Source organism: Vicia villosa, linkage group LG4, assembly GCF_029867415.1.
Source record: "Vicia villosa cultivar HV-30 ecotype Madison, WI linkage group LG4, Vvil1.0, whole genome shotgun sequence".
Classification (NCBI taxonomy): Eukaryota; Viridiplantae; Streptophyta; class Magnoliopsida; order Fabales; family Fabaceae; genus Vicia; species Vicia villosa.
The window spans coordinates 42,197,802-42,269,890 of record NC_081183.1 but is presented as its reverse complement, the minus strand read 5'-3'; the positions used below and the strand labels follow the sequence as shown (position 1 = coordinate 42,269,890).

The 72,089-nt window shown below is 37.2% G+C and overlaps 4 protein-coding genes and 1 long non-coding RNA gene across 6 annotated transcripts; 2 read left to right on the top strand and 3 right to left on the bottom strand.

The window, feature by feature from the left end:
- Window positions 1-3,067: 3,067 nt before the first annotated feature.
- Window positions 3,068-4,549, bottom strand: LOC131597116 (receptor-like protein EIX2). Its single transcript, XM_058869829.1, has 2 exons — window positions 4,532-4,549; window positions 3,068-4,372 (listed from the first exon to the last, which is right to left on the bottom strand). The coding sequence occupies exons 1-2, from the start codon at window positions 4,547-4,549 to the stop codon at window positions 3,068-3,070; spliced, it is 1,323 nt and encodes a 440-aa protein (XP_058725812.1).
- A 5,486-nt stretch (window positions 4,550-10,035) lies between these two features.
- Window positions 10,036-11,582, top strand: LOC131594749 (probable flavin-containing monooxygenase 1). Its single transcript, XM_058866947.1, has 4 exons — window positions 10,036-10,269; window positions 10,357-10,532; window positions 10,609-10,967; window positions 11,219-11,582. The coding sequence occupies exons 1-4, from the start codon at window positions 10,140-10,142 to the stop codon at window positions 11,568-11,570; spliced, it is 1,017 nt and encodes a 338-aa protein (XP_058722930.1). The 5' UTR covers window positions 10,036-10,139; the 3' UTR covers window positions 11,571-11,582.
- Window positions 11,583-32,057: 20,475 nt separating this feature from the next.
- Window positions 32,058-35,324, bottom strand: LOC131597115 (uncharacterized). The gene is made up of 3 exons (XM_058869828.1): window positions 35,033-35,324; window positions 34,803-34,880; window positions 32,058-34,720 (listed from the first exon to the last, which is right to left on the bottom strand). Exons 1-3 carry the CDS (start codon window positions 35,322-35,324, stop codon window positions 32,058-32,060), a joined length of 3,033 nt encoding a protein of 1,010 aa, XP_058725811.1.
- Window positions 35,325-44,075: 8,751 nt separating this feature from the next.
- Window positions 44,076-47,778, top strand: LOC131599095 (uncharacterized). 2 transcript variants are annotated; one of them, XR_009282551.1, is made up of 3 exons: window positions 44,076-44,537; window positions 44,690-44,764; window positions 45,094-47,778. It is a non-coding gene; the product is annotated as an uncharacterized LOC131599095 (long non-coding RNA). The 2 variants fall into 2 exon arrangements; XR_009282550.1 differs by having other exon boundaries at window positions 44,076-44,764; window positions 45,094-46,981; window positions 47,534-47,778.
- Window positions 47,779-48,191: 413 nt separating this feature from the next.
- On the bottom strand, window positions 48,192-51,633 carry LOC131594747 (receptor-like protein EIX2). The gene has a single exon (XM_058866945.1). It carries the CDS (start codon window positions 51,499-51,501, stop codon window positions 48,343-48,345), a length of 3,159 nt encoding a protein of 1,052 aa, XP_058722928.1. The 5' UTR covers window positions 51,502-51,633; the 3' UTR covers window positions 48,192-48,342.
- Between the last annotated feature and the right edge of the window lie 20,456 nt (window positions 51,634-72,089).

The following is a 72,089-nucleotide window of genomic DNA, read 5'->3' as shown; positions in this document are numbered from 1 at the left end:
CACAACATAACCTACAATCACTCAAATTATCTTCACTCGAAAACCTATAATAATTTGTAAGTTGTTGTGACTAAACCTCTTTTGTCTTCAAACAGAGCAAAACAATGTATCAAAATAATGTATCAATGTATCAAAACAATGTATCAAAACATATGCCACAGACCCTAGTAAGGACAGTAGCTCTATAAGCCAATTAACTCTAGTAAGGACAGTAGCTCTATAAGCCACAAACAGCACCAGGTAGAAGAAATCCAAAAGAAACCGTGACTTAATTTTTCAACAAAACCTACACCAATTCATTGATTCAAAGCATTCATGTAATACCAAATTCATTCAGATTCACAATTGAAGCATAAAGTATGCTTCCAAATCCAATGACAAAATATTTGCAATCAAGAAATTTGTCAAACCTGATTTGAACAAAAATGGAGATAAAAATGTCGACACAGCACAGATGGTATTCTTTCATTCAGAAGATTACATTTTTATATTATGGTTGTACAACTCAGCTAGGTTCATCAAAACAAGCTTCTAAACAATTTTCAGTTAGGAATCATGTACCTGGTGACGGCGAACCAGCGGCTGAGAACGGCGAACCAGCGACTGAGACGGTGAACCAGAGGCGGAGGGACGGTCGGAGAACTGTGGATGAAGGTAGTGGTGGAGTGACGACCGGAGCTGCAATTGAAGATGAAGGTCGTGGCGGAGGAACGGTCGGAGAACAGTGATGAAGGTGGTTAGGGCTTCAGGTACGCGAGGAGAAGAAGAGAGACTGAGAAATTAATTGGGGCAAAACGTGTTTTTGTGTTAATTAGTTTAATTAATTTAATTTTAAAATAGCTACGAGAGCGCTTTTGAAAAGCGCTTTAGTAACACCCCTTATACCAGCGCTTTTTAGGAGAAAAGCGCTTTCGTAGGCTACCCCTATAGCAGCGCTTTTAAAAGCGCTTTCGTAGCCCACCCTATACCGGCGCTTCTATAAAGCGCTTTCGTAGCCCAGCCTATACCAGCGCTTTTTAAAAGCGCTTTCGTAGGACCCCCATATACCAGCGCTTTATTCCCCTTGTTTTATATTTTTGTCTTTAGTGAAAGCTATAGCAGCGCTTTCTCTCAAAGCGCTGTCGCTGCGCTGCTAAATGTAACATTTGGCGTAGTGTGATGGTTATGTTGTGGATACTCTCTTAAGTAGTTTTATGGGTTGGCTTGAATTTTGCAAACGCAAGGGAGTTAGTGAAGGAAAACAAGGGACTATTTAGTTGGCAACTTGTTGGTCTATATGGACGCTTAGGAATGAGATCGTTTTTCGGAATGACCGTTGGAATATATTTGATACAATTTGGAGCATCAAGGCCCTTATATGGAGGTGGTCCTATATTGGAAAAATTAATCAAACCAATTATAACTTTTATGAGTTTAGCAAATCTTCTTTGCTATATCTTTCCTAGGTGATATTTGGTGATTAATTTTCTTTTGCTTCGAGCTTTGTCTCGTCTTTTTGTAATCGTTGTGTTAGATTTTTTGGTTCTTTAATATATTTCTTGATTACGAACAAAAAAATATAAGACGCCATATACAAAAATATAAATTAAATTGTTAGTTTAATAATAATCAAACACAATGAAACTCATAATAGGATTTTTAATGCTTTACTATATTATTAAACTTATATTGCGGTAATTAAATTATTTTAGTGAAAAAATAAGAAGTTATAAAAACGGAGTAAGTAACGTTGCAGAGTAGGACATTATAAGGTATAATATTTTTTTTATTTTATATTTTTATTTTGAATTACAAATGTTGTTTAAATGTTGTTTAAGTTTGACTTTGTTCAAATCATTCAAATCTCAAACATAATACCTTATAGTATCTTTTATAATTATTATAATTATTTATTACACACCAATTTATTATAATTATTTAGGGTTTAGGGTTGAGTAATTTTTTTTCCTCACATTATTAGAATCTCAAACATAATAACTTATAGTATCTTTTATAATTATTATTATTATTTATTACATACCATTTTAAAGATGAGTTTAAAGGTAGTGCATTGACAGTGTAAATTAACTTTATACATACATCAAATCAAAATCCTTACATTTGTCAGTCATATTATATTACTTTTTTAGATTAAAATTGTATTTTAATTGGATAAATAGTTGTGATTAGTTGACCGTGTAAGAATATTTTATACTGTCAGTGCATATCTCTTTTTCTCTTTAATGATATATATTTCAGTCTATTTTTAATTATATAATTTTATATATACGATTTATAAACAAAATAATGGGGAACACGCCGGTACCCATGCGAGTGCAACTGTATCCCGCCAGTTATTTCATTGAAATGAAAATAAATGAGTTGTTTCACATTGATGCTAGTGACCTACTCAAAACAAATTGAAATCAGATCATAAATATGTTAAACTCGCGCAGCTAAACTGCACCCAAATTCAAATGACTGGTTCCCGAATCATCAATTTCTCCGCTCTCCCTCCGGTAGCTAAGAGCATTATTGCTTCAAATTTGTGATAGCTTTGTAAAATTGCAATTGCAATCCGAATCGCATCCTTGTTCGCGAATAAGTTCTTAATGGTGGTTTGATTTATTGCGTGAGTATTTTAGGATTTATTTTCATAATCAATCAGAGTTTATAATTCATCATTTCATGGTTTCAGATAACTCTGTTATGGAAGTACTTTTGTCGATCATTATAGCTGCATGCATGCATGGCTCTTCAATGTAAGTCTCACACTCCATTTCTAGCACTTATCTATCAGCGAATACATTATGATTTAACTTTGCTTCTTTTTGAAAACTTAAATATCTTATGCACATTTATCTTCTTTATTGGAAAAGTTGTCCATTTGTTTGTGTGAATCAAGGTTTCAAATTGCGGTAGCGGATACAATTGCGAGGTGTTATGATTGCATTTATTGTGATTTCTGCAACAGCAATGCACATTGCAACTGGTGTGATATGAATTTTATTTGCAAGGTGTTTGAAATATATGGTTAACAAACATTTTATATTAAAATTTTCATTACATAAGTAAATTGAATCTTTCACTAATCAACAGGATTTCCCATACATGTTTTCTTTAACTTTGCTAACTCTCTTCTAAATGTTCCATTTATCCTAAGCAATGCATCATCAATACATCTAAAGTAAGCATGTCTCCAACTCTTCTTCAACAACAACACACCAATCACAACCCAAAAGCCACTACCAAATCCTAGTGCAATCACAAAGTAAAACAACCATTTCTCAACAACGTTGTCTTCTTTTCCATCTTCATCTCCACTTTCATCTCTATCATCTTCATCAACATCACAATGATTAGACAATGGTGCACCACAAAGAAATTGGTTGCCACCATAAATAGACGGATCATTTAGTGTTAAAAATTGGTTTCCTTGTGGAATTGGTCCTGAAAGGTTGTTGTAGGACAAGTTTAGCGCACTTAGAAAAGTTAAACTAGACATTGTGTGAGGAATTGAGCTTGAAAGTTGATCATGAGAGAGGTCCAAAGATTCAAGTGACTTCATGTCTCCGATGGTTGTTGGAATTTCACCGGACAAATGATTGTGCGACAAGTTTAGGCCTCGCAATGCCGTAAGAAGAGTTATTCCTTTAGGAATAGGTCCACTCAAATTGTTGTTTGATAAATCCATGTTGGCCACAAGTTTCAGATTTCTTGTATAATGATCTTCTCTTCCTTTAATGATCTGGCTCACATCTTGGTCATACCATTCCAAATACCTCGGTTCTCCGGGAGCTAAGGAAACTGACGGTTTGTATCCTTGAATCATTGCTGTTAATTTTCCAATACAGTGAGGTATCAAACCTATCAACTTGTTGTTGGAAAGGTCCAATATTTGCAAAGCTGGAAGTTTACAAAGTTGTGATGGAATGTTTCCTTGAAACTTGTTTTTTCTCAACCTGAGAATCTGCATTAAGGAGAATATGTCTCCAATCCATGAAGGTATTGCCCCCGACATTTGATTATCTCCAATATCTAAGATTAACAGCTGTTTTAAATTCCTCAAGCATGATGGAAACTCTCCTTCAAGACTATTGTTGTTCAAATGTAACCAGGCCAAAATGGAAAGATTGCCGAACGAGCTTGGAACAATACCTGATAATTTGTTAGATGATAGGTTTATCTCATTCAATCTTTTACTTTTACTCCAACAATTTGGAATGCTGCCAACTAAATTGTTTCCTGAAAAGTCAAGAATGTACAAAGAGTTTATTTTGCACAATGAGTTCGGTATGGAGTCATTGATGAGATTGTTTCCAAGAAGCAAGTGACTAAGATTAGGCAATCTAAGAGCAATATTTTGGAGAAGTGGTCCAGTAATATAAATGTACTAAATGGTTTATGGCTCAGTGGTCAAGAACAATATACATAATATACATGATTATTCTTCTATCTCTACTTAATTTTGAAAAGTGTACCTCAAAACTCCACTCATGCTTTTGTTCTTATTTTATATTAACCATTTTTAGTTGAAATTATATGTAGAGACCTCTTTTATATTACCCATTTAGAGTTGAACATCTATGTAGAGACTTCTTTTATATTAACCATTTTGAGTTGAACATTTATGCAGGGACCTATCTAAGTGGCTTATTCCCAAAATTATCATAGTTTAAGCCTCTAAGAGACCTCTACTAAGTTCAACTTATGTCATATTATATTGGTATATGAGTTTGTAGGACTAATAGAACTCAATTTTGCAAGTAGCCATGAGGTGAACATGTCATGGTTGTAAAGTACTTTTTTAGACCTTGTTGTGATATTTGTAAACAAGTGGATTTGATTTAAAATATTTGCTATTGATGGATCATAATATATATGCAATGAGTAACTTAACGTGTTATTAGGTATTGAATTGAATGTAGCTTTTTGATATTTGCACACCAAAAGAATGATTTTGTGTACAAAAAAATTTATAAAATATACTACAATAGCATTTTGTAAAGAGTGCTATTAATGAAACATCCTATAATAGAACTTTTAATAGAAAGTGCTATCAATCATGTATCATATAATAGCGCTTTCTTTGAAAGTGCTATTAAACATGTGCCATATATTAGCGCTTTGTTTGAAAGTGCTATCAAACATGTGCCCTATAATAGCGCTTAGTTTGAAAGTGCTATCAAAAACAAATAAAAAAATGTGCAAAACGTCTACTTCAATAGCGCTTAAGGAAAAACGCTATTAAAAATCGGTACTTTAATACCACTTTTAAAGTGATATTAAACAAAAAACGTTTACAATAGCGGTGCGGTTAATAGCACTTTTAAGTGCTATCAAAAATTAAAAAAAGCGCTATTAAATAGCTTATTTGGCGTAGTGTCTCCAAATACTTAATCCAATCAAATCCATTCAATAGCCATGATCAAAGAGAAAATATGCATGGAATAGAATAAGGTCCAAAATAGAAAGATTTTATACAAAATCTTCTTCAATTTCCATGTCACTCATTTGATGGATTATTCTTCAAATCTCAACCCTAAATCAGACCCCATATATATTCTAAAAGATCAGTAGGGCTAGAGGGACGAAAACTTGGCAAGCCATTAGGGTTCCAAGACATACAAAATTTCATAAAACTAGGGCATAACATGTAACTCTCTCCTGCAGGTTTAAATGACTTTGAATCGTCCCATTATCTTCTTGAATATTCCAGGAGCTTGATCCCATCATCCTTGAAGCCGTTGACAGCTCCAGAACGACACAACATCTTGTTCATGTTTATGCATATTTCTAGAATTTCGTTTTGTACGTATTAACATATATTAATGAGTTTTGATGATTTTTTTGAGATTATGCATTATTTTAGAGAAGATTGGAACCATTACTAAGGAGTTTTGAAGCTTAAAACCAAGGATGCCATTGTTAGGGCAAGGAAGGTCCCCTCCTTCGTTTTCCACTATGCAAGCCGTTTCAGTCAAAACCAGTGGCGCCATCGTACTCAAGGGCCTCGATTTAGGGGATCTGGGTTGTCTTCTTTCTTGTTGCACTTTGATTTTGCAGGTTTTGAAACCATTGCCATGGGAGGACGGAACTAGGGAAGAATCCGCAGGAAAGGCCGCAGAAGAATCGGCGAGCAATTCCGCAGGTGATGAGGACAGGGATGATGAACAGTAAAGTGGGAAAGTCTGAATGCACGCGTGGCGCTTGGACTCCCTCCCGTTGGCGGGTCAAACGGTCAGCCTCATGCTCTCTCTCTCTAATGGCGTGTCTCCGTCACATTGGGTAGTCAACCCTTCTAAACTCTCTCTCATGCACATGATTGGTTCGCGTGGAACCCAGGCGGACAGGTTCTTTAATTCTTTCACAAATTTTCATGCGTTTAATATTTTATCAAATTATGTTGGTTAATAAACAAATCAAAAGCGTAGCATTATTGGTAAGGCAACTGGACATGTGACCAAGGAGAGGGGGGGTTCGATCCCTGGCTCCTTTGGATTATTTTGGCCATTTGAATTGAGTTACTTGACGATCTAGCACTCAGCTCCCCACGCGTCTTCTTGTATACCCTCACGCTACCACCATTGGATGAATAAGTCATCAGATCCAACGTCCCTAAACCTGCAGCTACATGGTACTCCCTCAAGGATGTGCAATACACGATTGAAGCCAGGTTTCTTTTATTTATTTACATATTATTCATATGATTTGTTTAATAAAAAATATATATAATGTATATAATGTAATTTTCAATTAGGGTTATATAATAAATTAGGATTAGTCTATGATTAACATTTATATTATTTTCCCGATTATTCGGTTATTCCGATTAATTTATCTTATTAATATTAATTGTTATAGAAACCACTAAAACCCTAGAAACATTATCATGTATTAGGGTTTGCCCCATCCCATGGGCCACTGGCCAAAGTATTAGGATTAGGGTTTTCTAGCCAACGTAGGCTTTAGCCAAACAAATTTAGAATTTTATTCGCTTCGATTAAATTAATTGATCGCGGTGGGTAATAATCAATCCTTTATATAATTAAATATTAATTAAAATATTAATTATTTTGCTAAATGGTTTTAACCAAATACATTGGTTACGATGATTAGCATTTCTCCTCTATAAAAATTCGTTATTATTTGTAATCGAATCTATCGATTATGAGGAGTAACGATAATTAAAATACGCACATTTGCTATTCGTGGTAATCGAATCTATCGATTATAGTGGTTAGCAATCCTCCCTTCAATCTGTTAGCCGTGGTAATCAAACCTATTGATTATTGTAACTAATGGTAACAAATTAAACCAGGGTTGTACGCCCAAAACTTAAAACATTCAAAACACACTAAACCACGACACTACGGATTTTCATCCTTGTCAGTCAGGCAATTCAAAATGCCTTTCAAATCACAAACAACGACAGGCCAGTCAAAAAGCCTTCAAACAATCAATTCTAATTCTCAGGCGTACAATCTTGTGCCCGAACTACGTTGACTCTGATTCTCCATAAGGAGATATGTAGGCACTTGGATAACCAAGGCGAGTCCCCTTCCCTCTAAATCTCATTTTTCCCGTTTCATTTCCCTTAATTATTTAACCCTTGAAAGCATAAACCTTACCTTAATACTCATAGCCATAAAACTGTTAACCTTAGATTCAAAGCCATAGGAAAGGGTTGAGGGTGCCTAACACCTTCCCTCGACCTGAATATAGTATCTTACCATGATCTCTTAATTGCGTAGGTTTCCTATTCGCCTTGGTAGAATAGGTGGCGACTCTAAAAGTCTAATTTTTAGGGCAGGTTGCTACACATCACTCGTAGCTTGTCTAGTGATTTTGACTCCAATAGCTTCTGGATGTGTATAACCATCCAACACCAAGTCCCATAGGTCACCATATTGACATAGAAAGTAGCTCTCTAGCCTATCTTTCCAATATTCAAAATTTTCACCATCAAAGACTGGTGGTTTGTTGTTTCCATTGAAACTGTTACTACCATTGTTGTTTTGTTCATTAGGAGGTGGAACTGCAGCTGACATTTGCGTGTTTTCCTCCTGAATCTTTTGTCTAACACTGTTAAGTGCTTGCATCTATAACCAAAGTGCTCTGATGCCAATTGAAAGAGTGAAAAATATTTAGAAAGGGGGGATTGAATAAGGGTTTATTCTTTTAGGCAGATAAAAATAATGAACACAATTATTTTTATCCTGGTTCGTTTGAACTCAAACTACCTCCAGTCCATCCTCACAGGTGATTTACCTCCACTGAGGATTTAATCCACTAATAAAAAATGATTCTAATGGTTCTCCACTTAGATCAACATCTAAGCCTTCTTGAGTCTACAGATCACAACTTGATCACTCAAGAAGTTCTGGTTTACAAAAATATAATCAAATACAAGAGATTAAATTTGCTTTTAATAAAGCTATAATCACCAAGTGGTTTTTCTCTTAAGATTAAGTTCTAGATCTCACTAAGAATACAAAAGTATGTGAGCTTGAAGATAAAGATTGCTTCTTTGTTTGTGAGAAAGGTTTAGAGTCAGATGATGAGATTGTGTAAAGAATGAACGTAGGCTTTCTAACGTTTCTCATTGCCGACTTCTTCCTTTTATAGGCATGAGAATATGACCATTGAATATTACTGCATTTAATGCTTTGCGTATACATTACAATGCTGCATTTAATATTTCACACTTTTGTCAACTACCTCGAGCCTTGCATTAACTGCTACTTCTGACTTTGCCTTTTGTAGCCATACTTCCAACGTTCCTTTTGTCAGATGCATAGACTAAACTTTCTAGCTTTTCATCATTTGCTTTTGTACTGGATTCAGACTTTGCAAGTCTCTTTGAATATCAGAGTTTCCAGCGTTTGGTGCATTGTTAGAACTTCAGCGCTTCAGCCTTTTGGAAGTTCTTCAGAGCGTGATATCTTTAGAGCTTCAGAACTTGCTTCTGCTTGTCATGATCTGATGTGGCCATCCAGAACATCTAGGTCAGAGCATCTAAAAGCTAATGTAGTGCATACTCTTTTGTACTTTTCCTGAAAGGGAAAACGCAATTTATTAGAGTACCACGTTGTGTTATACAAAATTCATATCTAATGTTATCATCAAAACTAGAAAATATGATCACAACATTTCATGTTCTAACATCTTAGAGGAGATTCATCAGAGTAGTCTGAGTATTCACCCGGGAGCTACGAAAATGTATCAGGATCTTAAGAAACTATTCTGGTGGTCGAGTATGAAGAAAGAAATAGCTCAATTTTTATATACTTGTTTGACTTGCCAAAAATCAAAAGTGGAGCATCAGAAACCTTCAGGGTTGATACAGCCGTTGGAAATTCTAATTTTGAATTTAATTTATTTTATTTAAAGTTAAAAATATTGAGTGCTAATATACAAAAGTAAAAATGTATTGTTGATCTAAATATTTTAATAAGTGGTGTTACTTTTATTAATGGAAAAAAATTATTATTCATTCAAATATTTTTATAAGTGATGTTGAAACAAAAATAATATGTATATGCATTGATCCAAAGGATGTTAATCACCACAGTAACAACTAATGAATGGATAATCTTAGCGTCTTTAAAAGCGTCAATTTTGATGAATCACGTTATTAATACTGGATTTTGAAGCATAAACTAACTTTAGATAATATTATATATATGATCAACTTAAGTGTAAGTAAAGACCAAAATTGCTGTATCTATGATCAATTCCAATAATATTTTTCACAAGAACATAAATTACTGTATCTACGAGTTTTGCAAGGATCCTTTGCATTTTTTGTCGTAGTTGTAATTGGTTTGTAATTCTCTTTTTGTCGGGTCAATCCCGTTCTCTTGGTGTAAATGGGTTGGAGAACCCTTAGTTCTCCGTTTATTAATATATCTCGCTTACACAAAAAAAAAAAAGAATGTTATTTGGGTGTGAAATTTAAAATTGTTTAATAATGTGAAATTGTAGCTATAGTTTAAACATTGAATAATAAATAAGTAAATTTGAACTAATTATTCTATTGGTAAATATAGGTGCACAAGGCCAAGTTTGTAATTCTTTGCATTGGTAAATATAGTGGTTTTCCAAATATTCCAGAGTTCCCTGCTGGAAAAGGACCAGAAAATTTTAAGGGTAAAGTTATGCATTCTATGGACTACTCTTCCTTGGACAATGAGATTGCTGCTGAATTAATAAAAAACAAGAGTATTACAGTCGTAGGCTCCGGAAAGTCAGCTCTTGATATAGCCGCCGAATGCGCAAATGCAAATGGTGAGAAAATAATTCTGTATACCTTTTTCATATGAATTTATATTTACTTGTTGTGCATCATATCTTCATGTCCGTTGATTTTTATAGGAGTCACCCATCCTTGTACGATTATTCATAGAAACGCGCATTGGTTTCTACAAGATTTCAACATTTGGAGCATTAGTATTGGATATTTCTATTTCAACCGTTTTGCAGAACTTTTAGTTCACAAGCCTGGAGAAAACTCCATTCTTTTCCTCCTTGCAACTTTACTTTCACCATTGGTAAGATACATTTTACAACCAACACTTTTTACATGTAGATTTCTGTATCTTATATAGTTGCACTCATGATTTTCAGAGATGGGGAATTTCAAAACTTGTTCAAACATATCTAAGGTGGAAGTTTCCACTGAAAAAGTATGGATTAGTACCGAATCACAGCTTTCTTGAAGATATCTCCTCATGTCAAACTGGAATACTTCCTGATTTCTTTTTTGACAAAGTGAAAGAAGGATCCATTGTGATAAAGAAAGCACAAATCTTTAACTTCTCCAATGAAGGTTTGATTATTGATGGAGATGCTAAGCCTATAAAAACAGATTTAGTTATTTTTGCCACAGGATATAAAGGTGACCAAAAACTTAGAAACATATTCATATCTCCAATATTCCAAAATTACATTTGCAGGTCAGGAAGATCATCAGTTCCCCTTTACAGGTCAGTAAAGTTTGATAAATTTTCATTTCCTTACTTTTAGGCTCATCAACACCGACACCTTTAAAAAATGTTTGTATCTGACGGATACATACTACGCAACTTATGATTACATTCAATTTATTGATTTTTTAAAATTAATAGTGATGTCAACATGCCAATGTTATGTCGTGTGTGAGTTTGAGTTCGAGTTTCAGCTCTCCAAAATTAAGTGTTAAAGTTCTCCAAAATTAATACATGTTTTGCAATTTTAGGGAAATAATTCATCCTCGAATTCCACAATTGGCAATAATAGGATACGCTGAGAGCATATCAAATATTGTTTCTGACGAAATGAGATGTCAGTGGTTAGCACATTTTTTAGATGGAAATATTGAATTGCCAAGCATTAAAGAGATGGAAAAGGATGTCAAGTTATGGGAAGAAAACATTAAGCAATATGCTGGAAAACTTAATTGGAGATCATGCATTGTTAGTTGTGGGATATGGTATAATGACCAATTGTGCAAAGATATGAAATGTAACCCCAAAAGGAAGAAGAATCATTTTGCAGAGGTATTTGAACCATATGGACCTACAGATTATGTTGGTCTTGTTAGAAAATGATTTTTTTTTAAATGTTCCTTTTCGTGTATTTGTCGTTAGATTTTTTCTTTACCCACCTCGCTATGGGGTCACCCCCAGCGAGAACCTCATTTTACCCCGCTTCGGAAATGCATTTCCGAAATTTTTTTTTCTAAATTTTTCCAGACTTCGGAAATGAACTTCCGAAAAAATCCCAAAAATTGGGATTTTGACTAATTCGGAGATGCATCTCCGAAACAACAAAAAAATTCTAAAAAAATTCCAAAAATTAATTTTAGGATATTAATTAATTCACATATCATAAATTTGATATAATTTATGAGTAATGAATAATAATAATTATATATTTTGATATAATTTATGAGTTATGAATATTAATTATTATATATTTTTATTTTGATTCATATTTTAAAATTTAAAATAATTTTAATTAAAAAAATTAAAATAATTTCACTTACAAAATGAGTTATAATTTTTTATTTATATATTTATATATTAAATATATTTATATATTTATAAAAATAATTAAAAAAATGAGTGTTTTAATTTATATATTTATATAATAATTATAATAATTATTATATATTTATAAAAATTATTGTATATTTATATAATAATTATTCTATATTAATTATAAATATATTTATACATTTATATAATAATATATAAAATTAAAACAATGAGTGTTTTAATTTATAATAATTATTATATATTTATATACTAATTATTATATATTTATATATTATATATTTATATATTTCACTTACAAAATTAATAATTATTAACTTACAAAATTTATCTCAGGTTCGAAACCCGCTAGATACAAATTGCTTATTAAAAAAAACTTACAAAATTTATATATTATATTATATTTAATTTTATATAATTCAAAATTTACTTATGAAATTGAGATGTTTTTGATTTATATAAGTTAGTAAAATAATTTTTAACTTTAAAATTTTTTAGGAAATTTTGATTCACCTTGATTTTATTAATTCACCTTCATTTTATTGATTCACCTTGATTTTATACCTATTAATTGTATTGATTCACCTTGATTTTAATTTTTTAATAATTATTGAATTCTTTTGGAAGTGTATATCCGAAATATGCCAAGACCAATTTGGCCTTGGAATATTTCGGAAGTGTATATCCGAAGACACCCCCTCCTAAAAAAAAGGTGTTTTCGGAAATGCATCTCCGAAAACTCTAAAAAGGGGTGTTTTCGGAAATGCATCTCCGAAAACACCTTTTTTTCATGTTTTCGGAAGTGCATTTCCGAAATAAGACAAATTTTGAAAAAAAAAATAAGCGTTTCGGAAATGCATTTCCGAAGTGTGGGTATTTTGGGTTTTTCACTAGTGGTGACCAAGAAAAGAGGGAGGTGGGTAAAGAAATTTCCTTGTCGTTATGCTTCAAATGTTCAATACTTATTCTATGTTTCATTTTATTGACACTTACATGCTACTCCTTTTGTTGCTAGAATTATTTGTTGTTTAAGATATTATTCACTTTTTAATAAAAATGATCCTATATATTAAAATGGGTGAGATTTTGGATCCAATTCTAGTATCTCGACATTGATAGTTTCTTGGTTCGATAGAGATTGAGCATTTTGTCAAAGTCTATTTATATATATGTTGATGTTGAAGTCGTGTATGTTTGCAGTTGAATTGTGTTCTATACAATAGTCGATAATGCTAGGTTTGTTAGCATTTGGAATTGGGCCCAATTGTTTAGCCCAAATTTCAAGCTAGCTTGTAGTCTAAGTTAGCTTAGTAGTCTATAAATAGACAAGTTTTTTCAGGTTATTGAGAGAAGTTGATTATTGTTATTCACTTGTAATTTGTAAACCCTCATACCTGTAGTACTCTACAGGAACCTCTTTGAATATATATTATTGTTATTGTTATAATTTTTGTATTGTGAATTGGAGTGGGATGGTGAGAAAAGAATTGCATTATGCTCGACAAGACATCGCATCTTGTGCATACATACCATTTAAGTGCAATAGAGAAGTCAGAGCATTTTTAGTTCCCCTTAAAAGGAATATAAAGAGCCAATATGGAAAAAAATCTTTTTGGGTGTTGAGCCTTAATAATACACAACAGGGTTTTTCAAAATCTTGAGCTTTAACAATACACAACAAGTTTTAAAAGAGAGAGTCAAGCTTCAAAAATACAAGGCAAGGCTGAGTTACAAGAGTGGTGATTGAGCTTTAACAATACAGAACAAAGTTTAAAATAGGGGAGGTGCTAAGCTTTAACAATACAGAGCACAAAGTAAAAGAGAAGGGAAAAAGAGTAAGTACCTTGACAATTTTAGTCAATACTATCTCAATCTTTTGGATTTTTTAAGCAATAATGAGAAACCATACATCTCAAGCAATCATTAAGCATCTCAAGTGGTGGGTGAGATATGGTATGTGTATCATAGACACAATTAAAGTGAGTTAAATAAATATATTAATCTATACAAACAATCTCAAGTATAAGGGTTATGGAATAAAAGATAACATACTTCAATATCAATCATATCATGTATGCATGAGTATGATGTATGTGATAAAATGGATAAGTATATAGACAAATATCTCATGTATGTATGGTTAATCGACAACATAAATATATATAACAATGGTATATAATACAAGTATATAGATCAATCAAATATGTACACATGTAAATAAGCAAGTTATGATCGATCAAATAAGGATGGACAAAGCCTCAATAGATGTTAAGTATAAAAAAGCATTTACTTTTATAAACATTCACTCACATAAGTTCAAAATTTGATAGATATGGTTGATTTTATCAATGTATAGGAATGGATATCAAAATATGATCATGGCAATGATAAACAAGTTGATTTTAACAAGTTATTGCATCAAAATCAAAGGAAAAGATCACAGATCAAAGATTAGAGTTTTAGTGTACAAACAAAGTTTATTCATTTAGACACAAACTAAACCCTAAGTAAAAATTAATTGGGATCATGTTATCATCTTCAAAAAGAGGCTAAACTCAATCTTAAGGAAATCACATAAGTTCAGTTAATTCATTTGGTGATGGATCAATCAAAACATTTGGTAAAAGGGCCTTTAAAAGATGTAAAAAAGTATTACTTTTGATTTAATTAAAAAGTGATTAAATAATTGGGATTTTAAAATATATTCTTAAAATATATAACATAAATGAGGAGTGTACAAAAAATCAAGCAAACATGATTAAATTTGCTAGGTTAAATAAATAATCAAAGTTGTAAAAGAAAATGATGAAAATTAGTATTAAAAATGATACTTTGTGACCAAAGGGTCTTGAACCCAGACCCTTGTACTTACAAGTTAAAAGGTCAACCACTGGGCCATGCACAAGTGGTGATAACCAAATGCATCCAACACATAAAATATCAAAACATGTCATAAGTGCTAAAAAAGAAAATAGTCAAAAGGTTTGGGCGATGGGGGATTAGAACCCCATACCTATGGCACAAGGAGACAAGAAGTGCATGTTCTACCACTGGGGTGACTATACATCCAGTGGTAGATGTAACACCCTTCTAAGCCCTGCGAAAAAATATAGCATAAATCAAAGTAATATATCATGCATATCAATTCAATGGTGTCGCAAATAATTCAAAACCACAAACACCTATAAAGCTCAATAACATTGGATATAATTCAGGCTTTCCATAAACCTTAACATATGCACTTTCGCAGCGGAATCACCTTTATTAGGAAAAACACATTATTGTCTCATAATAAAATCACTTTATTTAAAAACTTAGGCATAAAATCCAATCACCACACAATCTTATTAAAATAACAAAAATATAAGATAATACAAAGTATCTCTCAAAACATGAATAAAAAAGTTCCCCAGTGTTACATAATCAGAGCACGCTCAAAACCCAAAATGCTAAAATAACTAAAGGTAGCTTCTAAAATAACTAGAAGGAACTCTAATGTTTGGTACTAGAGTGATGCTGTTACAAAACATCATTCTAACAGAAGGGTGAGAATTCACATCATTATAGAAATTATATAATAATATATAATGAATAACATACATACACAATAAGAATTTACCACACTTCATATATTTCACATACATAGCATTACTCCATCATAATACTATTTTCAAGAATATAATCACAATTCACATTTTCAAAAAATGCATTCTTTCCACATAATTCACACAATTCTACAATTTCACATAAACACAATGTGACTCAATGCAAGACAATGTAATACATATGCATGTGGTACCAATCACCTGTTACTTTTTTTCGGTTTTTACATTTAAACTGGGTCCGTCCCCTAGACGAATAACACAACAAATAGCTCATTCCCTAAGCTTTCACACCCCACTCTAGATTTGGTACAAGTCACTAGCTCCCACAAAACTAACGAACATCGCCTCTTGACCAAATGATGCATGTGCAATTTCAACACCTATATGCCATTAAGATTGTTCCCTAATCTTAACATCCATGCATGTATTCTATAATTCATCACAATTGAATTACCACACAATTGCACACACATACATATATTCATGATTTATCCACACACAATTCACTTTCATAGTGCAACCATGTCAAACCATCACATTATGAGATCACAAGCAATGTACTCCCACAAACAAACATGACATTTTACACAATCACACAGTAATTAAATCACCAACTTCTAACCAAACTATTTTTATTGAAAATATTATCGCGCTAGCTTTCTAACGCTTCAAACAACATTCAAATTGAATTTATAGATCAAAAGTTATGGCCAAAACAATTTTGGCCAAAAACGCAAACAGCAGATGCCACGGACGCGACGACCTAAACACATAATTTTGCCTTTTTCATCGTTGGAAGCCTTCCGGACCATCGATTTTGATTCCATAAAACGTTTTAGTCTCAAAATTCAAAATACTATCATTATATAACATTTATAACAACCTACAAAACCTATTTAGAGATTCTAACATCATACCTACATCATGAAATCATCCATTCAGTCAGTCATTATACATAATTTTCATCAATTTCTTCATTCCAAACACAATTAATCATCACACACCGCGAATTATCACCAAAACCTAACAAGTACAAAATCATGGAAATTTAGGGATTTGCCCATTTTTCCTCTTTCTCATTCTTCTCTTCTTTTCTCGTGAAACTTTTTTCCCTTTTTTATTCCTCTTACTGACTCTAATTTTCTTTTTTTCCTTTTATTAAACCCTTGACCTAATACTAACTCTAGTAATCCCTAATGGGCTTACTCACCATACTCCCCACATTACTCTTCACATTCTCACTATTAGGCTCAAATACCTTTATTCGATTATTTCCTGCAATTTTCACTTAATTAATTAATTCAGTCATGAATCGACATTATTACTAATTATAATTCAATGTTCCGACATTCTCACACCGAGTAACCGACATATCGAATGATTAAAAAAACCAATTATTCACAAACCACACAAATAATTTAATTAGTTAAATATAATAAAATTGATATAATTAAAAATAAAAATTGGGGTGTTATAGTAGAAATGCAATCAACCAAATATATTTTAAAACAAGTTCAAAAACTAGATTTTTCACTTCATCTTCAACCTCAAGTCAGCCATGGAATTCAAATTTCGAATTCTCTCAAAACTCAACCAATCTAAAAAGTGTAAACATGAAAATTTTGTATTTTTTTTCATCACGAATTCAACCATGTGTCATTCATAAATTTATTTACCCTCTAACTCATTAATTTCCCATAAAACTACATTAATCCTAACTCTTTAAAATAAAATTAAATGACTGATAGGATCAAAATGGTAAGTAAGTTGATAAACAAAATGAAATAGGGAAGAATTTTGGAAATCGGGAATCATATTACGACTGTAATAGAAGCTAAAGTTCAAATGGGATCTAGCTGAAGAATACAAGGATGAAATACTAGAAACGAAAAATGGTAAAATGATAGCTAAGATCTTCGAGAGGCTTAATTAGGGGTGATCAAAACCAAACCAACCCAATAAAAAACCGGAAACCAAACCAAACCAAACCGAAACCGAAAAAAACCGCATTTGGTTCGGATTAGTTTGGTCATTTTTTAATAAAACCCCATGGTTCGGTTTGGTTTGCGGTTTGTATTTTGTAAACCGAACCAAACCGAATCAAACCGCATTATGTTACAACTTAAATTTTACTTAACTCACATTCAACCCAAACTTAAACCTATTATACATTTGCCTTATGATTACGAACAATGTTCTCATCCTTACACATATAATTTCAGTCTCGATCTTCTCAAATCTCTAATAACATTATCGCATCTTCTTTGCCACATACATCTTCTCTCTTTTTCTATAATCTCTACTATATTATATTCTTTCTTTTTCACCTTCTCATTTTTATGTAAATGTTCCATATTTCAGTTTCGTTTATATCGCACATCTTCTTCTCTAATCTCTCACCACTTTTTTTCTTTTCCACCTTCACTAATCTTTCGTCTCTTCTATTTTTTGTTTCATTATAATAATTTTTATGCTATTTTATGCAATTATTTTATGTTTAATTTTCCACTTTTGTCTAATTAAAGTTTTACATATTAAATGGAAAATTGTTGTCAAAATATGACGAGTTTTGTTGTTATTTGATAGTGTATGAATGTCTAAATATAAAATTATGTTGTCATCTATATGTGTATGTATGGCTCAATAAAATATTTATAAAAAACCAAACCAACCGAATCGAACAAAACCGCATTAGTTTGGTTTGGGTTGGTTCAAATTTTTTTTTAAAAGCCAACCGAACCAAACCAAACCGCATTATTTTTTCTCTTGTGGTTCGGATGATTTTTTTTCGTCAAAACCGCTCAAACCGCACCGCGATCACCCCTAGGCTTAATTTCTCCCAGGGTTGGTGACCACTTAATTCATACCCTCCTCCACTGAATTTTTTTCTCTATTTAATAATCAAATCCACTGTCATGGAGGATGTTCTTGGATGATATTCAATCACTATTTACCAGTTCAATGTTCGACCCTGAAGTTTGTTTCCCCTACTAGAAAGATAGATACCAACTGCTACTACTAATTTATTTGTTACCCCAAATATGGGATATGTTACTGAAATTGAGGATACAATTTTTACAAATATTAACCAAGATAAAGGAGAAGAACATGGAGATTGGTTGGTAGTTAAGAGAAAAAAATAGGAAACTCCCATAAATAAAGCTACTAATGTGGGTACATATATTAATGTCAAATATTATATTTTAGTGAATGAATATCATGCTAAAAAATCGACACACAAAAAAGAAAAAGAAAAGTCAATTAATGTTATTGATTTGAATCATAACAAAAGAAAATCAAGGACGCCACATAAACTTGGTGTGGGCCCTATTGTTTCTATCCAATCCAATGATTCAAATATACCCCACAAAAGGTGTCAAGCTAGTGAAGCTAATTTTCAGCCCAATGCACGACACACCAAGGTAGACAATATGTGCATGAGACAAAATTCTAATTCATATGAGGTTGGCTTTGAAATTAAATCAAAAATTAATTGTGAGGCTATATCACTATATTAATTTATTATGTTTGAAGAATCAGGAGACATGAATAAACTACCCAACGTTCATGTGCAAGACAGTAATTCTAATCTTGATCAACACAATATTTATGAACTGCTAATAACTCCTCCTGATTTAATGAAAATGTAGCCATTGAGGTTTTGATCCATACTTAAAACATGATCAATTATTCCTTTAGTTGCAACAATAAGCAACATGTCAGCGATCTTATCAAAAAACATAACCCAATTGTATTTTGTGTTTATGAAACTCATGTTCAGTTTGCTAAAGTTGAGCAATTTTGAGCTCCTTGAATTCTAAACCTGTTGAAATTCATGAAGTTGAGAAACTCTTGCGGTATTTGTATACTTACTTGTGTTGAAAACACAACTATCACAGTTTTAGATAGTACGCATCAAGCTATTACTTTCCTTATTCGTTGTAAGGATGATGTTTGGTGTTGCACTTTTATTTATGCATATCCTATCTTGAATTTACGCATACGTATTTGGGATTACCTTTCTCAACTAAGAAATATTTTCCATGTTCCTTGGTTATTAATTGATGATCTAAATGAAGTATTATTTTCTTCTGAAATATGTAGTGGCAATTTCCATCCTACACAGGATTGTCGTCTAGCTCAGGTAATGAGTACATTTTATACATAATTGTATTTGGAAACAATTATTATTATGAAGGGAATGTATGATTGATATATAAAAAATTATTAAAAACTTTTTAAGAGCAATCTAAATAATAAAAGTAAAAAATATATATATTTTGAAAATAAAAATTGTTCTGGATTGGGCCGAGCAGGCCCAACCCTTGTTACCAGCCGAGCAGGCCCAATTCCCTTGGGCCCAATTACTGGGCAACCGATATGGGCTGCCCCCTCGCGAAGACCCTGGTCGAGCAGGCCCAAATATTTGGGCCCACTCACTGGATTACCGCCGAGAGTTATCCACACACGAAGACCACGCGTCACGTCTCAGCGAAGGATTCGGTCAACCATCTCCGAACCCTACGCTATGTGCATCCAGAACGTGAGTCTCCTGCTGACTCAGCCCTAGCACGGGACGCTCTGGCAGTTCCCTAGCACGTGGGCCTCCAATTGGATCTGGCCCAATTAGGAAACCTTGGCCCAGCGCTGGGGGCAATAAATACCCTCTTTCACTAGAGGGTCAGGTATTCTATTCTTCACTCTAAACCTCATTCTCTGATAGCTACTGACTTAAGCATCGGAGAACCTTGCAGGTACCCCCCCATCTTGCTCTTCAAGCCAGATATTGCGCCATGACGATTCTCCTGATCAGGTACGATCAGTGGCGCCGTCTGTGGGAACCTTGCTCCCCCTTCTTTAACAAAGATCAAAGCATAACCTTTCACCATCGTCATGGCCAACAACAACATACCTAGTCCTGATCCCTTCGTCCTGGAACAACTGATTGAAGATTCCAGCCGCGAGGTGACGAATCGCCGTCGGCAGGAACGTGCTCTTGCCGGACAGAGAAGGCCGAGGCATGAGACCTCGCAGCCCCAGAGGCAACAGATTCAGCACATTCAACATGTGCACGGCCTTCAACAAGTCCAGAATGTCGAACAAACCCATCCTGAAGGACAAGTTCAGAACGGGGAAGACGGGCAGACCCGGTCCCATACTGAACCAGAGCAACTCCAAATTGTGAATGAAACTGATACCCGAGACGGGCAACCCGCTTCCTCGTTCACCCACACCTCTGACAGACGAAGAAGCCGTAGCCCGGACGAGGAGGAACAGATCAACATTCCCGAGGGCGCTGATCCAACCGCCATCCTCCTACTCAAGGAGCTGCAGAAAACCAACCGCCTCATCCGCCTACAGGGCGACCGCATCCACGACCTGGAAAGGAAGCGACGATATCGCTCCCCCCAACGGGGACGCCATCGATCACGTTCCTATTCCTCTTCGCGGTCTCCTCCGAGGAGAAATCGCAAGCGCGGTCCATCTAGGTCTCGTTCCCCCTCGAGAAGAAACCGGCGCCAGCGGTCTTATTCCCGCTCTCCACCTCGAAAGACTCGGAAGAATCAGAAACCTGAAACCACTGAAGCCAGGAGTCTCTCACCCGAGCAGGAACACCGAGGCCCCTCCAAAGCCGTGCAGAAAGTCCGCGAGCATTCTCCAAAAGACAACCGCAAAATCTCGGGCAAAACACGCACTAAATCCAAGCGGGGCAGACATTCAAACTCCCCTGAGCCTAGCGACGAAGAAGATTTCCGCAGTCCCTTGTCCGAGCAAATCCGGCGAGTTCGTCTGCCCCGGGGGATGGAAAAACCGCCAGCCTTGGACCACTATGACGGGACCACCGACCCCGATGATCACATAAGGAGCATCGAAGCTGTCATGGACTATCATGTGGTACGAGGATCCATCAAATGCCGCATCTTTCCGACCACGCTAAGGAAAGGCGCGATGAACTGGTACAGGAATCTGCCCCCTAACTCCATCCACTCCTGGACTGAACTGAAGGACCTTTTCCTAAGCCACTTCACCGCGTCTCGTCGGCAACCGAAATCAGAAGCAAATCTTGAGGCGGTAATCCAAGGTACCAACGAACCTTTGAGAGACTACCTCGACAGGTTCAACAAAGAAGCTGTCCAAGTGCAGACGGCGAACTACATGAAGAGGTACCTACTCAAACGAGGGCTCCTCCCCGGAAGCGACTTCAAAAAGGCCATCAAGATTGAGGAAGTCCACTCCATGAACGCCCTCCTTCGCAAGACTCAGGCCTTCATCGCATACGAGGAAGCAGAGGCTGCTACCACGAGAGCTTCGTGGGGCTGCGACGCCGCTCGCAGTTCAAACTATGAGCCCTCAACTTCGAGGCGCGGGCACGAGAAAAGGAAAGACGACAGGTCTCTTGACATCAAAGAACGCCGGGGACCTTTTGGTCGTTTCAACGACTATACCCCGCTGAACGCCTCACGGGAAAGGATCCTAGCCGAATGCCAAAACACTGACTTCAAGAAGTCGAACATCAGACCCCCGAAGTCAAACCCCGCGAGGCCAGGAACCGACAAGTCCAAGTACTGCAAATACCACAAGAGTCATGGACACCTGACCGAGGAATGCATTCACCTCAAGGATGCTATTGAAACACTGATCAAGGAAGGTCGCCTTTCGAGATACACTAAGAAAGGGGAACCTTCCCGGAGAGACGACCAAAGAGACTCTGACGAAGGGAACTCACCGGACAACAGACCCTTGCAAATAGCCCTGTCCGTCACCCGACCTGAAGACTTCATACCATCGGTCGGGGTGTCTGCCGCACTCAGCAAATGGGAAGAATTTCCATTCGCCATGGTCGTCTCCAACGGCGGAGATCCGGGCTCCCTCACCATCAGTTCAGTGAAGAGAAAGTTCGATGAGCTGCTCAGCGCCAACACAGACCTCGGCCCTACACTGCGAAAGTTTCGAGGAAAATCTGAACCAATCACCTTCTACCTGGAAGAACTGCCCGGCGGAGCTCCAAACGCCACGATTCCTCTGCTCGTCCGAGCCAGAATGGCGAACTTCGATGTTCGACGAGTCTTAGTCGATGAAGGCAGCTCGGTCGACATCATGTACTCCCATCTCTTTGGGACACTCCAGCTGGACGACTCGCACCTTACTCCCTATGTGGGTTCAGACCTTCAAGGTTTCAACGGAGCTACCACTAAACCATGGGGTTACGTCGAGCTGATTGTCACCTTCGGGGAAGGGGAGGCCTCTAGGCAAGTCAAAACCAGATTCTTGGTGATCGACTGCAAAATCCTGTACAACTGCATCATCGGACGCCCCACTCTGGCCGAGCTGACCGCCGTACCCTCCACTGTCCACTTGAAGATGAAGTTCTACACGAGGACAGGACGAGTGGCCACCATCAACGCCGATATTGAAGCGGCCAGAAGAATCTTCGACGCCTCCGTCAAAGGATTAGAACTGATCGCTCCGCCGACCAACTCCAACAAAAAGCCAAGGGCCGAAGACAAGCATCCTCGAGAAGACCAGCATCAGACAACCAACGTCAGCTCAGTCGACCTGGATGCCCGATTTGCAGAGGAAGAACCAGAGACTGGGGAAGAGACGCGGTCGAAGTCACCTCACCCCTTCCGACCAGTTCCAGACGGAGATTTCGAGCTTGTCCCCTTGGGCGAAAACCCCGACAAAGCAGTGAAAATCGGTAAGGGCATCCCAGACCTTCCGAGGAAGCAGCTCATAGCCTGCCTTCGAGCCAATGCTGATCTGTTCGCCTGGAGCGCCGCGGAAATGCCCGGACTCGACCCTGAGGTCGCCTGCCACCACCTCTCCATCGATCCAGCCGCAAAAGCCGTAGTTCAACGTAGGCGTCGGCAGTCTCCCGAGAAAGCGGAGGCTGCCGAGAAAGCTGTAAAAGACCTCCTAGAGGCAAATTTTATTTCCGAGGCCAAGTATTCAACTTGGCTCTCAACATTGTACTTGTTAAGAAATCTAATGTAAAATGGAGAATGTGTGTTGATTATACTGATGTTAACCGGGCATGTCCAAAAGACGCCTATCCTTTACCAAACATTGATAGACTGGTCGAAAACTCGGCCGGCTATAAACTATTGTCTTTTATGGATGCTTATTCAGGTTACAACCAGATCCCCATGGCGAGTAGCGACAAGCAGTGCACGGCGTTTATGACCGAGTCGGGCAACTATTACTACAACGTAATGCCCTTCGGCCTCAAAAACGCGGGATCCACGTATCAACGGATGATGAACAAAGTGTTTCGAGGGGAGATCGGCGACACCCTCGAGGTATACATGGACGATATGATCGTCAAATCTCGAGAAGACACCGACCACACCTCCCATCTCGAGCGCGTATTCGAGCAGGCCAGATCCTGCAAGATGCGCTTCAACCCAGAGAAATGCACCTTCGGCGTCCGGGCAGGAAAATTCCTCGGTTTCTATCTGACCGAACGGGTCTGACCGAACGGGGAATAGAAGCCAACCCGGATAAATGCCGAGCATTCTCTGAACTCCCTACTCCTAACAATAAAAAATCCATCCAAATCTTAAACGGGATGCTCACTGCACTTTCACGTTTCGTCGCGAAATCCGCCCAGCACGCCCTCCCTTTCTTCAAACTGCTACGCAAAGAAGCAGCCTTTGAATGGTCCGAAGAATGCGAGCAAGCACTTGCGCACCTTAAGCAAGTACTTTCCCAACCGCCCGTCCTTTCTCGACCAGACAACAACGAGCCTCTGTACCTTTACCTAGCCGTTTCAAACGAGGCAGTCAGCGCGGCTTTGATCCGAGAAACCGTAGACGGGCAAAAACCCGTATATTTCACCAGCAAAGCCCTACAAGGACCCGAGGTGCGTTACCAACAGATCGAGAAAGTCGCCATGGCCCTAGTAATAGCGGCCAGAAGGCTACGATACTACTTCCTCGCCCACACAATCCTCGTTCGGACGGATCAACCTATCAAGCAACTCCTCAGCCGACCAGACATGGCCGGCAGAATGCTAAGATGGTCCCTCGAGCTTTCGGAATTCGACGTACAGCATGAAAGCAGGAAGGCACTAAAAGCTCGGGCACTGGCAGACTTCGTAGCCGAGATGGCCTCTATCGCCGACTCTCCCGACAGGACCAAGGACAAATGGACCATCTACGTAGATGGCGCCTCGAGCAGCTCGGGCAGCGGGGCAGGCATTATCTTGGAAAACGACGAGGGACTTACCTTGGAGATATCCTTAGTCCTCTCTTTCAAAACGTCGAACAACCAGGCCGAGTACGAAGCCCTCCTCGCAGGCCTGAGACTCGCCGAGGACGTAGGCGCACGGGAGATCAAGATCTACACGGATTCCCAACTCGTCGCGTCCCACGTCAGCGGCGACTACCAGGCCAAAAACGACGTACTCGCCGAATATCTCGCGCTCGTCAAGGATAAGGTGAAAAAATTCGCCAAAGCAGAAGCCGAGCATATTCCCCGAGAGCACAACTCGCGCGCCGACATACTATCCAAACTTGCGAGCACGAGAAAGAAAGGGGGAAACAAATCGGTTATCCAAGAAATTCTGCCTAGGCCAAGTATAGGCGAAAGCGCGCGAGCTCCACAGATATTCTCCATCGGGGACGACCAATGCTGGATGACCCCAATGTACAACTTCCTCACGAAAGACGAGCTCCCCGCCGATGCAAAAGAAGCCTCAACAATTAAGAGACGAGCGTGTTCATACACTATCCTCGAAAACAAACTGTACCGACGAGGTTTCTCCATCCCCCTCCTTAAATGTATCGATGCCTCGCAAGCACTGGAGGTACTCCAAGAACTCCATGATGGGATCAACGGCCAGCACCTCGGCGGACGGTCACTAGCTAGGAAAGCCCTCAGAGCCGGATATTATTGGCCGACCATGAAGCAGGACGCCAAAGAATATGTCAAGAAATGCGACAAATGCCAGCGTCACGCCGACATGCACCTGGCTCCCCCAAACGAGCTCAAATCTCTCTCCTCGCCTTGGCCTTTCTCCACGTGGGGAATGGACCTCCTCGGACCTTTCCCGGTCGGGTCCTATCAAAACAAATACCTGGTGGTCGCTGTGGATTACTTCACAAAATGGATAGAAGCTGAAGCGCTCGCTAAAATCACATCCCAAAACGTGCTCCGATTTTACAAGCGAAACATACTCGCTCGATTCGGGGTCCCACAGGCGATAATAACCGACAATGGCACCCAGTTCACGGACAGAAAATTCTAGGAATTCGTGGCCAAACTCGGGACGAAGCAGCACTTCACCTCGGTCGAGCACCCCCAAACCAACGGACATGCTGAAGCCGCCAACCGGGTCATTCTCCGTGGGTTAAAGAGAAGGCTGGGCGAGGCGAAAAAAGCTTGGGTCGAAGAGCTACACAGCGTCCTCTGGGCGTACAGGACGACCCCACATTCGACCACGGACGAAACACCGTTCAGGTTAACCTATGGCACCGAAGCCGTGATCCCCGTGGAGATCCGAGAACCATCTCGTCGGACTGAGTCACCTCTCGAGGAAGAACTCAACGACGAAGCTATGAGAGAAGAGCTCGACATGGTCGAAGAAATCCGAAAAGGATCCTCCCTCCGAGAAGCGAAACTGGAACAACAGATAGCCTTACGCCATAGCACTAAAGTTATCAAACGCGGATTCGAAATCGGAGACCTGGTTCTCCGTAGGAACATGAAAGATTCGCGCGAGGGCAAACTAGCCCTGAACTGGGAAGGCCCATACCGAGTTTACGATAAAACCGAAAACGGCGCATATTACCTCGAGAATCTTCTCGGCGAAAAACTAGCTCGACCTTGGAATGCTGAAAAAATCAGACGCTACTATAGTTAGAAACACCCTAACACCACCCGGCCACTCGTAGCGAACACGAGACAAGGCTAGGCAAGGACTCGCGCCCTGGTACGAGCGTGCTTGCTCCACGACAGCACCGGTCAGGTAACCCTAACAAGAGGCAGCGCCGACCACGCGACGAGCCTATCACACAGACCCTTCGCGGAAGTACCAGCACGGTAGAACCCCAGCTCGCGATGGGATCGTTCACGCCGCGAGCACGCGGCCCCAACCGCCGCCTCGAGCTCGTTTACAGCGCACACCCGCTCTGCGCACCCGGACCGTGCAATACACGCCCGGGCTATAAACCTCGGTCGAGCACAAACATAATTCGAGCATAAACATAAAACATTCAACGATAAAAGCAAATAAGCACAAATAAATGTTGAAATATAAAAAGCAGAATGATATTAAGATCCGACCAACCTGGCCGGGATATCCAAATATTACAAACATTATCCGGGCATCACCCCATTAAAAACATTGGCACGCAGGCCACAAAACATTGGCACGCAGGCCACAAAACTGGCACGCAGGCCACAACCAAGGGTAAACAGATCAGACATCACCATCCTCATCCTCGGTACCGTTGTCCTCACCCGGGGGCTCCTGCTCATCTTCCCAGTCCTCGAACTCCGGGTTTGATTCAATTCGCCCGTCCACGACCTTGTGATATGGACCAATGCCCTTCGTCACCAGGCGCGGGTTAAGGACTTTCAGCTGATCCACGGCAGCTTTAAAACCGACCCCCAAGGTAGCAACACAGTCGATCTCCAACTCCCGCACCTTGCCCAGAAGCTGAGAACGCGTCACCAAGGCTTTCTCGTCTTCATCCTCCTCGGCAGCAGGGAGATGAGACCTCTCCAACTCAACAATTCGCTCACGGAGCCTTTTCCCCTCGGCCTCCATGTCCGCGACCTTGTTCTGCTCTTTGACAAGGTCCTCCACTATGCCGCTCTGAACCTCGTACTTATCCTTGTACTGTTCGAACTCGTGCTCTAGCTCATCATATTTGGTCTGAAGAGCATCATAGTCCTTCTGAGGACAGACATTTTGAGCATTGAGAGCCAAGGCCAGGGCGGCCACCCTCATCATCCCTTCGAGGTCCTCGGACAAGTCCTTGTCTCGAGTCACCCGGTCCCGCCTAACGATGTGCCTCACCTCCTCGCGCTCAAGGAGCACATTCTTCTTTGAGAAGATTCCCCTGTGCAGAGTACAAGAGGGCAGCACTATGTCTTCCTCGGAGGGGTTGTCAATGATAAGAGGACGAAGCTCTGTGGTCCCTTCTTTCTTTTGCTTTTTTCCGGCTGGAGAACCACGCGAGGTCGTCCCAACTGACAAAGGAGAGCCTCTGTCGGGGACACCCGCGGCAGCCGCCTTGACCTCCTCGACCCGCGTTCGTTTCACGGACACCTTGATGGCCCCCTTGTTCTTGGACCGCATCTTCGTAACCTTGTCATGCAAGTCGGCCATTTTTCCTGCAAAATAAAGAGTTAGAACCAAAAAGATATTGTTCGAACAAATAATAGCTGTCTCACCTAACAAAATCATAGCGTCCCCGTAACTTCCGCACTCGAGGACAGCTTTGGTGTTGATGTACCGAGGCTCCAGCATAGGGCCTCCATCTTCCTCGAATAGGGGATCCCCGTTGGGATATGTACATATTGCCGGTCTAAACCCGTCCACGAAGGAAGCGAGCCGCTGATACCCCCCAGTGTCACGCTCATTGAGATCCTCGTCCCGGAAGATGAAATAGTCGGTCCCGCGCTCGAAGTGGTCAGGCTGCCACTCCAACGGGAACCGAGCAGATGGACCCACCTTCTTCACTCCATCCTCGATATACTCACGCTCCTCGAACAGGTGGTTCTCGGCCTCGGGGGTAAGGGGCTTAACCAAAAAGTATCGACTCTTGAAATGCTTGATAGAGTCCTGATAAATGGCGAACAGCTTTTTCGGCTGCTTAAACGACACCCAACTCCACTTGCCGTCCGGATCACGCAACCTCTGCAAGTGAAACACTCTGAAGAAAAGAGGCAGGGTCGCTTCCACCTCCAAGTACCCACATACGATTTCGAAGGCTCTTAAGAACGCTAAAGCGTTGGGATGAAGCTGAGACGGGCACAAGCGCAGCCAACTGAAGACACTCCGTTGCAAATGAGTGAAGGGAAGACGGAGACCAGCCTCCTTAAAGACGAACTCCTACATTGCGAAACGAGGACCAGGGAATTGCGAGCAGATCCTCCGGTGAGATTTAGGCAAAAAGGCGCCCCAGGAAGGCTCCTCGTCCTGATCAAGATCCTCGATCACGTTAAAAGCTTCCTTAGGGAGCGTCGTGAAGCGCGATGCAATCATCCTCGGAGCAACGGCCACCCATTCTTCAACTGGCCTAGGGGAGGTCTCGACGACGGGAATGTCCCCTTGCGAGCCAACAGCTTCATCCCCATCAGAAATGTCGAAGATGACATCGTCCTTGTTCTCGTCGGCCATTTACCTGAAAAGCAGAGGAAACCGTGAATTCGACTGGTCAAATCCACCCTTCCACCGCAAGTCAAGTGAAAGGGCGAGGAAAAGGGCCGAGGAAAACTCCCCTATTCATCAAACGGCCGACGAGCTAAAGCGCCCTCAGAGCATAGTCGTCGCACGCAGCGGAGGTCGGCAAACTCATGTCCTCACCGAGACATGCAACCTCCACTGCTCGTGGCCTTCAAACTACTCCCTAATAATCCTAAAAGTTGGACGTCTAATTCAAACGTTCTAGCTCCGTTCACTCAAAACTCACTCGGCAAACGCATGGGTAAAACGATTATCTTCTAGGTCTACTCGGTTGATTCATAAACCTTGCTCGTCACACTCATCAATCGTGCCCGCCGCACTCAAAACTAATGCATAAAACTTAAATAAAGACATGAAGGAGACGAGGAACTTACTTAAAGAAAGCGAAGAAAATATGAACGAGACGAGGAGGAGAGCAGTGAGCGAATCTTGAAGGCTTGGAAAATGTTAAGTGCCAAATGAGTGATCTCCTCACTCTTTATATAGGGAAAGAAGGCCAAAGGGTGTCATGATGGCCTAGGCAGCCTAGGAGATGCCATCATTGCCTACACCCCAAAGGCGGCTCCCTCCATGAAAGGCTGCCACGCGTCCCAAAGGTCTTGGGAACTCCAAAAGACGCCGTCTACTTTCATCCCTAAAAACGGCGCAGTAATGATTACAGCCTGTACTGCTAACACCTGTCAATCACGCTGACGAGTGACAACCAAATCGTTAAAAACCAAAGACAACGACCGACCTAAGCCCTCGAGAAGCCCAGGATTTGGAATCGTTGCCCGTGCTCGGCTAAACCTCCTCGTTAAAGTCATCACCCTTATAAGGCTAATGACTTGGGGGGCTCCTGTTCTGGACTGGGCCGAGCAGGCCCAACCCTTGTTACCAGCCGAGCAGGCCCAATTCCCTTGGGCCCAATTATTGGGCAACCGATATGGGCTGCCCCCTCGCGAAGAGTTATCCACACACGAAGACCACGCGTCACGTCTCAGCGAAGGATTCGGTCAACCATCTCCGAACCCTACGCTATGTGCATCCAGAACGTGAGTCTCCTGCTGACTCAGCCCTAGCACGGGACGCTCTGGCAGTTCCCTAGCACGTGGGCCTCCAATTGGATCTGGCCCAATTAGGGAACCTTGGCCCAGCGCTGGGGGCTATAAATACCCTCTTTCACTAGACGGTCAGGTATTCTATTCTTCACTCTAAACCTCATTCTTTGATAGCTACTGACTTAAGCATCGGAGAACCTTGCAGGTACCCCCCCCATCTTGCTCTTCAAGCCAGATATTGCGCCTTGACGATTCTCCTGATCAGGTACGATCAAAAATTATAGAGGAGTAAGACAAAACCAAATACAATCAAACTCTCCCCACACCTTTAAATAATTTTTATAAAAAATAGAACAAAAAATTAGATATCTCTATTTTATTAGTTATTTGAGATATAATAAATATAATTAAAAAATCATATATTTATTTTTAATTTATTTCTAAAGTCTCTCTTTCTTCAAGACATGGAAAATTTTATATTATTGATACAAATATTTTTATAAACTTAAAAAATTGTATTGTTGATAGAAGTATATTTATAAACGGGAAAAAGTGTATGTTGATACAAAAAAAATATAAACGAAAAAAAAATTATAAACGTGAAATGTGTATGTTTAAACAAAAATTTACTAACATGTGAAAAATGTATTGTTGATATAAATATTTTTATAAACGGGAAAAAAGTCTAATGTTAATAGAAATCTTTTTATAAACGGGAAAAAAAGTCTAATGTTAATATAAATATTTTTATAAATAGAAAAGTGTATATTGTTGATACAATTTTTTTTTGTAAACATAAAAATTGTATTGAAGATACAAATATTTTTATAAACGACAATTTATATATATTTTTGTTTACTAATTCCTATTAAATTTCAATTTTCCAACTCTTCCTTTTTGTATATTTTTTTTATACAAATTTGTTGCTTTTGCCCATAAATTTAAATTAATAGGTGTGTTCATGAAACGAGCAATAACTTTCTCATGATAGAAGCTCTCCCAAAGGTTCAACAATGTGTGTTGACTGGTTAGACTTGAGAACTTTCGTCTGATTTCTTTTAACTTCTAGATGTTTTTATCATCAAATTTTAAAAATATTTAAAAATATTTTATCATAATATCCCCTTGATTTTCTTTTATGTTTTAGATATTTTTTACAAATATTTTTGATAAAATATTTAAATATTATTAAGTTTAGTAAATTTGTTTTCATTTTTGTGTTACAAAGTTCCAATCATATATTAAATTATACTCTTTATTATTAAAAGTAGCACTTTCTTGAATTCGAGAGATTTCTTTTCTTATATATTAATTTTAAATTATAAAAAGAAATAATAAGGCTATTGAGATGAGAAAGAAAATGAACTATTAAAGTAATATCAAATTATGCCGAAACTTTAATAGTTACCATACAAATTTTATTATTGATCCAGATATTTTTGTAAACGATAACTAAAAAATATATTTGTATACGAAAATATTTTATTATTGATCTAAATATTTTTATATATGAAAAATGGTATTTACGATCCAAATATTTTTTATTAAAAAATGATATACAGAAAAAAAAATTATTATTATCGAAATATTTATATATACGAAAATTTACTATTGATCCAGATATATTTGTAAACGACACCTAAACAAAAATAATATTTGTATATGGGAAAAATCTATTATTGATCTAAATATTTTTATATAAGAAAAATGATTATTTTTATCAGAATATTAATGATCCAAAAATGGTATTTTTATATAAAAAAAATTTATTATTGATTTAAATATTTTTTTCTTTAACTTTCTATATAAAATAAATATATTATGTAAACAAATGCGAGATGAAAGCCCGTGACGGTTCTATGACTAGTTAGATATAGTATTTATATTATAGACTAAATTTGGTAAAAGAATATATTTTTTTTTAATAGGCAATTGATTATAAAGCTCGCACTAGGGGTGCAACCCTTACAAAAAGACGCTAAATTGCGTTAGAACAAGATAAAGGAAGTTTGAACCATTCATAAGAAATGGCACTAAACTTAGCGTATCCAACAGACAACCATCTCCATGATAGAAAAACGGTGTTGGAACAAACCACATCAAAACTAAAAGCTTCCCCCTTGAAAATTATAGCATTCCTCATGAGCCAAATGCACCAAATAATAGCAATCCAAACAATGTTTATCTTCAACCTATGATTAGCATTTTTCACTTTGTCTTGAATGGCTCCAAAATCCAAAAAATCCACTCCATTTAAGACCTCCTCAATTCCCAACCAACCATACATTTGTGTCCAAATCTCTTTCACCACGTGACAATTAAAAAAGAGATGAGAAAACACCTCCGGATGATTACCACAAAACACACAATCCGAATTTAAAATGCAAGTTACTCCTCTATTCAACAATTCATCTTTGGAAGGGATTTTTTCAATGAAGAATCTCCAAGCAAAAATATGCATTTTAGGAGGAATTTTTAGCTCCCACATCACTTTCAACAAAGAAGATAATTGGTTTGGCCAAACAAAAGATTTGGAATCATTAACTATATCCAAAATGCTACTTACCGAAAACTCCTTTTCCGGATTGATGCGCCACCGAAAACTATCCGCCTCCATATCGTTTGGTGTGAAAGAATATATGTCGGCACAAAAACGGGACCAACACGGAAACCCCCGAACAGCCGCTTCCGAAGAAGAGGTGGCAGCCCCGGTCAAAAAAACCGAACCAGCCCCGCCCATAAAAACAGTGGCAGCTCCGCCTCTGAATAAAGCCTCCAACTCCCAAAAATGGTTGCCATTATTCCAAACCAACACGTCCGCAATCGCACAATTTTTTATGGTTGACATATCAAACAAATCCGGATAAAGCTCGCGAAGAGATTGATCCCCCAACCACAAACTATGCCAAAAAAGAATATTTTTACCATCTTTACAACAACACGAAAAACACCCGGAAAAACCACCATCAATAAAGTCATCAATCAAGTTATTTTTGGTGATATCTCTCCACCAAATTGAATCATCACTTCTATTCATATCTCCATTAGGAACTTGTAACTTGAGCTTGGGACAAGGATATCTCAAAGAAAAAAATTTACTCCAAATAGCATTATCTTCTTTCAAGATTCTCCATTTCCATTTCAAGAGAAGAGCTTTGTTGACTTCCTCCACATCTCTCACTCCAAGCCCTCCCTTCTCTTTCGGTCTACACACATACTTCCACTTCACCCAATGAATACACTTTTTATCGGTGCTCCCACCCCATAAGAAATCACTTTGAAGCCTTCTTATCTCTTTAATCACCTTTGTCGGAGCTTTAAAAAAAGATAATGTGAAAGTTGGAATAGCATTTAAAACCGAATTAACAAGAGTAACTCTACCTCCCATAGATAAATTCTTTCCCTTCCAACTAGAAAGCCGCCCCTTTATTTTGTTTATCACCTCCGCCCACACCTTTTTTTTCCTATGACTCTCCCCCACCATAATTCCTAAAAATTTGAAGGGGATGCTTCCTTTATTACAAGAGAGAAACGCCTTTGCCGCATTGAGGAACGAATCACCAACATTTACACCAATAATATTACTTTTAGCAAAATTTATTTTCAAACCGGAAACAAGCTCAAAACCTCTCAACAAAACTTTTAAGCTCCAAAGATTGTCACAAGACGATTTTCCAAGAATTATAGTGTCATCCGCAAATTGTAAAATATCCGCATAGTCCTCTTCCCCATATTTGAAAGGTTTGAAATCCCCCACCTCTATAGATTTTCTAACAAGCGTGGTTAAACCTTCCATGGCAAGAACGAAGAGAAAAGGAGATAAAGGATCTCCTTGTCTCAATCCTTTGTTCACCTTGAATTCCTTCGTAGCACTTCCGTTCACCAAAACGGATATATGGCTCTTAAAAATACAAGAATCCATCCACTTCATCCACCTCTCCCCAAAACCCATTCTCATCATCATCTCTTTAAGATATTGCCAAGAAACGGAATCGTACGCTTTCTCGAAATCCACCTTGAGTAAAATGCTACCTCTTTTCTTTTTCTTCATCCAATCTAGTAATTCATTCACCAAAAGAACCCCATCCATCTTGTTTCTACCCGGAACAAAAGCGGTTTGGTTATTGGACACCAAAGTATCGATCACCTCTTTCAATCTAGCCGCCAAAATTTTTGAAATAATTTTGTAAATACTACCCACCAAGCAAATAGGACGGTATTCACCTAAATTTTGCGGATTGTTGTTTTTGGGAATCAACGCTAGAAAAGAAGAAGTAATAGATTTCACAAGAGTACCTTTATCATGGAAGTCATTGCAAAGCCGTAAAACATCCTCCCGAATAACCACCCAAAACCTTTTATAGAATTCTAAAGAGTAACCATCCAGACCCGCACTTTTGTTACCATCACACGACCAAATGGCTTCCTTAACTTCCATCTCCGAGAACGGTCTTTCAATAGAATGACTATCCGAAACACTAAGTGGCTTCAAATTCACTCCGCTAAGCACCGGTCTCTCCTCCACAATATCATTGAAAAATAAGTTAAAATGATTGTGAATGAATTCTTTAATATCGGTAACATCTTCCAATCTCCCTCCTCTAGCTTCAAGAGCGCACAAAGAGTTTCTCCTTCTTCTCTCTTTAAGAGACTTATGAAAAAAAACGAGAATTGCAATCACCTTCGGATAACCAAAGATTCCTAGATTTTTGACAAAGAAAACCTTCTTTTTTATTAAGATTTTCCCAAAAATCAATCGCCGCTCTAGCTCTACCAACCACCATATCTTCCGGAACATTACCTGCAAAATGAGAAAACTTGTTATCTAAAAAGTGCATCTCCTTTCCCGCCTCTTCAATGTTGAGATCGATCCACCCATAAACCTTCTTATTCCAAAGGTAAGATGCTTTTTAAGAATTTTCAATTTTTCAACCAAACAAAAGTCTCCTCTACCTTTCACCCTAATCTTCCTCCATTCCCCTTCCACAAACATAAAAAACTTCTCATGATCAAACCACATATTATTAAACCTAAAAGGTTTAGGACCCCAATTTCTCTTGTTATCTTTGATCCAAATTGGAGCATGATCGGACACATCCCTTTCTACTATTGTTTGGCCTTCGACCTTCCAATCAACGATGAAATTGTCCGATAGAAGAAATTTATCCAACCTACTCATAGCACTACCTCCACTATTACTCCAAGTAAATTTCCCACCTATAGTGGGAGGATCCACCAACTCCATTTCCTATATGAACTCCTTAAAGTCTTCTATCTCCTTCCTATAGTTCTTCTTTGAAATACCAACTCTTTCTTCCAAGGAAGTGATCATATTAAAGTCTCCTCCAATGCACCAAGAACCGTCAGTACTACTTCTTTTAATATCCACAAGCCTCTTCCATGATCTCATCCTAGAATTATGATCACAAGAGGCATAAAAGTTTACAAAGTAGATCCTTCTATTCTCTTTTTCCATACAAAGACCTAGGAAGCCTTCTCCTTTAAAACTATACAAAATCTTAAAGAAATCCTGCCTCCACATTGTTAAAATACCCCCTGATGCTCCTTCCGCATCCAAATGAGACCACTCAACCAAAGCATCTTCCCATAATTCTTTGACCGTTTGAAGTTTCACTCCTCTAAGTTTTGTTTCTTGAATGAAAGCAATGTCCACCCCTCCTTTTTGAATGTTGAAACCTACTCTCTTTCTCTTCACTAATTTGCCACCTCCTCTTATATTTAAATAATCATTTGTTCACCAAAATGTTCCCCTTTGACTCCTTTTCCACCTTGTTATCTCTTCTCTCCATCTCCTCCAATTTCATAATAGGATCAAAAGAATTAGAGGAAATAGATATTCCCAACTTATTCATAGAGTTCCATAAACCTTCAGATGTCTTCCCTAAATTACCCCTGCCCGCCCTAGAGTTGCAGTTCTTCACGTCCGAATGTGTTAATGATTCGCAAGAGAGCTGTAAAACATCCCGAGTAGATTGGGAAATAGAGCCACTGTCCAAACCAGATTGTCTCTTCCGCAAATCAGGATTCGACGGAAAGAACGCTTCATATGGATACACATAATTTTCCAGCTTTTCTCCTAAATTTATAACGTCCCTCATCTTTTTCCTGACCTTTCTTGAATTTTTCACCTTGTTGCACTGTGCGTCGAAACTTAAAGCTGCCTTACCACTTTCCACAACATAATTTTGGTTAGATTGATTAAAAGAATTAAAAAGTCTTAATTCTCCTTTTGGGCCCACTTCAAAATCCATTTCGTTGGGCCTTATTTCTACAAAACCCCCAGCCGCTGCCACATCACCCTTAATGAGAGATAAAGTTTTATGGGCACAAATTGCAGGGCCCACTACCTGAGACACATTCGTCCCAATATAAGATTCCCCTACTTTAGGGTTCCCAAGCGACACAGAGCAACTTTTAACATCATCTCCTTCGTTCCGCCCCAGCCTCTTATCAACCTCGTTATCTCCCCCACCTATGTTTTCCGCCTCCTGAGAACAAGCCACTCTAGAAGAAACGTCATTCAAAATACTATCTGAGACACTCAAAGAATTTTGTTCCAGACCTTGGCCATACCTTTTCCCTGTTGTGTCTTGTCCTTTGGAAACAGATTTCCTTCCTTTGCATATATTCACAGGAATACAGTCTGCTTCTCTGACACACCTAGGTGAGCCCCCTTCTACATCCTCCAAACAATCGTTCCCTTTGCTGACCTCTCTCCTCTACTTCTCCTCTTCCCCTGAATTGTCACTCTCCGACGCTTCATCGCCTTCCCTTGATTCTTCAGATGAGAAAATAGAATCGCACTTAGATTCATCCCCATCTTCCATCGTCGCCGGCCGTTCTTCCATAACCAGGATGTTATGCCACTCACCGTCCACCGAAACCGAGATCTTCCTATTTATAGTGCCCAGAACGTTGGTGAAGAACAAAAGTTTCGTAACATCTAATCTTAGTTGACTACCCTCAAAGGAGTATTGGTTAGAAATGATTCCAATGTCTGATAGAAGCGCTTCGTAGAATCTTTTGTTTCTAACGAAACAAGGGATCCCAAAGATTGAGATCCAAACTGCTCTGAAACACTCAACGTCCGATTTTCGCCACTTCCTAACCTCTTTAAACCATGTTTTCTTCCATTCCACTGTATCCTTGAGCAAAAGTTCTAGGTCACCCGAATATGTTTCCTCCAATAAGCACAGATTTGGTCCCAGAGGAGTGGCCACCACCGTGAAAATACCATCTTCCAGTAGACTGTTGCTCACCTTGTAAGCCATTCCTGGTTCCTTAGAGACGCCCACCCATGCCGATTTGTAACGTTCATTCTCTTATTCACCAGTTTTGTAGAAGAAAGACTTACTGAAAGGCTCCTTATTGCTATGATCTCCACTCTTCCCTTCCCCTTTTTTGTTCATCAGAATGTTAGCATACGACAAGTTGTGCGTCCCTCCAATACTGAACTTTTGCACTCCTTTCTCAACAGATTTCAGGACTGCTCCTTTCACAGGTTTATTTGTTCTGTTCTCCTCTCTGAAAAAATCAATTTTCTCCTTTCTCTTAATCTTAGACACGTTTGCCTTCAGCTTTCTCCCCTCTAACCACAAGTTGTCGAGCTTGACCTCCAACAATCTGATATCATCCACCTTGTAAAATCTCACAAAACCATACCTTTCTCCTCTCCAATCTGTTTTGGGAGGAATCACAATTTCATCTACTAAACCCAGTTCCTTAAACTCAAAAAACAGATCTTTGGCTCTCCATCTCTCCCCAAAATCAGTAAAGAAAAAAGAAGTGATTTCACCGCCTGTCTCTGAAGTGGTGTTCTTCATAATGTCCCATCTATCTCTGAAGGAAGCATTTCTCCCTCTCCGTTGGACTGAGACCCACTCACCCGCCCGTTGGTTGCCATTGATAACCATCATGTTGCTTGAAGAAATTAAGACCTAGCGCTCCTTCTCTCACTTGTTTTCTCTCTCAATAGTCTATTTTTTTTAAAGTTTGTATCTTCATTATCATCTATTATTAGAGATGGTAAAAGAATATTGAAAAAAATATTTGATCTATATTTTGTTTTTTATTACAGGAGCAATAAGATAACCCACACAAAGAAATAGGCTGTTACTTTTCAAGGTTAGTTGGTGATTTTCTTAAAATAGCTTTTTTTACTTATGATACTGTAATTTTTTTTTTTTTTTGGATAATGAGAACACACTTTGTTTTTTGTTGACTAATAATGAGAAAGAAAACACGCTTTAAGTTTGAAAACAATGTGAAGAATATTGACTTTATTGTCCCTCAAAACTCAAAATTGGCGCCTAAGAATTCCAACAAGCCAGTTGGACAATCATGTACTACTTACGTAGCAGCAACTTATGGTTTTATTTGATCAAGCTTTCCTTATTTAGTTGTGGGCTCTACAAGCTGCATAATTTCCTTATTTATGTCGGCAAAATCGTCGCATAACTTAACAAAATTTTCTTTGAGTGACTTTTGGAATGTTTACAGTTGACACGCTAATTTAGGTATAGTTGAGAGTACAAAAACTACCACTGCACTGAATCTTATTATTTGTGTAGTACTGCAAGACACAAGTAGTAATAAACACAAACAGGAAAGCTTGAAAGATGATGTATTACACATCGGTGCTAACTTTGTTCCTTACATTAATCATTGTTAAGAGGTGTGGTTAGGCCTAACTCAACCCTACAAAACCGGCTTGTAGGGTGAGGATTGCCCCCACTTATAAAGACATGTTCAAGCCATATATTGTCCGATGTGGGACTCTTAACACACCCCCTCACGCCCAGGACTAGACAACTGGAGCGTGGAAATAAATGGTGGGTGGTCTGATAGCGGAAACCATAGAAGGTGGCCCACCGGATCTTAAACGAGGCTCTTGATACCATATATAGAGGTGGATATGGAATTTCCATTAGGAAGGTTTACAATAATAGGATTGATCTTATCATGTTTTAAGAACCAATCAAGTTTATTGCATATGTGATGTGTGGCACCCGTACCCAAAATCCATCTAACAGCATTATCAACATTGAAACTAGCAATGTAAGATTTACCTCCCTTTGCCATATTGACTGAAGCTGTATTCTTCTCAAGCAGCATCATCAAGCTATTGTATTGCTCCTTTGTCAAAGTCAAATTTCCACCATCATTGGATTTCATGGATGCTTCATCTCCAGTTGCTTCTACTTGGTTGATGTGTGCTGTCCCTCGACTAGGATTAGGAGGATAGCCATGCTTCTTGTAGCATGTATCAATAACATGGCCAATTTTTCCACAATGTGTGCACACCTTGGAATTACTCTTGCCTCTTCCTGCACTATTATTTCCATTGCTCTTAACTATTGCACTATTGCATCTTCCTTTACCAAACTGCTTCGTGCCATCAACAACATTTATCATGCCACTACCTTCGTCTGCAGTGCTTCCTCCGGACAAGATCCCTCCAGTGCCACAGATCTTTCTTTCTTGCTGCAAGACCATGGAAAACACTTTGTTTATTTGAGGCAAAGGTTCCATCAGCAGCACTTGAGACACAACTCCATGGTATTCTTCATTCAACCCTATTAAGAATTGAATTATACGATCTTCTGCCCTAAAGCTTCTGCTATTTCTCATTGCAAGGCAAGCACAAGGTACAGGACACGTGCAGCTTGGCATTGGCCTGTATTGATCGAGTTCCTCCCATAAGCTTCTCAATTCCGTGAAGTAATCAAAAATCTTTTTGCTTCCTTGCTTCAAGTTTGAGATTTCTTGATACAATTGTGCAACACGTATCTTGTCTCCTCTCATGAAACTATCTCGAAGATCATTCCACACATCCACGACATTCTCGATGAACACCACACTCTGTGCTATTGAAGGCGTTATCGAATTGATAATCCAGGTGTGCACTAGATTGTTACACCTCTGCCATGCAACATAGTTCAAATTATCACTATCTGGAACCTCTATTGTTCCATCTACGAACTGAAATTTGTTTTTCATGGCCAAGGCTCTTCTCATCTTCATGGACCATGCATGGTAATTATCTCCGGATAAGGGTGGTGTAACACATACCGTAGAGGAGTTCTCTGATGGATGGACATAGTATGGATCGAGTTGATCCTGAAACTGGTTGTTGTTCTTCTTCCCAACCATTAGAAGGAATGGTGCAAAGAAAAGATGAATCAATGAATGAAAGAATCAAGATCTTCAATGAATGAAAGAATCAAGATCTTCGTGAATGCAAAGACTCACTGAAGAAGACTAGGTTAACGACGAAGAAAAGAGAAACATGAAGCATACACCCTCCGGTCACTATTATAAGCAAAAAAAATATCTAATTCTTGGTCACTATTATAAGCAAAAATCAATTATTACTAAATCATTTAATGCTGTAATTCCTAAGATACCCCTATATTTCATTTTCCAATACTTCATTAAATTTAATAAAGAGGATATTATAGTAAATTTAATCAATGTTTTCCCCGAAATCTAAAAAGTTAACTACACTTAATTGAATTTCTTAATAATCGTGCAAACCATTTTTTTTGCTTATAAATGTGACCGGAGGGTGTAAGCTTCAATTCAAATCGCAGCGGAAACAGAACAAAAGCAACCCGCTCTGATACCATGTTAAGAGGTGTGGTTAGGTCTAACTCAACCCTACAAAACCGGCTTGTAGGGTGAGGATTGCCCCCACTTATAAGGACATGTTCAGGTCATATATTGTCCGATGTGAGACTCTTAACAATCATTACTCTCACAATTGCAAATAATCCCAATGAACATATGATGAGTTATCAACCGCAAAAACTGACTGCTTTCAAGTTTGCTCCTCCCAACCAACCACCAGGAAGGATAGTTGAACCACCTGCAGTTCCTACAATTGGCGTGTCAGGGAACATCACTTAAATCCTCGATTCCCAAGAAGAGCAGTTCGACCTCCTCCTACCATGTAGGAATATATAACAACACATCTCTTTACATCCCATACTGCTTATGTAGAAGCAGGCAGCTTATATTTTTTTAATTTTATAAGGTTACCTTGGGACCATGATAAGTGGTGGATTTAAGAATGAAATTGAATTGAGATTCAATTAGTTTATCGGGATATTTGATTATGTAATGAAACAAGATTTTCAATTTTTTTATTTGTACATAAAAAAAAAAGTAATAACTTACTAGAAATTCACTAAAAATTAAAAATTTTGAGTTCAATACTTTATGTGAATTAGTTTATTCACCTTTTCAATTTTAGTTTTATTCACAAATAATATATGAAACGAGTATCCATTATTAGTTAAAAAATATAAGACGCCATATACAAAAATATAAATTAAATTGTTAGTTTAATAATAATCAAACACAATGAAACTCATAAGAGAATTTTTAATGCTTTACTATATTATTAAACTATATTACGGTAACAAAATATTTTTAGTGAAAAAATAAGAAGTTATAAAAACGAAGTAAGTAACGTTGCAGAGTAGGAATTATAAGGTATAATATTTTATTTATTTTATATTTTGATTTTGAATTACAAATGTTGTTTAAGTTTGACTTTGTTCAAATCATTCAAATCTCAAACATAATTAATAACTTATAGTATCTTTTATAATTAATAACTTATAGTATCTTTTATAATTATGATAATTATTTATTACACACCAATTTATTATACTCCCTCCGTTTTTTATTATAAGTCGTTTTAGACTTTTCACACAGATTTAGAAAAATAATAATTGTTGTATGAAAATGAGAAATTATGAAGGTTTTTACAAAATTATCCTTCATTAATGACATGTGGAAGATAAATTTATATAATTGAAAGGAGAGAGAATAATAAATATTTAAGGATATAATAGGAAAAATAACATTAATTATTCATTGGAATTGTAAAACGACTTATATTAAAATACAATTTTTTTTTCCAAAACGACTTATAATAAAAAACGGAGGGAGTAATTATTTAGGGTTTACGGTTGAGTAAATTTTTTTTCTTCACATAATTCGAATCTCAAACATAATAATTTATATAGAACTTATAGTTATTATTATTATTTATTACACACCAATTTAAAGATATATATTTTAGTCTATTTTTAATTCTATATTTTTATTTAGGGTCATGCTAACGAGTGCCCCAGGGGCACTGGTTAAGTATTTCAAATTAAGAAAATATTTTAGACATTGAATACACCAAATCTTCTCTAAAAAAGTTAATTATATCTATTTTCAATGCATTTAATACATATATTTCGGGTAAAAACATATATTTTTACTTTATTAAACAATATTCAACTTACCTTTTTAATGTCTTAACCAGTGCTCCAGGAGCACTGGTTAGCATTATTCTTTTATATATACTATTTATAAACAAAATAATGGGGCACACGCCGGTACCCATGCGAGTGCACGGGTATTCCGCTAATTATTTCATTGAAATGAAAATAAATGAGTTGTTTCTCATTGATGCTAGTGAGTAGTGACCTACTCAAAACAAATTGAAATCATATCATAGTTAAACTCGTGCAGCTAAACTGCACCCAAATTCAAATCCATTTGCCTTACTCTTTGGATGATTGGTTCCCAAATCATCAATTTCTCCGCTCTTCCTCCAGTAGCTAAGAGCATTATTGCTTCAAATTTGTGATAGCTTTGTAAAATTGCAATTGCAATCCGACTCGCGTCCTTGTTCGCGAATAAGTTCTTAATGGTGGTTTGATTTATTGCGTGAGTATTTTAGGATTTATTTTGATAATCAATCAGAGTTTATAATTCATCATTTCATGGTTTCAGATAACTCTGTTATGGAAGTACTTTTGTCGATCATTATAGCTGCATGCATGCATGGCTCTTCAATGTAAGTCTCACACTCCATTTCTAGCACTTATCTATCAGCGAATACATTATGATTTAACTTTGCTTCTTTTTGAAAACTTAAATATCTTATGCACATTTATCTTCTTTATTGGAACAGTTGTCCATTTGTTTGTGTGAATCAAGGTTTCAAATTGCGGTAGCGGATACAATTGCGAGGTGTTATGATTGCATTTATTGTGATTTCTGCAACAGCAATGCACATTGCAACTGGTGTGATATGAATTTTATTTGCAAGGTGTTTGAAATATATGGTTAACAAACATTTTATATTAAAATTTTCATTACATAAGTAAATTGAATTTTAACTTCTGAAATTTGAGTTTGAGTTTCGATGAAACATCGTCCAAATTGTCTTAAATTATCCATCAAATTAGATTAGATGTAGTATTTATAGAATAGACTAAATTTGTAAAGGAATATTGAAAAAAAAAAGTGATCTATTACGCCAAAATTGATATTTTGTATCGCTTAATTTAATAGCACTTTTAAAGAAAGTGCTATTAAAAATGAAAAAACACTTTTATGATAGCACTTTATTGTCAAGCGCTATTATAGGATATAGACAATGTGATTTTGATAGCACTTTATGAAAAAATGCTATTATTAAACTTCAATAAAATAGCGCTTTTTACAAAACGCTATTAATACTATACACTTAGATAACACTTAAGATAACACTTTTAAAAAAAAATGCTATTATTGTACTATCCTTTATTAGCGCTTATACAAAAGCGCTATTGTTGTCGTAATGTATAATTAATAGGGTTAATAGTAATTCACCTCCCTGTAATGTTAGCGAATTTTGTTTTTGCCCCCTTCCTACCCTTTGGTAACGATTTTTTCAAAAAAAACCGTTGCCAAAACCTGCCTTTAGCAACGGTAGGGGGGTAAATCAAAACACGCTCATATTACAGGGGGATAAACTACTATTAACCCTAATTAATAAAATAAATAAATAATTCAAACATGTTCCTATAAAGAATGGTTTGTTTTTTTTATAATATATAATTAATAAAATTATAAAAAAACACATTTTTTTGCGGAAACGTTTCATTTTGCCGCACTACTTTTTGCCACTATCCCCAAAAAACCAAAACGAGCCCGTTTTCTCCCTCCACAACTCACCGCTTACCGATTTTTATTCTTCATCTTCGTCGTCATCTTCCAATAACCCTAAGCCAGACAAGAAAAATCTCGGAGGAAACACCGTCAGCCATCGATTCACCACCGTCAGCCATCGATTCTCCCCCATCACTCATCAGCCATCGATTTTCACTATTCCACCATACTCTTTTCCAGTCGTCGGCCTGGAACTCAGATACTCTATACAAAGATTTATCGATTTCACCACTGGAAAGAGGAAATTAAACCTGATACAGTTGATGTCTTCGTTGGAATCTTCGAAGGTATGTATACGAATTCTTCTTTATTTTGAGCTATTTTCACTAACTTATTTGTTCTATTTGAATCAGAAGTTTGGAAACATAGGGATTTTGGGCTGAGATTTCTTCGAGTGTGATTGAGGTGGTTTTGATAAAATCTGAGATTTATGTTTAAGGTAGTATCTCAAAATCTGATTTGCTCTGTAGAAAGTATGTTGTGGCGATTTTTCCATTTTTCATGGATGTATTTAACCAAGGCAATGTCTTTATTTCTGGGTCCAACACTAGAACCGAGCATTATTTGATTCATTTGATACCAATATGACAGGAAAAAAACGTTATCGAATACAACAGAAGAAGCCTCTGTGGAGGAAATGTAATTTCCTTATATAATGAATTGACGGTGAGAAACTATTACTCGTGCTAATTGTATTTTGGTTATTGTAGAGCTTTTCACTTGGGCTAGATAATTATAACTCTGCATTTTCCTGATGCGTTCTTTGAAAACTTAATGTTGTTAAATTGCGGTTATAGTGTAGCTGAATTTGAACAAATCACTAATATCCCGCACAATGCTATTTAGAGCTAAATATTGTCAAACAATGGCTGTAACTACACTTTAGCATTGTTGTGAAGTGAAATTTGAACAAACCGATGTTTTACATAATCCTCAATTGACAATACTAGAACAACCTAGCTTTGAATTTGATTACTCATTAACTTTGTTAGCAGGATGTCAATAGTAGAAAAGCTTCCAGTGGAAATGAGGTGCTCCAATATAAGCCACCCTTCTCTAATGAAGAACAAGAGGAGAGAAGAATGTCTGACTGGTCTGATTTAGCTTCAAGTGTAACATCTGCTGCTGATATCCAGGTATTATTTTCTTCAGGGTCATCTTTGTTAGGGTCTTATGTGAGAAAGGGGACTGGCATTTTATTTGAGCACTTAGCATCCACATCTGCTTGGATATGATACCTAATTTTCCAAAGTTCACTTCTTAAATTATGTACTTTAGACTTCTCTTCTAGCACTTTAAGTAGTAATTTCTTGATTATCTTTATGGAGTCTCTTTCTCTTGGGCTTTTTCACATTTGGTTGATTGATATTGGTAATGATTACTTTGATAGCAGAATGTCAATAGTAGCAAACCTTCTCATCAAAATATGGTGGAAGCAATTGATTCTCTTTATGCTTCTTGTTTCATCTGATATTATGATTTAGGCTATCTTCATTTTGTTTGTTTTTCTATATTTTTATTCAGTTTGTTTAATCCACCAAAATTCCTTTACCAAATCTACTGGAAAGATGAATTGTGAATTCCAATTCCAACCCACACTTCAACTAGGTTACTCAGTGAGAATAACAAAAACTAAGAAATTTTCAAGGTAAATGGTTATATTATTTTTTTTTAATCTACTGTCCAACCCACATGCCATTAACCACGCACAGGATTATAGGATATTTTATTAGTAGTAGTATTATAATGTTTACAGGGACTGAAATTCTATCATTTTTGTTTAGCTCACATATATTTATTCTACTCTATGAATTTAATGTGTTTAATTGTGTGTTGCTTTTCACCAGATGCATAGTTTCATAACATGTCTCTCACATAAGACATGAAGTGTAGACCCTGACCAATTTCACGATGAGCTGAAAATTAATTATAATTAAAAGAATGGTGACTAAAATAGTTGAGCTATTAACCCTTAGGTCAAAAGAGTAAGTCAACTCCTCATAAAGGTAATTCTTGACACCGCATTTCTTCTAAAAAAATCTAAAAGTTTAGCAAAGATAAAGTAGATACTTGCATTGACTTTAAGAAATTATGTTGTACCATTTCTTGAAGGAATATGGTTTTATTATAAGTTGATAATGCATTAATTGTTATAGAAATGACCGGAGGGAACATGATGTTGAGTTTTATAAATATCTTAATGAAGATTACTCCAATAGCTAACTCTGGAAACTATCTGCTCTATTTCTTTAAAGAATATCTGCCCTGTATCTTTGAAAAGTAAATATGATATCTCTATTTAAAACCAAGTGTGTAATTTTTGTTGTATTACTTAGGGGAATATGGGAGAATTTGTTATGGAGACTATTAAGGCTAATTATAGAGTTAATTTAGGCATGCTCAACATTCATTTTGCAATGTATTTATTTTATATAAGTTTATGTTGCTCCTTTGTGGTCTTTGACATATATACTAGATTTAGTGCTTAACTTTGGTGAAACTTTTGCTATAATATTGCTATTTGACAACAATACTATTGCCCTCATGTTCATATTCTTTATTCATGATGGGAGCTTTTAAGTTATCATGCTTTTTTACTTTTAGAATATTTTATATTTGTTTTGATTAACTATTAGTATTTAATAATTATTGGTTGAGTGCTGTTTTGAAAGCCAATAATATTGACGTTACCTTGGTGTAGTTAGTGGACATTTATAAATGTTTCTTGTTACACCTCACTTATGTAGAAGTGTGGTTTACTCAATTATTAAACTAATATATATTGAGCTCATACATCAAATTAATATTCCATAGACAAAGAAGCCTATGAAAAAGAAAGTTCTTTTTGTGAAGAATGGTGCAGGTGGAACATGCTGAATTCAGGTACATGCTCCATTAAACTCAAATTTTGATCTTTTTTGGAAAGTTATTAAAGGTTCGTAATTTCATATGCTTCGGGAATTTCTCATTTATTCCATTGTTGTTCATGTTCTTGCCTTTCGTTGCATTTATACTTAGTTATGTGTCTGACATGATTTAATTATTTATACTTTACATTGTTAGCATAGATGCTATATATATCTAATATGAAACTGTTACTCTTATATGTGATAAGTAATCTAAGACTATTCTTTTTTACTTAAAAATATAAATTTCATAAGAATTTATTATGACTTTAAAAATATAAATGTACTAAATGGCTTATGGCTCAGTGGTCAAGAACAATATACATAATAAACATGATTATTCTTCTATCTCTACTTAATTTTGAAATGTGTACCTCAAAACTCCACTCATGCTTTTGTTCTTATTTTATATTAACCATTTTTAGTTGAAATTATATGTAGAGACCTCTTTTATATTACCCATTTAGAGTTGAACATCTATGTAGAGACTTCTTTTATATTAACCATTTTGAGTTGAACATTTATGCAGGGACCTATCTAAGTGGCTTATTCTCAATAATTATCATAGTTTAAGCCTCTAAGAGACCTCTACTAAGTTCAACTTATGTCATATTATATTGGTATATGAGTTTGTAGGACTAATAGAACTCAATTTTGCAAGTAGCCATGAGGTGAACATGTCATGGTTGTAAAGTACTTTTTTAGACCTTGTTGTGATATTTGTAAACAAGTGGATTTGATTTAAAATATTTGCTATTGATGGATCATAATATATATGCAATGAGTAACTTAACGTGTTATTAGGTATTGAATTGAATGTAACTTTTTGATATTTGCACACCAAAAGAATGATTTTGTGTACAAAAAAATTTATAAAATATACTACAATAGCATTTTGTAAAGAGTGCTATTAATGAAACATCCTATAATAGCACTTTTAATAGAAAGTGATATCAATCATGTATCATATAATAGCGCTTTCTTTGAAAGTGCTATTAAACATGTGCCATATATTAGCGCTTTGTTTGAAAGTGCTATCAAACATGTGCCTTATAATAGCGCTTAGTTTGAAAGTGCTATCAAAAACAAATAAAAAAATGTGCAAAACGTCTACTTCAATAGCGCTTAAGGAAAAACACTATTAAAAATCGGTACTTTAATAGCAATTTTAAAGTGCTATTAAACAAAAAACGTTTACAATAGCGGTGCGGTTAATAGCACTTTTAAGAGCTATCAAAAATTAAAAAAAGCGCTATTAAATAGCTTATTTGGCGTAGTGATATTTCTTTTTTATTATAGAGGCAATAAGATAACCAGCACAAAGATACTTATCTTTCACTAATCAACAGGATTTCCCATACATGTTTTCTTTAACTTTGCTAACTCTCTTCTAAATGTTCGATTTATCCTAAGCAATGCATCATCAATACATCTAAAGTAAGCATGTCTCCAACTCTTCTTCAACAACAACACACCAATCACAACCCAAAAGCCACTACCAAATCCTAGTGCAATCACAAAGTAAAACAACCATTTCTCAATGTTGTCTTCTTTTCCATCTTCATCTCCACTTTCATCTCTATCATCTTCATCAACATCACAATGATTAGACAATGGTGCACCACAAAGAAATTGGTTGCCACCATAAATAGACGGATCATTTAGTGTTAAAAATTGGTTTCCTTGTGGAATTGGTCCTGAAAGGTTGTTGTAGGACAAGTTTAGCGCACTTAGAAAAGTTAAACTAGACATTGTGTGAGGAATTGAGCTTGAAAGTTGATCATGAGAGAGGTCCAAAGATTCAAGTGACTTCATGTCTCCGATGGTTGTTGGAATTTCACCGGACAAATGATTGTGCGACAAGTTTAGGCCTCGCAATGCCGTAAGAAGAGTTATTCCTTTAGGAATAGGTCCACTCAAATTGTTGTTTGATAAATCCATGTTGGCCAAAAGTTTCAGATTTCTTGTATAATGATCTTCTCTTCCTTTAATGATCTGGCTCACATCTTGGTCATACCATTCCAAATACCTCGGTTCTCCGGGAGCTAAGGAAACTGACGGTTTGTATCCTTGAATCATTGCTGTTAACTTTCCAATACAGTGAGGTATCAAACCTATCAACTTGTTGTTGGAAAGGTCCAATATTTGCAAAGCTGGAAGTTTACAAAGTTGTGATGGAATGTTTCCTTGAAACTTGTTTTTTCTCAACCTGAGAATCTGCATTAAGGAGAATATGTCTCCAATCCATGAAGGTATTGCCCCTGACATTTGATTATCTCCAATATCTAAGATTAACAGCTGTTTTAAATTCCTCAAGCATGATGGAAACTCTCCTTCAAGACTATTGTTGTTCAAATGTAACCAGGCCAAAATGGAAAGATTGCCGAACGAGCTTGGAACAATACCTGATAATTTGTTAGATGATAGGTTTATCTCATTCAATCTTTTACTTTTACTCCAACAATCTGGAATGCTGCCAACTAAACTGTTGCCTGAAAGGTCAAGAATGTACAAAGAGTTTATTTTGCACAATGAGTTCGGTATGGAGTCATTGATGAGATTGTTTCCAAGAAGCAAGTGACTAAGATTAGGCAATCTAAGAGCAATATTTTGGAGAAGTGGTCCAGTAATATGATTATTGGTGAGGTTCACATAGGCCAGTGACTTGGGAAATTTTATTTCTGAAAACACTCCTTCCAAATTGTTGAGAGACAGGTCTAAATTTTGCAGGTTCACAAGTTGACCAAAACTAAGAGGAATTTTCCCATGCAAATTGTTTTTACTAAGGTAGAGGGTGTGAAGATTTGAAAGTTGACCAATACTTGGTGGGATTGTTCCACTCAGAAAATTTGCTGAAGCATCAATGTTTTCTAGGCTAACCAGGTTCTCAATATTCCTAGGAATCACACCATTAAAATGATTAAAAGAAATAATCAAGGTGTTTAGATTAACAAATTGTCCAATACAATTAGGAAGAGACCCAGACAAATTATTATTGTTCAATATCAAGCTTTTAAGATTGACAAGTGTGGTTATACTACAAGGAAAACCTCCTAACAAGTTGTTGCTAGAAATGTCTAAAATGCTTAGATTTCCCAGTTTTTCGAAAGAGTTTGGAATAGATCCATTAAAGTGATTGTTAGCAAGGCTTAAATATTCTAAGTTTGACAATTTTCCCAAAATATGTGGAATAGGACCATGAAAAAAACTTGAATGAAGTGTGAGGATTTCCAAATTTTCAAGCTGTCCTAACCATGTCGGCAGCTGATCATTGAAATGATTGTTGTTCAAATCAAGTTCCTCTAAATCAAAACCAACGCATCGAGATAGTAAATCACCGACGAGAGCATCCCCTTGAATTCTGTTTTGAGACAAATCTAGTGACAGAAGATGACACATATTCCCTAAAATTGATGTTAGAGAACCCTCAATATGGTTTACATGATTCACGGACAAATTGAAATATAAAAGACTCTCTAACCCACCTAACCACAATGGAACAGATTCAAACTTGTTTTGAGAAAGGTCAAGTGTTGTCAAAGAAGACAAATTTTTAAGTGCTAGTGGAAGTGAGCCACTAAGAGCATTGTTTCCAAGATAAAGAGAGCTAAGTTTGGCACAATTTCTCAACCAAAATGGAACCGAACTAAGACTGTTGTTAGAAAGATCAATATATTCAATTGAAGTACTCATGTTTCTAAAAACATTTAAATCTGAACCACCAAGTCTATTATCCGCAAGAATAAGAGACTCGATCCTAGAAAAATTTGAGTAACTAACAATTTGATGATTATCACTCTGCGTCTTTGATATGCTGCAGTTCATCAAGTCTAATTCTATCAAAGATGGAAGCATGTTAAGTACCTGGAATAAATTTTGTGCCCTTTCAAGAAAAACATCACTCATGTAAAGATATTGAAGCAATGAAAGGTTTGAAGCCCAATAGATGTCATCAGAGTGTAACCAAGAATTGAAGCTGATATCAAGAAAGTACAATTTTGTGAGGTTTCCAAGATTATTTGGGATCATGCCACTCAAATGGGAATCAGAGAGAGAAAGGTGTTGTAAATGGTTCATAGAATGGAACCACATTGGTATTGGACTTGAATTAAAACTGTTTCCACTTAGGTCCAAATAGGAAAGATATTTGAGATTTGAAAGAGAAGGATGGAGATATTGTGCTTCAAGCTTAGATTTTGAGAAGGAACAGTTTGGTGGATAATCTTGTCCTCTTTGTGGATAACATGGATTCCTAAGGTCAATCTTGACAACATGTCCTGTAATGTTGCTGCAAGTTATACCTTTCCATCTGCAACAATCACGTCCTTGCCAAGAGGAGAGTCTGAATGAAGGATCATTGAAACTTCCTTTTAATTCAACAAGAGCTTGCCTCTCTTGTTGCATGCAACCGGATGATGAAAGGCCGCTGGAGCATAATATCTCATAGGTACTCAAATGTAAAATAATGACAACAACAAAGGTTTTGTATTTACACATATTTGAGGGAAGTGGTGACTGAATGTAACTTTACAAACAATACATAAATAGGCACCTCATGCTATTTTTCAATGGAAGTTGGATATTTTCTAAGAACAACTTTTTTACTTTAATGATAATTGTTCTTTGGATAATGAGAATACACTCTTATTTTTTTGACTAATAATGAGAAAACAAGCATTAAGTTTGAAATTAATGGCAAGAATATTGACTTTAATGTCAGTCAAAATCGCCGCCTAAGAAACTTAAGTTCTTGAATCCCATAATGGCCATCCAGTTGGACAATCATATTACTACTTTCGTAGCTTTAGTTTATCAAGTTGCCATGGACCATGCATTCCTTATTTAGCTGTGGGCTCTACAAGCTGCATAATTTGAAGTTCTATACGTGATGTTTCATATGAGCAAGTTGTTATTTTTGTTAAATATTTTTAAGTTTATAAAAATTATATGTGATAAGTAAAGAGCACTACCACTAAACCAATTGATTTACTATGTTTAATGTTGTAACTGAAATAATAATATATTATATATATTCTAACTTTGTTTTATTACCTCTTTAATAATATATATTATGATAACAGTATGTTAAATATATACAATATGTTAACAATAAGGATTATATTATATATAGTATGTTAATAGTAAATATATAGTGTCTTACAGTAAGTATTATATTTATTAAAATACTAAAACGAATTATATATATTGCATATAAAACAAACCAAAAAAAATGTTTTTATAATACGTTAACAGTAAGTATTATATTTGTTTAAACACATAAATTATAAATAATGTTTTTTATAATTTAAAATAACAAACATTCATTAAAATACACATTTATTATAATAATATATATATATATATATATATATATATATATATATATATATATATATATATATATATATATATATATATATATATATTATAAAAACGTCACTGACACCCATTTAATGTTTTTTATAATTTAAAAATATTCATTTTAATATAATATTTACTGTTGTATGTTAATAGTAACGTTTATTATATATATATATATATATATATATATATATATATATATATATATATATATATATATATATATATATATATATATATATATATATATATTTTGTACTGCTGTAACCATTTTAACATATATTCATTAAAACAAAGTAACGTTTATAAAATATTAAAACGAATTATATATATTGTATATAAAACAAACAAAAAAACGTCAGTAACATACTGTTATCCTAATATCATAGTATATTATTATTTCAGTTCCAATATTAAACATAATAATTCAATTGACATATTGGTAGTGCCCTTTGCCCATCACATTAGGGATATAATATTAAAAAAAAGCCACATGGAATTCACCAGAATTAAAATATATAGAATTAAAATATATAAAAATTATTTAAAAAATGTCACGTGGGATGTCACCTGTACAGATTCTAATGCACAGTGAGCGCAATAGTGATAAAGGGAGGTCTACAAATGGAATCTACGTATTACAAGGGGGAATCTCAATATTTTTTCTTAAGGGAGCGTAAATCAAAACCCACCCTATTGTAGGGGTGGCAAAACGGGCCCGGCCCGCGGGGAAAGCCCGTTTTACCCGCACTTTTTCGCGGGGCGGGGGGAGGTTTTAGGCCCGCTCCCTTTAGTGTGTCCGCCCCGCCCCGCCCCGTTTTTTTGTGGGCTTGTGCGGGCATGAGCTTTTTCATACAATTTTACTATTTTTAGGCCTAAAAGGTTCAATGCCCGCGGGCTTTCCCCGCCCCGCCCTCCCTTTTTTGCGGGGCGGGGCAAAGTTTTAGACCCGCACTCTCACATATGCCCGCCCCGCCCCGCTCCGTTTTTTCGCGGGCTTTTGCGGGGCGGGCTTAAACGGGGCGGGCATGCCCGTTTGCCACCCCTACCCTATTGGCAGGGGTGAATAGGTATTAACTCTAATTAATATAAATTGTTCATTATATTGAATACAGGGAAAGAAAATTTCATGGTATGAGTGGCCATCCTACTTCCATGACTTTAAGAATGGATTGATTCGCAAAATGACACGGAGTTTAATTCAAGTATGAACATAAATTGCTTTCCATAATAAAAATAATAATTGCAAATCAAATATTCGAATAATAAGGGTCGCGTTTAATTCAAGTATGAACATAAATTGCTTTCCATAATAAAAATAATAATTGCAAATCAAATATTCGAATAATAAGGGTCTGTTTGAAATAGTTTTTGTTTTTAGTTTTTAAAAACTGAAAAGTAAAAATCAAAACACAATTTAGCCATTTCAGTTTTTTGCTTTTAAAAACTGAAAAAATGTGAAGAGTTTTTAAAAACACATTTGTAAAATATTATATTCAAACAAGTTTTTAGTTTTTAAATTTTCAAAAACTAAAATAGAGTTTTTAAAAAGCCTTTCAAACAGGCCTTAATTCTCTGTTTTGCTAGGTCATGACAGAGAGATCTCAAAGTTTCATTTTTGTGGTTGGTTCCGGGCACACGCCACCGGATGATAAATAATCTAAAGTCTTTTTTCGTGATAAAGTGGGGGGTCAAAATACATCCAACACACAAATATTTCTGGTTGATTTGTACAAGGAGAAACTTGATAAGCTTAAATATCAAGATGATAATCGTTTGTTGTAATTATTACAATAGTTGTTCCATAATGACAAGAGAAGTGGATTCAAAAAAAGACATCACTTCATGAAGTGTTGCAAAATGAAACCATGCAACTTTTGAAGTGTGTTGTTGTAGGCCAATCATTGTGACTTTTGGTAAAAGAGATTGTTTCACCAAGGGTCGCTACCTTGTGAAACAATACTGATATGGCCTATAAATAATTCATTCCGAATTCAGAAAAACACATCACAAAAACCGAAAATCCTCTAAATAATTTCAGAGCACTCTTCGCTGCATTCGAGTTTTCGTCAGTCTTGCGCAAACTCGATAAGGCTGAATTATTTTGGGTATTCTTGCATTGAAACTCTAAGACATTCAAGAGTGCTTGAAATATTATAAGGAAAGTATTCCGTACACGATTCTAGCCTTGATTCCATTCGGTTTAAATTAATTTTCTAACAATCTTATAGTATTTTAAATAATGGTTGTCGAGGCTTCAGTTTCAAGCATCAAAGAAAGAAATTAAAAATAAAAAATTCAAGAAGAATCGGTATTATGAATCCGGATTGCGATGTAAGTACCTACTTATATTGATATATATTTGAATTATACGAAAAGGTAGTTGCTTAATTCTACTTGATTTGTGTCTATATGTTCTGCCACTAAGATAAATTTGAAATTAAATGTTTTCTCCAATAAATATTTTCTGTCATTATGTTTATCAATGTGTAAATTTAATTACGGATGTTACGAGCATTTAAATTTACGGTCTGCTGCAATATCATTAATATATAATTAATTTATGCATGGTCTATGTAAATTGGTCCATATACATGGAAGTGTGATTGTTTTACTTAATTAACCTATATACATATGCACTAGTAGCAAGGATGACGATAGTTAGAGTATTGTTTACATTAATTTCTTTGCATGACCTTATAGTTCATGAAATGAATGTTAAGACGAAATTCCTAAATAGAGATCTCAATGAGGAGATTTACATGGAGCAACCGAAAGGTTATGTGATTCCTAGTAATGAACATAACGTGTGCAAGTTTTCAAATCCTTGTTTGATGAAGACAAATGTTACCAAATAAGAAAAAGGATCAAACGTGACATGCACGTCAATGATGAAGTTGACCAAGAAAGTTTAACATAGAAATTCAAGTGTAGATTTTAGAGAAGTGAACATAACTAAGGTACTCATTGCAATTCGTACTATTTATTTTAAATTGTTCATAATTTCATCTCTCACTTCATATAAAAATCTTCTTGCATCATCATGCATGATTATCTAAAAAATGTTTCTTCATCTAATTCTTGTGACAAGTGTTTATGCACAAAGTTGTGTGAGAACATTGTGATTTTTTTATCTCCATGTTGATCATATGTTGATCATTATCAACGAGATAAATGGAACTTTGGAAACAAAGAGGTTTCTAGATTTGGCATTCAAGGTGAAAAGATCTTGAAATGATAGACACCATTTTTAATCAAAGTAAAGTGAAATAGTGGGGGTTAAAAATATAATCAAACAAACTATATTGAGAAAACATCCATATTCAAGATGAGAGATTTTGGATTATTTGAAACTCTTTTGGGGATCAAAGTAATATGAAATAGTGGGGATTATGAACTTAGTCAACCACATGTTGTTGAGAAAGTTCTTGATAAGTTTAAACTGCCACGTTTCAAGAAACTGAATATTCAATTTGATCTTAGAGTCAAAATGATGATGGGAGAGTTGTGGCTATATTAAAATACGCAAGTGCAATTGGTTCTCTAATGTAATGTACTAGACCTAACATAGCATTTGCACTTAGTAAATGAGAATATTTACTATAACTCCAAATGGTGAGCATTGGAAGGCCATCACAAGGATTTTTGATTACCTTTTAAAAACTAAATCTTGACCTCCATTATGGTAGGTTTCTTTCCATATTAGAAGGATATACCAATATGAGTTGGATATCGAGTGTTAGAGATCATATATTTACAGCTAAGTGGATATTTACACTAGTTGGGGGTGAGATTTTTTGGAAGAGCAAGAAACAAACATGCATCACGCTCTTGACCATGGAGCCATTCTATGTGGATCTCGCTTCCACTGGTCAAAAAGTTAAATGGGTGAGGGACCTTCTGTCGGAAGCTCCATTGGCTAAATACAGTGTTTCAAAGGTGTTAACACAATGTGAGAGTTAAGCTAGTTTATCAAGAGAATTCAGATAAGTGTAAAATGAAAAGTTTGGGCACTGAGGCCTTAGACATTCTTCCATGAGAAAATTGATTAAAGATGTAATCATTTTATTCACGTATATACGATCGATCTATAATTTGAATGATTCATTTACTAAACTACTGGCCAGAGATTTAGTAAAGACAACCTCGAGAGGTGTGAGGTTGAAACTCCTTGAATAAGAGTTTGGACAATGATAGCAACCCAATCTGAAGTTAATACATCTTAACCTAAAATTCAATGGGTAACAACAATTCGTTGATTTGAAAGTTAGTGCAACATTTTGTGACAATGTTGACTATTACTTAATTGAGGGTTGTGTTTTCTAAAACTCTTAATGAAGTTCTATATCGAGGAGGATATGTATCTCAAGAAATAGATACAAACTGAACTTCACCTATATGGATTTCAAGATGGTGCCGTCTTAAAGTGAGAGTTGGAGTTTCTCTCATGAAAAATTCATGAAGAACAGGAAAATCACATGGCCATAAATAGTGCTAGGAGAGATATGTAGGCGAAGAACCTTTAAAGAGTGTGTATAGTAACACTGGTCTGATCACATGAGATAACGGTTCAAAGCATAGCTACCTAACATTTCGATTAGGCTTTGCATTGCCTTTACAAAGGTTAAGTTCAAATCGAAAGATACCTAACTGCATTAACACTCTTTTGCTTTCTATTTTTTGGAATTGATCTTGTCATTATTAGAAAAAATGGGGGATTGTTGTAATTATTACAATAGTTGTTCCAAAATAACAAGAGAAGTGGATTCAAAAAATGGCAACACTTCATGAAGTGTTGTAGAATGAAACCATGCAACTCTTGAAGTGTGTTGTTGTAGGCCAATCATTGTGACTTTTGGTAAAAGAGATTATTTCACCAAGGGTCTCTACCTTGTGAAACAATACCGATATGGCCTATAAATAATTCATTTTGAATTCAGAAAATCACATCACAAAAACCGAAAACCCTCTAAATAATTCCAGAGCACTCTTCGCTGCATTCGAGTTTTCGTCAGTCTTGCGCAAACTCGATAAGGCTGAATTATTGGGTATTCCTGCATTGAAACTCTAAGACATTAGAGAGTTCTTGAAATACTATAAGGAAAATGTTCCGTACATGATTCAAGCCTGGATCCGTTTAACTTTGAAGCGTTTTTTAACATCGTTTACATCCTATGGTACATATTGATGGTCATGTTTTTGAAGTACTACAAGAGCCATAGAAGGACGCTCTTGTTGTGAAAGTTTAAGGAAAAAGTTTAGGGTTTCATACAATGAGGATAAACTACAACATTTATGGAAATTAAAAGGAAGATTTGAGATCTAGAATATTGATAATGGATTATTCATGGTGAAGTTCGACTTAGAGGTTGATCGACCCATTGTCATCGAGGGTGGTCCTTGGATGATATTCTATCACTATTAATAACGCAGTGTTGGACTCTGAAGTTCACTTCCCCTAGTACAAAGATAGATAAAACTATGGTTTGAATTCATTTTTTGGGTCTCAATGTGTTCTATTATGATGAGAGTATATTATTAGCTTCAGCAACTGTAGTTGGTACACTTGTTAAGGTTGATAGTAATACATTGAATGTCGAAGAATAAGATTCACATGTGTATGTGTCCAAATTGACCTCAATAAACTGGTTGCAGGTAAAGTTAGATGAGAAATTTCTGATATCAATTGGAGTTTGAAGGACTCCATCGTATATTCTTTACATCCAATTGTTATGGACATCTTACAAGATAGTGCACCATCAAAGCTATGCCAGAGAAAAATGAAAAATGGTTAATATAGCAGAGATGATACAAATTGCTACTGCTGATTTGTTTATTGCATTAATTATGGGATATGTTACTAAAATTGAGGGTATTGTGACAACTATTAACCAAGATAAGGGACAAGATCGTGAAAAATGGTTGGTAGTTGAGAGAAAAAATAGGAAACCTGTCAACAATAAATTTATTAAGGTGCATATACATATATTAATGTCAAATCTTCTATTTTAGTGAAGGAATATCATGCTAAAAAATCAGCACATGAAAAGGAAAAAGAAAAGTCAATTAATGTTATTCGTTTGAATCTTAACAAAAGAAAATCAAGGAAGCCACATAAACTTGGCGTGGGGCCATTTATCTCTATCCAACCCAATGATCCAAATATACTTGACAAAAGGCATCAGGTGAGTGAAGCTAATTTTCAGTCCAATGCACAGCACCCTAAACAAGACAATATGTGCATGAGACAAAATTCTAATTCATATAAGTTTGGATTTAAAATTAAATAAAAAATTAAGATCTAGGGCTCTTTCGTCGGCTTTGAGGTTCTCGATACCAAGGGTTTTCTCATTTCTTCTCCTCTATCTTCGGTTTAAATTCCTGATCTTAGGATCAGGGACCTTGGTAGAGCAGTCGATTTGGGGCTTTTGTTATCGGAGTTCCTTCGGGCGTTTTTTATCGGGCGTTTCCTTGCTTTCCTTTTCTGTTCTGCTGTTGGGGGTTTCTTTGCGGGTTCTGGTTCTGGTTCTGTTTCGTCTTAATTTCTTCTCAGGAGTTTGGGTTAGGTGTTGTTTGTGGTTAAGATGCGCGAGGGCTTGTGGACAGAGGCCAGGAAGAAGACTTTTAGGAATTGGTCTCCATCCTGGGAGTCTTTTCCTTTCAAATCTTTGAACAGGAATGGTCTGGGGGAGATAACTTCGTTTTACATTTCGGAGTTTCCGGATTTTACAAAGGCTGAAGATCTATTCGGCTTGTTTGGCTGCATAGGGAAAGTAATCGAAGTTTCGATCGCTCCTAGGAGAAACAAGGTGGGGAAACGGTTTGGGTTTGCGAGGTTTGTGGAGGTGCAGGCTCCGCGTCTGTTAGCGGTTAAATTGGATAATGTGCTTATAGGAGGGAAGAAAATCCACGCAAATGTCCCAAGGTTTAATCGTAGAGGCTCGGGGGTAGGAGATATGTCGGGTGTTAGAACGAGGCTTTTGGGCAGCACGGGGGGAGGCTCTCGCCCTCAACTTTTAAACTCAGGGGGTGGTTTCAGGAATCAGACTTGGGCTGGTAAGAGAACGTTTGCGGAGGCAGTGGTTAACAATCGGGCGAACGGGGTTTCGTTAATCGTTGAGAAGCCGCCGTTTTGCTATAACTCATCGGAGGAAGATAAGGTTAGGCTTCGTAAGGCTTACGTGGGAAAGGTGAAGACCTTAGGATCCTCTTATGGTATGCAGACAAAGTTAGAAATGGAGGGATATTATAGTATAAAAGTCACTCCTCTTGGGGATTCTTTATGCTTATTGGAAGAAGATGAAGAGGGAACGATCGAGAATTTCTGCAAAGAGGGGGAGGACTGGTGGAGGAACTGCTTCGAGAAGGTTTCGGCGTGGGCGGAGGATACGGTGGATGTGTTAAGGCCAGTGTGGATCCGGGTTTATGGAGTCCCTTTACAAGTTTGGAAAGAAGATTTTTTTGTTGCTCTTGCAAATTTTTTTGGCACTTTCTTGGCAATAGATGATAATACGAAATCAGGGGGTACTTGCGATGTAGCAAGGATTCGTTTGTCGGTGCCGTTAGACTTTTCTTTGCAAGAGAGGTTATCTTTAAAGGTGGACGATAAGGTTTTTTCTTTGGTTCTAAGGGAGGAGTTAGGCTGTTTTTCATCTATCTCTGGTTCGGGAAGCGCTTTTATTTCTGATTCGGACTCGGTTTCATCTTCTTTGGAGGACAAAGCGGATCTTTTCTTAGGAGAGGAGGATGATGATATTCAGGAATTCTCTAGCAGTAGGAAAGTGGTGGCTTCAGGAGCCCGGGATCACGAGGCGGTGAGGTTCGGAGGCTCAAATGGTACTGTTTCTGTAGGGCCGGCAGGGGATGTTGTTGGGTCAGTCCCAGTCGCAGCGGCACTTTCTGTTGGCAAGGAGGTGCAGGTTTTAGAACTATTGCCGACGGAATCTTACGGATCAGTAAAGGGGGACGAAGAGGAGCGTTCAGATAGCTCGGAAGGGAATGCGACGAAAATTGTTTCGGCAGAATCTTCTAACTCTGCAGAAGGGTTACCCGATGTTAGCCACATTTCTGGGACTGAAGTATCTAGTAATGGGGTCGGTAATAGTGCTTCTGGTGCCGCGAGAATGAAGTCTGGGAATAGTTTTGGCGAAGGGGATTTTATGCAAAAGGGAGGGAATGAGTTGTCTGATCCTTCTCCATTGGTAGCAGCCACCTTTGGAACTTTTGACAAGGCTATATCTGTTTTTAATGACAGGAAGAAACGACGGTTGAAGAAGTTGGCTTTCAAGAACATGTCGGAATTAGCGGGTTCACTTCATCATAGAGCTCTTAAGAAGGTTAACAGGTATAAAGTTAAAGGTTGTCTGGCAGGCGAGAAAAAACTGGTTGAGCAGAGGCGCGCGATTTCTTCCAAGGGCAAGGCCAAGGCGGACAACAGCAGTCTCGACAGGTTAGGTGGAACATCTAGTCTTCCTTTGTGTGCTGAGCAGAATGATTGCAGTTTGGGCAAGGGTTGTATTCATGGAAATATTAGCAGCAGTAGTGACATTGAGAGGAGTAACCGTAGACAATGGAACGAATTGTTAGGCGAAGAAAGTTCAAAGGCGTGGAAGGCTATGGCATCTTTGGGGGTTTCTCACAAGGGGGAGATGTTTGATGTTATTAATAGAATTGATGGGTTGAATAAACAAGCGGCGTCAAGAAAGGAAGTTTTGGTGGGGTCTAAATTTAGTGTTCCATGATTATCGGAACACTAAATATTAGAGGGGGTGGCAATGCTTTGAAAAGGAAGAGAATAAATTCTTTGATTTCTAAAAGCAAGGCGGATGTTTTTATGATACAAGAGACTAAAATTAGAGAATTACATGATTTCGTTGCGAAAAGTTTTTGGAGTGGTGGTGAAATTGGTTATTCTTTCTCTAACTCTTTGGGTAGATCGGGAGGTATTTTGACGTTATGGAAGGAACAAGCTCTTGAAGTCATCTTTAGCTTTAAAGGGGAGGGGTATCTTGGCATCAAGTTTTGCAAGAACAATAATTTCTTCTACTTGTTAAATGTTTATTCGCCTTGTGAAGCTTCAAAAAAGAGATCTTTATGGCGGAAGATTTTAGACATGAAAGAAAATTGGAGCGACGGAGAGTGGATCATAGGAGGTGACTTTAACGCGGTCAAGGATAGGAGTGAACGGAAGGCAAGAGGGGCGGTCTCTTTTAGTCAAGATATTAGAGAGTTTGCGGATTTCATAGAAGAGACAAGGTTGGTAGACGTTCCTTGTAAAGGCAAAAAGTTCACTTGGTATAGCGGAGATGGAAGATCTATGAGTAGAATCGATAGATTTCTCGTGTCGGAAAAAGTGGTGAACGATTGGGGGGTGGTTGGGCAATTGGTGGGGGAGAGAGATGTGTCGGATCATTGTCCGGTTTGGTTGGAAGTAGACAAAAACAATTGGGGTCCAAAACCGTTTAAGTTCAACAATGAGTGGCTTTCTTGTGACGCTTTTTATGCTTTTGTGGAAAATGAATGGAAGAATTTTAATGTGGTTGGGAGAGGGGATTATGTTCTAAAACAAAAACTTTTTCTTCTCAAAAATAGTCTTAAAAGGTGGAATAAAGAGGTTTTCGGGAGGTTGGATTTGGAAATTCAAGACGAGGTTAGAAACATTAATAATGGAGATGTTTTGTTGGAAGCGGATGTTGAGATTGTTGATTCGGAAATTGTTTTTAATAGGAAGGAAGCTACAAGTCGCTTTTGGACGAACTTGAGGATAAAAGAAAATATGTTAGTTCAAAAAGCCAATTTGAGATGGATGAGAGAAGGCGATTCTAATAGCGGTTTCTTTCATAAAGTTATGAAGGAAAAAAGGAGAGTCAATCACATCGGGCCTTTTAATTCCCCGGAAGGCATGATAGAATCGGTAAAGGAGGTTAAGGATTTCGTAGCGCATCATTTTTCTAAGAAGTTTGAAGAGGAGGATAATGTGGTTCCAACGTTAGAAGGGATTTGTTTTGACAAGTTAAGTGGGGCGGAGAGCTCTTGGCTTGAAAGACCTTTTCAAGAGGAAGAAATTAATGAGGCTTTAAAGTGTTGCGGAGGGACTAAAAGTCCGGGGCCGGATGGGTTTTCTTTCTTGTTCATTAGGAGATGTTGGTCTTTTCTAAAAAAAGATTTTTTGAGGTACTTTGAGCATTTCTTTGTGGGAGGGGAATTATCTAAGGTGGTGACTTCCTCTTTTTTGGCTTTGGTCCCGAAATCATCTAATCCTCTATGTTTAGATGATTATAGACCGATTTGTTTGGTTGGGTGTATGTACAAAATTATGGCAAAAATCTTGGCGGGTAGACTTAAAGTGGTGTTGCATTCTTTAGTATCTCAATGTCAAAGTGCTTTTGTCCCGGGTAGGCATTTACTCGATGGTGTTTTGGTCGCTAATGAAGTGGTGGATTTTGCTCGAAAGGAAGGTATGTCTTGCTTTCTTTTCAAGGTTGATTTTGAAAAGGCTTACGATAAGGTATCTTGGGACTTTTTGCGAGGTATGATGGTCAAAATGGGTTTCGGTGCCAAATGGAGAAAATGGATGGAGTTATTGGTTTTTAAAAGTCACATGTCGGTGGTGGTTAACGGGAGTCCTACCGTCGAGTTTGAGGTTAAGAGGGGATTAAGGCAAGGTGATCCTTTATCTCCGTTCCTTTTTGTTCTTGTAACGGAGGCTCTTGCTAGATTGGTTAGAAAATCTATTGATATTGGGGAGTATGAGGGTTTAGTGCTAAATAGAAGATGTGTTGTGGACATTCTTCAATTTGCGGATGATACCCTTTTGGTTGGTAAAGGTTCGTGGAAACATATTAAGGCTTTAAAAATTGTGTTGAGGGCTTTTGAGCTTGTTTCGGGCTTAGGAATTAATTTTCACAAAAGCAAATTGATAGGGATTAATATTCCAACTCAATTTTTGGAGGCCGCTTCTTTGTATCTTTCTTGCAAGATTGAAGATAGTAATTTTACTTTCCTCGGGGTCCCCATTGGTTGTAATCCTAGGAAGGAAGCTACTTGGCTCCCTCTTTTGGATAAGATGAGGAAGCGATTAAAGGGGTGGAGTAATCGTTTTCTTAATCTAGGAGGTAGGATCACTCTCTTGAAATCTATCTTGAGCTCTATTACTATTTTCATCATGTCGTTCTACAAAATGCCGACTAAAGTGATTAAAGAGTTTACCAAGATTCAAGCCAATTTTTTATGGGGAGGGGTGGTAGATAAAAGAAGCATTCATTGGGTTAGTTGGAACGAGGTGACCCTTCCTTATTCCAAGGGAGGTTTGGCTATTAAAGATATAAAAGATTTCAATTTGTCTCTTTTGAATAAGTGGAAGTGGAGGTTAGCGAAGGAGGGGGGTTCTTTGTGGCATGAGGTGTTAAAGGCGCGTTATGGAGATGTGAGTATGCATGTTTTTACCGGAGGAGATTCTTTCAAGCTTCTTTCTTCTTCCTTTTGGTGGCGCGATTTATTAAAGGTTGGTACTCCCTCTTCGGTTCTAAATGATCCTTTTTCATCCAATTGTCGTTTTGTTGTTGGAAATGGTTTTACTACCCCGTTTTGGGAAGTGAATTGGTTAAATAATTTACCTTTGAAAGAGGCTTTTCCGGATCTTTTTGAGCTTTCTTCCCTTAAAAAAGTGTCGGTCGCGGCCATGGGAGGTTGGAGAGAGGAGGAATGGTTTTGGGGTGATTTAGGAATTTCGGAGGAGATGGCCGAGCATGCCGGTCTTGCTTCGGTTTTAGGGGAGCTTAGGTCCCTTCTTGTGAATTTTGGGGACTTGAAAGGTGGTAGAGATTCCGTGTGTTGGTTACTTGAATCGGATAAAGTGTTTTCGGTAGCTTCGTGTTACAACCGGTATGTTTCTTTGCGTACTCCTTTTGGTCCATCTAAAAGGAGTGAGGAGGCTTTGGAAATTGTTTGGAAATTGGAGATTCCTTTTAAGATCAAAGCTTTTGCTTGGAGGCTTCTTGTGAATAGACTTCCCACTAAAGATCTTTTAGTGTATAGAGGTATTTCTTTTGCTTCATCTATTTCTAGTTTATATTGCATTTTTTGCAACACTCATTTGGAAGATAAAGAGCATTCCTTCTTTAAATGTGATGTTATTAAAGTTGTTTGGAGGGAAATTGGTGTGTGGTTGGATTTTCCGGATCGGAGTGAGGAGGAGGGCATGTCTTCCTTTATGGAATGGTATTCCATCGGTCGGAGGAAAGGTATTAAAGACGGTAAATTGGGGGTGTGTTGGCTCGCCGTTTGTTGGAGTATTTGGTTGACAAGAAACGGCTTTTGTTTTAGGAATGAGAAATGGAACATAAACAATATTGTTTGGAACATCAAGTTTTTGGTGTGGAGGTGGGCTTTCTTTGGTGACATTGCATATTCCAATTGCAATTTTTACGATTTTTGCAAAGACCCTTTGTCTTTTATGTCGTAATAGGAATTGGTTTGTAATGTTGTTCATTTTTCGGACTAGCTCCGCTTTTGTGTATCGAGGTTTGGAGAACCCTTAGTTCTCCCTTTAATGAAATTCTTGCTTACACAAAAAAAAAAAAATAAAAAATTAATTCTGAGGCTATATCATTAAATTGCATTGTTATGATTAAAGAATCGCGAGACATGAATAAACTACACAATGATCATGTGCAAGACAGTAGTGCAAATCTTGATCAACACAATAATGATGGAGTCCCAATAGCTCCTCCTGATAAAGTGGCACTATAGCCATTGAGGTTTTGGTCCCTGTTCAAAACACGATTTAGATAGCAGTTTTTTATTGTGTTGAAAACAAAACTATCACTGTTTTAGATAGCATGCATCAATCTATTACTTTACTTATTCAACGTAAGGAAGAGGTTTGGTGCTACACTTCTATTTATGCATATTCTATCTTAAATTTACGCATACGTCTTTGGGACTCCCTCTCTCAACTAAGAAATATTGTCCATGTTCATTGGTTAATAGTTTGTGATCTAAATGAAGTATTATTTTCTTCTGAAGTATCTTGTGGCAATTTCCAACCTACAAAGGCTTGTCGTCTAACCTAGGTAAATACTAATTGTAATTCAGTGGATTTACATATCATCAGAGGAATTTTTACGTGGTGCAAGAATATTCAAATGGGCAAACATGTTAGGAAAATGTTGGATAGAACGATGGTAGACGTCCATTGGAAATTAACGCTCCTTCAAGCAATAACTAAAGTCTTGCCTCAACATAATTATGATCCCAACCCTTTATTGATCAGTTGTAGAAATTTTAAAAGTCAACGTTCCAAAAAAATTCCCTTTACAACAACCTAGATTTCTCACCCTGATTAAGAGAAACTTATTGATAATACTTGCAATGCTTCTGGTCCTACTGCAACTGCTAAATTAGCTAGCATCAAGGAAAAATCCATCAATTTTAACATGGAAATATTTAGTAATATTTTTAAGAGGAAAATAAATGTTAAGGTTCATATTAAAGGTGTCTACCGACACTAGGATATCTCTTCATCATCTGATATTATCGAGTTGGAAATATAGCTTCAAAAATAATTCTCAGTTATTCTAGTAGAAGAAGAAATTTTAAGGTTTAAAAACTATATAGAAAATTGGATCTGTAAGTCCCCTCTAATACCCCGCGGAAACTAACAAATATTAACCGGAGTAACATGTAAAGAGGTGCCACAATTCATAAAATAAAGAAAAAAACATGTTCGTCATATGTCATGCATTCACTAAGAACATTTAACATAACTCGTAATTCAAATTATCTTGTTTACACAGCAGAAATAAATCGTCAAGTCAACATCACATCATCGATGTATCAGACTTCAATTAAAATGAACAAATAGAGTTATATTCTAAAACTCAAAACATCGCGTTCCTAGTGTTACATCTACCAGAGCATGACACCCGACACGACAACTAAACCGACTTATGAGCTAATCCTCATGCCGCTATCCTCAATCTGAAAATGACAACAAGTAAGGGTTAGTCTCATCACAGTTAACCAATGTTATTGCATCATAAATAATAATATATCATAGTTATATCATTCACCCAATCGTTTCGCATTCAGACACATCATCGTTACACATTCACAAACATCAAGTCATCACATAACATATAATGATCATGTTATAAAAATCATGCATATGTATGAAACTGACACTATGCATGTGGTACCAACATCATCAATGCGAAAACCCACCGACCGATCTATCATCATCATCCAGATACGACCCTGCCAGCACAGATTCCACACAGTGGGAACCTTGCCCTTCACTGAATCCTCTCATCATTAGGATTCAACCCTCATCAAATGACTATGAATGCTTGCAAACATATATACAACATACTATCATCATCATACTATGAGTAGCATCATGTTATACTCATTCATCATCATCACTATCATCACCATTAATAAACAAGTATGTTCATATATACATTAACATCATTCAACAAATCATATAACAATAATGCATACAGATTCGTCAATTCAAAAGTTACACGTCGTCAATTTTTCAAAATCACAAAACAGCAAAATATGTAGTTCACGCTGGCCATATGCGTACCATACGCGTACCAATAGGGCCAGAAATTCACAAGAAAACGCATCATACGCGTATGAGCAGAACCTGTTTTCCACATAAAACACACGCATACGCGTACCAACATGCCATGCGCGTACTAGACAGACATCATACGCGTACCATACGCGTATGAGCAAAAGGTGCCACCTGATACACACTTGGGGAGCGTATCATACGCGTATCGACCCCCCATACGCGTACCATACGCGTATCATACGCAAATGGGCAGCAGTTTACCAAAACCTACAACTTATCCATTCGTCTTCCTCGCGAATTCACCTGTACAACCTGCGATTTTGATCTGAATCCAGCAATTTTACACTTCCAGACACATAACATTCATCCAACATCAATAGTATACGACTCTATGTTCGATTTTACTCATCACAACCTAATTCTACTCAATTATTAGGGATTTAACAATCATAATTTTCAATCCAATTGATGAACACAAACAGTAGAATTCATAATAGAGAATCCATTGATCCCAAACAATACTCCTAATCAACATCATTATCTATAATAAATTAATAGAGATTAAATGGAGAGTCTCCCCTTACCTTAGCCAAGAGTTCTTGATTGGTTCTCCTCTGGCAGTTCTTCGTGTTCCAAAACCTTCAGACTCTCTTTTCCATGTTCTCCCCTTTCTTCCCAATTCCAATTATTTTTTGAAAAATAATAATAAAATTAGTAAAAGCCTTACTACACCACACTCCCTCTTTTACTATTTTCTCACATGGCCTAAATGCCATTAAACCATTATTTTTTCATTACTTTTCACAGAATCCTTAATAATTCTAATTATTAATTCAATATTCCAATTAAATTAAAATTATACGGGTGTTACAACTCTCCCCCACTAAAAGAGTTTTCGTCCTCGAAAACATACCTTAGGTAAAGAGTTCCGGATAAGAATCCTTCATCTGGCTCTCTAGCTCCCAGGTAACATTTCCCTCAGCTGGTCCTCCCCAAGCTACTCTGACCAAAGCTATTTCCTTGCCATGCAATTGCTTCAGTCTTTGATCTTCAATCCTCACAGGCAACGTCTCAACCGTTAAGTTGTCTTTCACCTGTACATCGTCTACTTGGATCACATGGAACGGATCCGAAATATATTTCCTCAACTGAGATACATGAAATACATCATGCAAGTTTGAAAGCATCGGCGGTAAAGCAATATGATATGCCACTTCTCCGACCCTTTCAGAAATTTGGAATGGTCCAATAAAACACGAAGTCAACTTCTTTGACTTCAATGCCCGACCAATACCTGTCATAGGAGTAACTCTCATAAACACGTGGTCCCCCTCTTGAAACTCAAGTGTTTTCTTCCTCTTGTCATGATAACTCTTCTGACGACTCTGAGAAGCTTTCATCTTCTCTTGAATCATCTTAATCTTTTCCATAGTCTGTTGTACATCGCCTACCATACAAAGCCTCAAACGGAGCAATACCGATACTCGAATGAAAATTGTTATTGTAGGTAAACTCAATCAAAGGCAGATAACTATCCCAAGCACCTCCTTTTTCCAACACACAAGCCCTCAACAAATCCTCTAATGACTGAATCATCCTCTCAGTTTGTCCATCCGTCTGCGGATGATAAGCAGAACTCAATCTCAGCTTAGTACCTAAAGCTTTCTACAAACCTTCCCAGAACTTAGACGTAAATCTCGGGTCTCTGTCTGACACGATGCTTGAAGGAATAACATGTAGACTAACTATCTTCTCAATATACAACTGAGCCAGCTTCTTCATCGAATAATCCATTCTTACCGGTATAAAATGAGCAGACTTCGTCAACCTGTCCACCACGAACCAGATAGCTTCACAATTCTTTACAGTTCTCGGTAAACCAGAAACAAAATCCATTGATATGTTATCCCACTTCCACTCAGGTCAAACTTTGACTTCTGACACGTCAAACAAGAATATACAAACTCAGAAATTTCTTTCTTCATTCCAGGCCACCAAAACAACTTTTTCAAATCATGATACATCTTGGTAGCACCAGGATGAATACTTAACCCACCACGGTGTCCTTCTTCCAGAATACGCTTTTGGAGTTCAGCAATATCAGGAACACAAACTCGATCACCAAACCTCAGTATACCATTCTCGTCGATTTTAAATTCACCACTCTTGCCTTGGTTAGTCAAATTCAACTTATCGATCAATTCAACATCCTCTTTCTGACCTTCTCTAATTTCCTCAAGAATACCACTAGTCAGTTTCAGCATACCAAATTTAACACTAGTAGGAGTACCTTCACATACCAAACTCAAATCTCTGAATTGTTCAATCAAATCCAATTCCTTCACCATTAGCATAGACATATGCAACGTCTTCCTACTCAATGCATCAGCAACCATGTTTGCCTTACCAGGATGGTAATTCAAACCAAAATCATAATCTTTAAGGAATTCTAACCACCTTCTTTGCCTCATATTCAGCTCCTTCTAATTGAAGATATACTTCAGACTCTTATGATCACTAAACACCTCAAATCTCAAACCATACAAATAATGTCGCCATAACTTCAAGACAAAGACCACAGCTGCCAACTCTAAATCATGACTCGGATAATTCCTTTCATGCACTTTGAGTTGTTTCGATGCATAAGCGACCACTTGTTGATTCTGCATCAGCACACCACTTAAACCCATCAACGAAGCATCACAATAAACCACGAACGATTCTTTCGGATTTGGCAAAATCAAAATAGGAGCACTAGCCAACCTCTTCTTCAGCTCTTGGAATCCTTCTTCACATTTTGCATCCCAAATAAAATCCTCACCCTTCCTGGTCAATTTAGTTAACGGCAATGCTAACTTTGAAAACCCTAAATGAACTTCCTGTAGTAACCTGCCAGACCAAGGAAACTACGAATCTCTGACACTGACTTCGGAGCTTCCCACTAGGTTACTGCTTCTATCTTTGTAGGGTCAATCGCGATACCATTCTTAGAAATCACATGTCCCAGAAAACTGACTTCCTCCAACCAAAACTCACACTTTGGTAACTTGGAAAAAAGTTGCTTCTCTTTTAATAGTTCTAACACAGTTCTGAGATGTTCCGCATGTTCTTCTTCATTCTTAGAATATATCAGAATATCATCTATAAACACCACCACGAACTTGTCGAGATAAGGGTGAAAGATCATGTTCATATACTCCATAAAAACACCAGGTGCATTAGTAACTCCAAACGGAATTACAGAATACTCATAATGTCCATACCTCGTTCTGAATATAGTCTTCTGAATATCGTTGTCTTTCACACGAATTTGGTGATACCCGGACCTCAGATCAATTTTACTAAATACACACGCTCCAACCAGCTGATCCATCAAATCGTCAATCCTCGGCAATGGATACTGATTCTTGATAGTAACCTTGTTCAATTGTATGTAATCCATACACAACCTCATCGAACCCTCTTTCTTCTTCACTAACAACAAAGGCGCACCCCACAGAGAAATACTAGGACGGATGAATTTCTTCTCAAGCAATTCTTCCAACTGTTTCTTCAGTTCAGCCAACTCAGACGGTGACATACGAATACGGTGTCATCGACACTGGAATAGTTCCCAGAACCAAATCAATAGAAAATTCTACTTCTCTTTCTGGTGGTAATTCATTCACATCTTCTGGAAAAACTTCTGGAAAATCACATACCACTGGGAGTTTGCTACTCGCCACTTTTCCTTTCAAATTCATCAATGCAAACAACATAAACATTATTGCACCATCCCTGATAGCCTCATTCACTTGCCGAGCTGTCATTTCCAGATCATTAGGATTAACCTCTTCAAGAAAAATTATCGTCTTTGCAAAACAGTTGATATGAACACGGTTAAATTCCAACGAGTTCATTCCCAGGATTACATCAAGTTATTTCAACGGAAGGCACACTAAGTCCATCCCGAATTCTCTACCAAAAATGTCAACTGGACAATTCAAGCATGCAGACGAAGTAGTTACTGAACCCGACACGGGAATGTCAATAACCATACTTCCATTTATGTCAGATATCTCTAGATTCAACCTCTTAGCACAATCCAAAGAAATAAAAGAATGAGTTACTCCAGTATCAATAATCGCAACTAAAGGTGTGCCATGAATGAAACACGTACCTTTAATCAATCTGTCTTCCGGGGTAGCCTCTGACCCGGTCAAAGCAAAAACCTTTCCTCCCGATTGGTTCTTCTTTGGCTTGGTACAATTCGAACTGATGTGACCCTCTTCACCACAGTTGTAACAAGTCACAACCTTCTTCTTACAGTCAGCAGCAATATGGCCCAATTGGTCACACTTGTAACACTTCTTCTGATCAAGCTTACATTCATTCCTACGATGTCCCATCTCACCACAATTATAACATCTGATACGAGCACTGGAATCTCCCCCACTAGGTTTATTCAAATCAGCAGACTTACCTCTACCATATGGCTTACCTTTATCCATATGTTTCTTACCCTTTTTGTCAACCAACTCGCGAGAGTGAGATGACTTCAGCTTGATGTTATTTTCCTCAAAAATCCTGCTATAGTCCACTAAGTCAACAAACCTCCGAATCCTCTGGTATCTAATGCCTTGCTTAATCTCATCACGAAGGTCATTCTCAAATTTGACACATTTTGAAAACTCACTAGCCTCGTCATTGTTGTAGTGAACATAGTACTTTGCCAACTCAACGAACTTTGCAGCATACTCTGGTATCGTCATATTACCTTGCACCAGCTCTAGAAATTCGATTATTTTCTGCCCCTAACATCCTCAGGGAAGTACCTTCTCATAAATTCTCTTTTGAATACAGCCAAAGTGATTTCTATACCATCAGTATCCAATTCAGCTCTGGTTGCCATCCACCAGTCATCAGCTTCTTTAGACAGCATGTGTGTGCCATACCTCACCTTGAGATTCTCAGCACAATCGTTGACTCTGAAAATCCTCTCACTCTCTTTAAGCGATTTCTGAGCACCTTCAGGATCATGCGTGCCTTTGAACAACAGAGGATTGTTCCTCTAAAAATTCCCCAGTTTCCTATCAGCACCAATCCCTGCTCCTACAACATTCCCACCAAGCACACCAGCAATCATGCCCAGAGCCTCAGC

Coding starts and splice junctions, on each gene's coding strand:
- LOC131594749 (XM_058866947.1), top strand. CDS start 10,140: ATGCATTCTATGGACTACTCTTCCTTGGACAATGAGATTGCTGCTGAA. Junction 10,270..10,356: donor CGAATGCGCAAATGCAAATG/GTGAGAAAATAA, acceptor TGATTTTTATAG/GAGTCACCCATCCTTGTACG. Junction 10,968..11,218: donor TCATCAGTTCCCCTTTACAG/GTCAGTAAAGTT, acceptor TTGCAATTTTAG/GGAAATAATTCATCCTCGAA.
- LOC131597115 (XM_058869828.1), bottom strand. CDS start 35,324: ATGGAGTTGGTGGATCCTCCCACTATAGGTGGGAAATTTACTTGGAGT. Junction 34,881..35,032: donor GAGGAAGATTAGGGTGAAAG/GTAGAGGAGACT, acceptor CTCATTTTGCAG/GTAATGTTCCGGAAGATATG. Junction 34,721..34,802: donor AAATCTTAATAAAAAAGAAG/GTTTTCTTTGTC, acceptor AGTCTCTTAAAG/AGAGAAGAAGGAGAAACTCT.
- LOC131594747 (XM_058866945.1), bottom strand. CDS start 51,501: ATGTGTAAATACAAAACCTTTGTTGTTGTCATTATTTTACATTTGAGT.